The sequence below is a fragment of the Callospermophilus lateralis genome, chromosome 2, assembly GCF_048772815.1.
Source record: "Callospermophilus lateralis isolate mCalLat2 chromosome 2, mCalLat2.hap1, whole genome shotgun sequence".
NCBI classification, from domain to species: Eukaryota; Metazoa; Chordata; class Mammalia; order Rodentia; family Sciuridae; genus Callospermophilus; species Callospermophilus lateralis.
Window position 1 is genome coordinate 199,694,289 of NC_135306.1, and position 60,948 is coordinate 199,755,236.

The 60,948-nt window shown below is 37.7% G+C and overlaps 2 protein-coding genes across 2 annotated transcripts; both read left to right on the forward strand.

The window, feature by feature from the left end:
* Positions 1-23,498: 23,498 nt before the first annotated feature.
* Positions 23,499-29,952, forward strand: Oosp4a (oocyte secreted protein family member 4A). Its single transcript, XM_076842921.1, has 5 exons — positions 23,499-23,565; positions 24,920-25,098; positions 28,424-28,521; positions 28,869-29,000; positions 29,904-29,952. Exons 1-5 carry the CDS (start codon positions 23,499-23,501, stop codon positions 29,950-29,952), a joined length of 525 nt encoding a protein of 174 aa, XP_076699036.1.
* Positions 29,953-48,402: 18,450 nt separating this feature from the next.
* Oosp4b (oocyte secreted protein family member 4B) lies at positions 48,403-59,390 on the forward strand. The gene is made up of 5 exons (XM_076842922.1): positions 48,403-48,424; positions 52,031-52,212; positions 52,750-52,847; positions 57,445-57,592; positions 59,277-59,390. Exons 1-5 carry the CDS (start codon positions 48,403-48,405, stop codon positions 59,388-59,390), a joined length of 564 nt encoding a protein of 187 aa, XP_076699037.1.
* The last annotated feature ends 1,558 nt before the right edge of the window (positions 59,391-60,948 follow it).

Sequence of the window (60,948 nt, forward strand, 5' to 3'; positions counted from 1 at the left end):
TTTGGGCTCTGATGGAGAAAGTAGCTTGTAGGAGGTAATACTCACTGAGAACAACTTGAAGATGTACATGTACCCTTTTGAAGGCATCGGGGGCCTGGCAAGGTGGCCAGTAGTTGGAAGGCTAAGGTCTCAGAGAAGTGAACTCAATATTCTGCATATTTCTTTTTTTATCTCAGGATATTTAAAATGTTTTGGTGCTGATGGTGGGAGGATGCAGAGAGACCAGCAGAATGTGGCTTATAGGGCTTAAGGGTGAAGTAAGAATTCATCACATTTTACCAAAGCACTCGGGACTTGAAGCACTAAGGTTCCTAAGGTGAAAGCACATAGAAGTGAGCCCGGTGCTTAGACAGTTTTCTTCCTGAAGCATTTTCCCCCAAATCTTAAGCAGTACAATAAGTGCATTATAAGTCAAGCAAAAGAATAAGAAAAATCAAGCAACATGCCTGGTTTACTCCATCTAAGTGAACACAGACAGTGCTGTTCACTGACTGTATGGAAACATTGAGAGACCACAGGTGTCCGCCAGACCTCTTAGGAGAGGCCCATGCAAGTCAGTGCACGTCCCCATGCATGACAAGATAGCAGAACATTGGAGTGAGCTAGGTTATGATTTTACCAGGCAAGTGCAGCAAAGTCGGGATGACATGGGGTTTGGGGAGGGGAAGTTATGCTTGACTGGAGTTTAGGCAAGGCAAACGTGGAGTAAAAGACAAGATAATTAACAGTAGAGGGCTGGTAGGATCAAAGATTGAGGTCTCAAGACATTAGTGAGTTATTGGTGATAATTCTTAGAGGGTCAACTGGACATTAGAATCTTGGAAGAGAGACTATGTTATATGAAATTGTGGTTATGAAGAAGATGGATGGTGATGACAAAGGTCTGGGAATGGATACCTGAGGTAAGGTAGAAGATAGTCTTTTAATTTGAACTTTTTAACATAATTGCAGACTCATAGAACCTTTGCAAAAAATAGTACACAAAATTACCATATAGCTGCCCTAAAATTCTCTCAGTGTTAACATTTTACCATTTAATTTTTCTCTTGTGTGCACTTATATATTTTCCTCTAGACCATTTGATAGTTAAAGTATGACCTTTTATCGCTAAGCATTTCAGTGTATATTTTCTAAAACCGAGTACATTCTCTTGTATGATCCACAATTATCAAGATTAGGGAATTAATAGTGATACAGTATTGTAAGCTGCAGACCTATTCAAATGTCCATAGTTCTGTCAATCATGCCCTCCATGGCAAAAAGAAAAAATCCAGCTTAGGATCAAATTCAGTATCATAGACATCAGATCTCTTTAGAATTTTTCGATCCGTGTCAGAATTTAGTATTTTTTTTTTTTAAGTGAGCAGGCTATGTTTGTAGACTATTACTAGTCTTACTAGTCAATTTGGGTGCTTATCTAATATTTTCTCAAGAATGGGTCCAGGTTCTTCATCTTTGACTGAAATACCCAGAAGTCCTGTTTTGTTGTTTTCAGTGCGTTGTGTCCAGATGCACAAGGTACCTGTTTGCCCCACAGGAGGATCACATGGTTATGGTGGTACCTGCCATGTTATACAGTCATTTACTATTCATTATGAAGTTGTTTGTCAACAATAGTATTTTCTTGGGGGACTACAGAAAATACCTTTTTTTCTCCTCAAATTTTTACTAATTTTAAGCATCATTGATGATTCTGGCCAAAAGTAATCATTAATGTGGTGGCTGCAAATGTTTTTTTCCCCCAGTTATTCTAGCAGTTGGTGTCCTCAGGAAAGTTAGACCCACCCTTCCCTCTCTCTACTTTGTCTGATATAACTATATTGATACACATTTTCCTCTAGCTATTCTGTGTGCTTTCTTTTTCCATGGGATTACTTAAAATTTTTTTTGTTTTTCTTTTGTCTTCATGATTTAAGTGTGCGCTCATTTCATCCAGAGAGTTTGCTTCTACCTCTGCCTGTAGGGATTAGGAAGATTCCTTCTGCTGAGGGAAGGCTGCAGCCTCTGGTGGGTCTGCCTTGGAGTGGGAATCCCATATGATGGCATTGTACCTGCTGTTGTGTGCTTTAGGATTTACACAGGACTCTTGTTTGACGATTGGAGTTGGAACAACTTCTTAGTTTGCTCAGTTTCCTGCTGTTCAGATCCTGGTACCCTGACTTTGCTGCCTTGCTTCTAAGATTTCTCCTGAGTCTTTTATTGCTAAGCATTTCAGTGTATATTTTCTAAAACCAAGAACATTCTCTTATATGCTTCACAATTATCAAGATTAGGGAATTAATAGTGATACAGTATTGTAAGCTGCAGACCTTAGGTGTTTTTCCTGTTGAGAAGATGCTTTACCCCTGTCTTGCACAATTCTGAGCTGTTTCCTAGGACACAGGTGTACTGATGTGTTCTCTTTGGATTTCTCAGTCTTGAAGATCAACTGTAGTCTCGTTTGGATTCAAGTTGACTTTAAAGCAATAACAATTGAAGATTGGTATCTGCTTTCTGATGAGGTGTTTCTGGGGTTTGGATGTCCTGTGACCAATGTGCAGGAGGATATTTACACATTTTTATACCCTACAACTGACTGTGGCATCCAAACTTTGGTAAGAGTAATTGGTATTTTACTTGGTTGAGTCATTAAGTGCATGCTCATTTCATCCAGAGAATTTGTTTCTACTTCTGCCTGTAGGAATTAGGAGAATTCTTTCTGCTGAATGGAATAGAAAATGAGGTATTTCAGAGAGGTGCTTATAAAGCATTTGACTGACAATTAACTTCCTTTACTAATGTGTTATTAGTCTAAGGTGAATGTGTTCTGACTTATGGGCCAATGCATTGATGAATATTTTTGGTTTCAGTTAGTATGAGTCTGGCATAGTCCCACCTTTAGGGAGGAAACCATGACTTTAAGGAAGACAGGGAAATAGTGAGATATTTAGAAAGACCATAGAATTTAAACATAGATAAACCATTTCTTTAACAATTAGGCTTAATTGCTTTCCCAATAAAGGTCCTTGAGGAATCATGTTGTTTCTTGGAAGCAATAAATTCAGATTTAATTAAAACTTACGAGGGGACCCTGTATTGGATGTAGTGTTCCAGGTTCAATTTGTTTAAACATAATATGTTGATTTATCTATTTAAAATTTATTTTATGTCCTCAGATTGCAAAGGGGAAGATTATTTTTAGGACATCACTATCATTTATCTCGAAAACATCACCAAGGCAAGGAATCATGCCTATCACATGCTCTGTTAATGAAGCCCCACCCCCCAAATGGCCTGCGCTTTTATACATCCACCCAAGGTACTTGTGTTCAGAGAAAGTATTGAAAAATGCCTTCCCCGAAAGCCCCCTTTAATGACAGCCCTGGTTTCTCTTTTAAAGCATGTTGTTGTACATCCTCAATGGATCTTGAATCATCTCTCTACTTCCTAAATAGTTTTGAAAATAAGAAGGATGTTTTCTTGCACACCAAGATCTGACTGCGATGACACACAGTTGATTTTTTTAAAATTTTTTATTTTGTGTTTAGCAGAACAAGCATTTATCTTTGCAAATACTAAGAGGTGTCTGCCATTTGTAAATGAATGGGAAGATCATTATTCCTCTATTAATCATTTCTTTAAAATATTTTTCATGTCAGGATCAGCCTGGGGTTCCATTTAATTTCTACGTTCTATATTTTTCCTGTCTTATTTTCTCTAGCAACAATTACATGAGCACATTAGGGTTCACAACTGTCAGCAAGAAGAATTATATTTTTTATTAATTTTCCTAGTTTCGAATGACAGTTATATGCCTTCAGGATCATGAGATGAACTTTTTCAGTTTTTATACTTTTGGAAACTTTCAATAGGTCTAATTTTATGTCGAGCCCTTATTTACCAATCATTATTTTAATCTAGTTATAAAATGTCATGTGTCTGGAAGATGTTCTTAAGGCAACTTTTACATAAATGTTCTCATATTTAAATTCTATATTAAGAATCTATGATCTCATTCTGGTGTCTAAACAGCAATGGGAGACAGTGGCCCTCTCACTTAAAAAATAGAAAAAAACCCTAGTGTCAGCAAATAGAAACGATACTCGGACTTCAGTTTGATCACACTGGGGCCTAAATAGACATTAAAATGTTTTATCCCTTGTTCTTTGTTTGAAGTTTGTTTCTTTACTTTCTAGGCAGATCCAATCATTGGCTTCTCCATTTTTCCAAAAACACTTCCGGTGCCCTTCCAAATAATTGCGATTGTGTTGTCATGCTCCTGTACTTAGATCCTTCTCTATCCGTGAAGATCAGTGAAGTCAAGGTAGTTAAAATATCAATTTATTATATTCTTCAGGTATGGTCTATGATAAAAGGAAGATTTTAGAAAAGAAAATTGCATAAATGTGTGGTTTCATATATCAGGTACTTACCAGCCTTCCAGTTCAGGAATGGAAGATGTATGTGTTACTATGACAACTTGTGAATTAGTCTTCATGATATTGTCCCATTCATCTGCTCCTATTGGAGGGGGGATCTCTAGTAGTGGTTTCTCAGGCTTCGTAGAGGAGACCAGATCTGTAATCCTGGTGTTGATGTGTGCATAGTTGGCCATTTCAACATTCACTGAAACTTATATAGTAACAAGAAATGTTTTAGTGTTCCTATGAAGGCAGTCAGTCACTAAGCAATCACTAAAGGTATAAACTTGGCATTTTCTTAGCGATAAATCGTCTTTCTTAAAATGAGACTTGTTTAGAAGAATGTCCCCTACTCGTGGAATTTTCCCACTGAATCAGCAGTGAAAGGGAAGTTGTTTAAAAAAAATATTACATGTTTAGGGTGCTTGGGACAAGATATGACCCTGAAGGGAAGGGGGTTTGTTCTATAGAGATTTCTTTAAAGCTAGAGTTAAAAATGAAGCCATTTACTCTAGGAAATGAGCATGTTGCACCCATTTTATTTGTTCTAGAACTCTATAGTTACACAGAGCATTTGGGTTTATCCCAGCAAATCCGTACATACGTGGAATTTGCTTTCAGTTCGTGATGCCCCCCTTTCTCACCCTTTTCCCATTCTCCTACTTTACTAGACTTCCTTTTGCTTGTCTATTAATTCATGTTTGATGGGTTCTTTCTGCCTATTCTTAAAGGCGAAGTTCTCTGTAGTATATATGTGCCCATGACCTGATTTAAGGATTTATTCTTCATTACTCCCCTTCCATCCCTTCACTCTCTCTTCATGTCCTCCTACATCCCTGATATTTCCCTTGTTACCCTGCCCTCCCTCCCCCTTTCCTTTATTTGACTCTAGCCTCCACATATGAGAGAGAACATCCAAACTTTGAGTTAGAGTTTGGCGCATTTCACTTAGCATGATGTTCTCCATTTCCATCCATTTACTGATAAATGCATATTTTCATTCTTTTTATGTCTGAGTAGAACTCCATTTTTTTTGTGTATGTATATACACATTTACATACCACAATTTCTTAATCTAGTCACCTCTTGATGGGTATCTGATGTTCATCCATAGCTATTGTGAATTGTGTTGCACACAGTTTAATACATTGTACTTAAATTTTGTGCCTGAGCAGTTTTTAATGTAAGTATTTATAGCTCTTGATGTGATGTCTTCTCATGGGTTAGTCTTGAGGCTACAGATCAGTTTCTTCCCTCCTTTCTATCCCGATAAGAAAACTAGTTTAGCCAGATAATCCCATCACTATTAATATGAAAGACATTTATCAATTCTTTCTTTTTCTCTTCTAGGAAGTGCCTAACATTAGAACACTGACCACTGCATGCCTCATTTTATTTTCAATTGGGAAATGGAAATGGGTTACATAATGATGCACAGAGCAACATCAGTCTCTTGAAGACAGAGAAGCAATAACAATCTTTTGAAATGACATAGCTTTTACTGATACCATGTGTTTTTAGATGTTCTTATAAATATGTAATTTTAATAAAATTGAAATTTCTTTTATGACTCCTTTTGAGAAAGGAGTTTAAAAATTATACTGGAATCAAATTCAATAAATAGTTTTGGAAGTTACTCATTGCACATGCTTCTTATGTATTTCTCTTGGCCTCAATTTCCTGATCTGTAATATGGGAATAACAGTATATGTTTTTTGAAGGTGTCTGGCTTCTAGATTGGCCCCTGGGTCTGGTTTTAGACATGCTTTCCCCACTGGAATGCAGCTTCAAGTTAGTGATTGTCATGGATTGGATGTTTGATGTCCCTGGAAAGCTTATGCGCTAAAAGCATGGGCTTCCTGCCAGCAAGGTATGGAGGTAGATTTTAGATAATTAGATTTTAGAGGTTATAATCTCATCAGTGAACTAATCCATTCGATGAACAACTTTTTTTGGACTACTGGGTGGCAACTGTCAGGAGGTGGGGTGTGGCTAGAGGAGGAAGGTCAATGGGGGCATGACTTTGGACTTTATCTCGTCCCTGATATGTCTCTTTCCTTCCTGGCTGTCATGTACTGAGTAGCTTTCTTCAACTATGTTCTTGTGCCATAATGTTCTGCCTCACCTCAAGCCCAGAGCAATGGAGTTGGCTGACCAAGGACTGAATATCTGAAACCACGAACCCCAAATAATCTTTTCCTCTTCTAAGTTGTTTTTGTCAGGTATGTTGATCACAGTAATGGAAAACTGACTAATACAAGCATTCTCTTTATTTTCTCAGTTTGCTGTAGGCATAGGAAATAGCTTTATTCTGTTATGTATGTTTTTTTGGAGCATCCAAGAAGGTATTTTAGGCTATTGTCATTATCCTCCTATAATCCAAAAGTCTAGGTTTGTGTTTTCTTAAAACATATTTATCTGTAAAATTCTTAATAAAATTTTCTGTGCTGCTTTCTATAAATAAGAGAATATGTCTCAGTACCACCACAGCGAGAGAACTCTTATTAACATTTTCTTTTTCCTGTAGTGGGGAATTTTTTCTGCATTGGGCACTCTACTGCTGAGCTACATCCCCAGGCTTTTTTAAACTTTGAGATAGGATCTTGCTAAGTTTCCTAGGCCATCCTTGATTTTGGGATCCTTCTATCTCAGCCTCTTGAGTAACTAGGATTGCAAGTATGTGCCACTTCATCCAGCTTGCTATGTTAACATAGTTAAAAGAGTGTACAAAGTGCTTAGAGGTTTTACTAATATTGGTTGCATATATTCTCTCCAGATTGGCTACAAAAGTTTCTTTAACCTTAAAATTTCTAGATAAACAACAGAGAAAACTGTGCTGATAACTTGGTTCCTTACTATAACCTTCCCCCTTTTCCTCTGATAAATAGTAGAAATAGTTACAGGGGTCTAGATGGAAACAAATTTCACTTCATTCCAGTCATCTTTCTTTTTCACAAAGTCATATAGTAGGATTCCTAAATTTTAAAAATTTGAGTTGACTAGAGGGAGGATACTGGAGCAGGACACAGGGTTAGAGTGTCTGGTCTTCATTTATTTATATGTTTACTGTGTTTACTTGAACATTAATAAATTCATATTTTATGTGTTGAAATATATTTTTATCCTGTATATGTGTCACGGGCATTTTCCACTCAAATTCATTTTTAAAATAAGTAAATAGCTACCTATTCATCATAGTTTTATTTTTATTTAAAATATACTGATGAATAGTTTGGTTAGTATGGCATAGCTATGAGAAATATCTTAATATGGAAAAGTGAATTTTACCTATTTATTTCGTCATAAACTACATTATTTTATACAGGTCATTAGTTCACTCCTGTAGTATAATAATTTATCTCAATACTTAGTGACTTAAAATGATGACACTTTTCATGTCTCATAATTCTGTGGGTTGGTTGGGCTTTTATTCTAGCTTCAGTGAATAGCTGCATTAAAGCTGGAAGACTGGAGAGCATGGGAATCCCAAGATGGTCTCATGCACATATTGGATAGCTAGTGCTGGTACACTTGGGCCTTGGTTTACTTGTACCTCTCTCTCCTTCTCTTGTTACCTCAATTGGCTGAATTACATAGTACTCTCAAGGAGACTGAGATTTGCTGAGCCTCAACTCTAGGATTTATACATCATTATGACTACATTCTGTTGGTCAAGATGAGTTCCAGAACAGCTCAGATTCAAGTGGCTGGGGAAATTTGTTTTGCTTGTGAGTGGGAGGAATAGTCAAATCTCAACTGAAAAGGTATTTACATACTTGTATGAGAAGAATATGTGGTTATAAGCAATCTATCACACAGGATACAAAGACCTAGGCATAATTTATATAATTATAAAACCTCAAATCTGTTAATAGGCATTTAAAAAATTATGAGTATTATGTTTTGTGTTCTGGTTTTTTTTTTTTTGGTACTTACATATTTTATTTAGGCCTTTAAAATATTGACTCAGTTTTAAACAAAATTTGTTACAACATTTAAAATTGAAAACCTCAGTATCCCTTATCAAAGCAGATCCTTAGCTTGCCCTGTGGTGGTTCAGATGGGCCACGGTCCTATGTGTGTAGGTTTACGGGTTATCATTTTTTTAAAAAAGTGGTATAATGATGGCTATCAGAACAGTTCTGTGTAATTCTCTGAAAAAGATATTGATGACCACTATATATGCAAGTAATCATCACATTCCCTTCTACGGGAGGCTGGAGGTTATCACTGGTCAGTAAGCTGTGAGCTGAAGTTCTGAGAGGTTCTTCCTGGATAAAACAGGACTGAGTGTAGGAAGGTGCAACCTTCATTGGCTTGGGGCTTGAGTGACTCTATGGAGCTGAGTCCCTTGCTTGTGTTGATAGATATCAAGAGTAACAAACATATGTCAAGCAACTGAAACTTCAGGTTTAACATACATCCTATCCAGACTAACATATTCCTTTAATAATGTTTATGTACCTCAAACAAAGGATTAATTGCATGCAGATGATTGTGGGTGAAAAATGGAAAGCTTCTACATTGGTAATATCTAACAAATCTTTTATTATACTTTTTATTGGTTCATTATAATTATACGTAACCATGGGATTTTTTTATAATATATGTGCACACAATAAAACAGTACAATTCAATCAATTTCATCCCCTAGTATCTCCCCTTTTCCCTCCCTTGATCCCCTTCTTCTATTCTACTGGTCTCCCTTCTATTTTTTTAACTTGTTATAATTAGTTATGGGTGCCAGTAGAATGCATTTTGACACATTGTACACAAATACAGCACAAGTTCCCATTACTCTGACTGTACATGGTGCAGAGTCATACAGGTAGTGTAACCATACATATATATAGGGCAGTACCTAATCAATTTTCAAAAAGTTCTTGAAGTCTGGCTAGGTTGCTAGCTTTCTTTGTTGTCAATAGTATTTTTCATGCTAAACATGAGGGATTTCTTCATAACTTATGCCTTGGTTATGAGAAATAATTCACTAAATTTTACTTAATATTTTTGTAATAGAAATATGTTGTAGTAGTTAAGTATAAACTTTGGAGTTGCCTAAAGAAATAAATACCCAGCTCCTGAAGGCATTGTTGATCTGTGATGAGATATTTCTCTATTTCTGGGTTACCATATGCTTTGTTGGACCTCAATTTTTGAAGGCCTATTATAAAGTCCCCAAAATACTGAATTGTCTGAATTGGTACATGATTAAAACACTTCTGCAAACTTTTTTTTAAATTTATCTACTGATTTTCTATTTTCTTTTTTTAAAAAAACTTCTATTAGTTATTGATGAACCTTTATTTGTTTATATGTGGTGCTGAGAATTAAATCCAGTGCCCCATACATGCTAGGCAAGTACTCTACCACTGAGCCACAACCCCAGCCCGATTTGCCATTTTCCTTAAGACAATTTTTGGATAGTTCTTTACTAAGGTTTTGATTTTTAGTTTCTTTTTGTTATTAAAGTGATTATGCATTGAGAAGACAATAAAGACTTAGTTAGGCCTACTTTATATGTATCTATTCTTTACCTTCATTTCAGTAATTATTCCACAATGATTTGATTTCAGTGTGCACAGGGACATTGACCAAATTGCATTGTTGATTGTTTAATTGACGGAGTTAATGCAGTAGTAGGACTTATATAATATTAGTCCCTTAATAGTTTGTCCCCACCACGTGAGACAAATAGTCTGAATATTAAGGCATAGCACATGGAAAGGACTATCATAGTGTATATTGTAGGCACTCTTATTAGTCATCTCACTTTCAGAAGTTGTATGTCCGTAGTTTTATGTTTGGTGTAGCGTCTTTACCAATTTCAACATGCTCTCCTACTTGATAAACACCTACTGCTGTGACAGAATGAAGCAGAGGAATTATAGACTGTAGAGCTATAGCCTGCAGAGCTGAGTTCTATATACTTGAAGGTTGCAGTGTAAACCATTTTTGAAAAGTGAGTTCTGAGGGAGGGAAAGAGAAGGAGCAAAGGGGTAAAAAAGATGGTGGAATGAGAAGGACATTATTACCCTAAGTACATGTATGAAGACACAAATGGTGTGAATATACTTTGTATACAACCAGAGATATGAAAAATTGTGCTCTATATGTGTAATATGAATTGTAATGCATTCTGTCATATATAACATTAGAATAAAAAATGTAAAAAAATGAAAACAAATGTGAGTTCTGAGAAAAATAGAAGATTTTTTTTTACAACTGTTGACTTTCAACAATGCTGTATGAAATCTTTTTCTGTTCCTTAACATCTTTGTTCCTTCTCATATGTGAAAGTCCAGTGCACATCTTCAGTTTTATAAAATTTAATGTTTCCTTCCTTCCATACTTTCAAATCTGTGTGTGAAGGACTTGCAAAGTAAGAGGGCTCTATGAATATCCTATCTATGGATATTTTCTCCCTTGTTCTTTCCCTTACCATACTGTGTTCAAGTATGATAGAGGATGAAAGATTGAGGGGTAGAAGTTTTTCTGGTCACATGGTACGATGGTGCACCATAGATACTATTCCCTATATCTGAAGTCTCACATTTCATGTTAAGAATGAATTTTTTGGAAGATAAAACCTTATCTAGATTGTTCCATTAGGGATTATCTATTCCACACAACTCCCCCCAGCCCTTTCTATATGTCAACTGGTGCATTTAAGTCAACACTTGAAATATTGCTCTTATGGAAAAATTGATAAACATTTATTAAAGATACTGTAAATATAATGTCACTGCTAAGCTTAATTCATTAAAATATTTTTTATTTTAATAAAAAATTCTGGGATTTAATAAAAAAGTTCTGGGATTGAAAATTGATGTCTTCTTCGTACAATCAATCAACAAGTACATGAAAAAATGCTCACCATCTCTAGCAGTCAGAGAAATGCAAATCAAAACCACCCTAAGATATCATCTCACTCCAGTAAGATTGGCAGCCATTAGGAAGTCAAACAACAAGTGCTGGCGAGGATGTGTACATTGCTGGTGGGACTGCAAATTGGTGCGGCCAATTTGGAAAGCAGTATGGAGATTCCTGGGAAAGCTGGGAATGGAACCACCATTTGACCCAGCTATTGCCCTTCCCGGACTATTCCCTGAAGACCTTAAAAGAGCGTACTACAGGGATACTGCCACATCGATGTTCATAGCTGCACAATTCACAATAGCTAGACTGTGGAACCAACCCAGATGCCCTTCAATAGATGAATGGATAAAAAAAATGTGGCATTTATACACCATGGAGTATTAGCAGCACTAAAAAATGACAAAATCATGGAATTTGCAGGGAAATGGATGGCACTAGAGCAGATTATGCTTAGTGAAGCTAGCCAATCCCTAAAAAACAAATACCAAATGTCTTCTTTGATATAATGAGAGCAACTAAGAACAGAGCAGGGAGGAAGAGCAGGAAGAAAAGATTAACATTAAACAGAGACATGAGGTGGGAGGGAAAGGGAGAGAAAAGGGAAATTTCATGGAAATGGAGGGAGACCCTCATTGTTATACAAAATTACATATAAGAGGTTGTGAGGGGAATGGGAAAATAAACAAGGAGAGAAATGAATTACAGTAGATGGGGTAGAGGGAGAAGATGGGAGGGGAGGGGAGGGGGGATAGTAGGGGATAGGAAAGGTAGCAGAATACAACAGTTTCTAATAGGGCATTATGTAAAAATGTGGATGTGTAACCGATGTGATTCTGCAATCTGTATTGGGGGTAAAAATGGGAGTTCATAACCCACTTGAATCTGATGTATGAAATATGATATGTCAAGAGCTTTGTAATGTTTTGAACAACCAATAAAAAAAAATTGATGTCCTCTTATATGCTCCCACCTTGATTAGTCTGAATGACTACTTATACAGTAGTTTCCTATCAATAATACTTCATGATTTTTTTCTTTCATTATAGGAATTGTAGATCACATACATTTTATTCCTGATTAAATATATGAATGAAAGTATAAATTGTAGATGGGGAGGTTACCTTACTAACCCTGGTACTTTGGCTGTCTGAAGATATTATTGCTTATTGGAGGTTGGACTAAATTCCTATGGATATCATCTTTTGCCTTTTTTTTTTAATTAATAGCTTTCTCTACAGTCCAAATTTAAGAACTTTTCTTGTGGGGGAGAAAGAGATTTTAAATTTGTAGCGAAGGCATTTAAAAAAGTTTTGTAATTAAAAAAATCTTTTTTTAGTTGTAGATGGACACAATGCCTTTATTTTGTTTATTTTTATGTGGTACTGAGGATTGAACCCAGTGCCTCACATGTGCTAGGCAAGTGCTCTACCACTGAGCCACGACTCCAGCCCCTCATTTTGCAATTTTTAGTAGCTATTTTTCTTCAAAAAAAGTGTAAGTCATAACTTAATGTGGTGTTGTAGACTAAAATGTGACTGCATTTCATCATATACTTCTGAGTAGCTACTGCACTATGATGTAGTTCTTATTAGTGCCCATATCACTTCCTTCTGATGACATGTGTAACACAAGATGAAATCAAAGTTTTCTCTGTACCTGGTTATTTCTTTATTTCTGCCTTTCCTATTTTTTTCCTCTTTCTACCCATTTCTCTACGATGTAATAATAATTTTAAGCCAGTCTAAAAAACAGATTCATCCATCTTGCTCATAAGAAGTTGAAATTTAGGCAGAGATTTTTTTAAATGTCAGTTAGATTTGAGCCAAAAGTAAATTTCCATTTTCCAAAAATCTTTACTGATAAAGCAGTGGACTAACTAGTGGCACTGGAAAAATCTTGAAAGAAATCATGTGCTCTTAGGAATTCTCTTGAAACTATTTACTTTTAGCCTATAGATGGATTATGAACCAATGGATGAAAGTTACAAGGGAGTCATAATCACACTGTATTCTTTATTTTTGGTAAAGTTGTTGACATCAGAGATTAGCCCCCTGGAAAAATGATAATTGCTTCAGATCTTTGCACCTCCTTGACTTCCCCAACCAATCAGGGAGATCAAGGAGGGGGTCCCTGCCTTATAGTTTCCATGGTGCAAGAGACCTGGGGCCAGGAAGATTCCAACTGAGACCAGTGAAAATCCCCACAGGCATGTGGAGGGACTGTTCCTTCTCACCCAAGGGTTGGAGACTGAATTTTCGTATGAGAGAAGGTTGAACAGAAATTCCATATGCAGGTTTCAAAAGTTGCTCCTCCTTGGGCAACACAGTAAGCGACTATGCTGTCCTGCTCCCGTGGTGTTCCATTGCCCTGGCTGCTTGCCTGTTCTCTACTTTCCCACCTTTCCCTTTCTAGTAAACCACCGAGGGACGTCACTGACGCCATGTGGAGTTTACCTACCTCTGAATGTGAGGATTTTTATTTCAATTCACAAGGAAATACTCTTGATTCCCCTCTGGGGAGAAATGAAAATAGAACTGATTTCTACTGTATCAGCTGGAATTGCTACAATTCCTCCTATCAACATCTGTCCCGTACATGTAAAGTAGGTGTGCTCCCTACCTCAGTCCTTTCAACCTGTTAGATTGATGTGGGTGGAAATTTTAGAAAACTAAGAACTAAAGAGAAGTCTTGAAAATTACACAAAAGAAAAGCAAAAATAGGTGTTGTACAAAGAGGTGTTTTAAGGGAAAATACTTGATGTAGTACCTACTGGACAACCTGTCCATGTTGTTGTCACTGATGAACCCAGCCTAATTCCATCTTAAGATTGGGAGCCATCTTGTCACAAAGTCATGGAAAGTTAATTTCTGTTTTATTATAAATTACTGCAACTTCTAAACTTGCTTGGAATGCCTGCCCATGCCTTGAACTCACCCATGCCTGGTTTTCCCTGCCCAGATAACAATCCTCTCTGAAACCCTAATGACACCTCATAAAATCTGATTTTGGGATCTAAAAATTTAGATCTACTCCCTAAGTGCTGAAACATTTAGACCATTAACCTACTACTTGCCTTTGTATTATGCTTGTCAAAATCCTGTCATCTGTAAGTTCTTAAGACACCCCCCTTTTTGCAACTTTTTGTGCTATAAAACTGTGCTCCTAGAGAGCTGGAGTACTGTCTTTTAACCCATGGATTTTTGGAGAGACAGTCCTGGTGGGTTGGAATTGCAAGCTTGCTTTAATTTGATTTAAAATTGGAGTTGAACCAAAAAAAAAAAAAAAAAAAGCTAAATAAATAAATAAAATAAATAAATAAAATAGAAGTTGGTGGTCTTTTCTTTGCATTGTGGTTTAACATCCACATGTACACAGGCCAAAAAAAAAATGATACACCAATCACTGTAAAATCAATTTAAAATATAAGAGACTGCTAATCAGAGGCCCATTTATAAAACATCACATTTATAAATAATATGGCATAGCATAGATAAATCTGCTAAATATTACAAAAATGAAAAAGTTTGCTTCATTATCATGCTCAGAATCTTGAAAAACAGAATTTTTCCCAATTCATGTTAAGTTGCTAGAAATACAGATATCCCAAAATACCAAATTTCCATTTATAAATATATAAAACATTTATGAAAACATGTTGAGGGCTGAAATCAAGTCAAGATGGCGCCTGGCACTTTGCCAGGAGGAGTGGTTTGTGAAGCAACGCCAGCAAGCCATTAAGATGATGAGGATTCCTTATTGGTTGACTGTTGTATCTAGTTGATGTTAATTGAGTTAAGCTGTGTGTAATTAGTTAAGTATATATACCTCTGCTGTCTGGCAGAGAAGCGGCTCCTGCTATCTCGGGTGCCCGCTACTTTGAGTTCTCGCTCAGTTCCTGCTGAGTTCACTCGCAATAAAGTAGTTCCCGATTCAACCTTCAAGTTGCTTGTCACCTCTCGGTTATTTAACCCAGCCGGACTACGGCAAAAACATACTCCAAAATATACAGTATTAAAAAATACTGTACATACACCTTAAATATACAAGAGTAAGAATTTATGTTAATCTTAAGCATTCCAACAATGCATTTAGTTACAGGAACAAATTAAACAGAAAAGAACTTTTCATAGTTTGGCACTGTTCTAAGTGGCTTTCATAGATTTACCCTTTAATCAGTACACAACCTGTTGAGCAAACAGGTATCAAACTGGTCTATTAGGATGACAGGCCACATTGAAATTAAGCTTTTTTTTTTTTTTTTTTTTTTCAAGAAGCAAAAAGTGGTGCTGGCTCCTTAGCAGTTGAAAAGGGTTAGGAGGGGAAAGCTACTGAGTCAAAGTGGAGAAAATTGTTCCAGCCAAGGTCATTGACAAGGAGGCCTCTGAATGGAGATACATGGACTAGGAATGCAGCTATGCAAATGACGAAGACTGGCTCAGGAGTGCTGGAGCCAGAGCATTCAAATCTACCCTTTAAACCTTAGGACCCTGGACTTGAGTGAACTGGACATTGAGGGGATATGAACATAATCATTAATCTGTCAGAGGAAATCACAGACTAGTGCTACACTCAGCGTTACCCCAAGGGGCATGAGTTTGAAGGTCATAAGCCTAAATATTAGCAAGCCAGGAGAAGATGTTCCATAGCTCATTAGGGTCTATTCTAGAGAACTGGGAGGCCTACCTAAGGCTAGTTCTCTCCTGCCAGTTTCATTAAGGAGCAGGGCCGGCTGAAGGAAAACGTTGAACCAGAGACCTCAAATTGATAGTCACTATACCTGAGATCCTTGTAGGCAAAATCCATGATCTATACCAGTGAAGTAAATGGAGAAGGTGAGTTTCTCCAAGATCTTGCTTTTCTAATGAGCATCCTGGTCTACCATTGATTTGAATCTCTGCGGGAATAAAAGGTTCTTGGAGGATTTCTCATGGAGATTGATCTGTAAATAATTGTAAAAGAGGCATTATATGGAAGGAAAAGGATGTATAGCCTGATCAAATGTGGTGGAAATGAGAACTACCCTTTAGGCAAATTGCTGTGAAGCCCCAGATTACTCAACCTGAGAGGTATACTATAGGATAGGGTTATCTTATTCCCATTAGCCACTTAAACTGTTGTTTTTTTTTAGAGAGAGAGAATTTAATATTTATTTATTTATTTAGTTTTTGGCGAACACAACAACATCTTTGTTTGTATGTGGTGCTGAGGATCGAACCCGGGCCGCAGGCATGCCAGGCGAGCGCGCTACCCACTTGAGCCACATGCCCAACCCCTTAAACTGGTTCTTTAATTGTCCGCTAAAATGCTCAACTGTACCAATGACTTGGGGTGCTGTGGAGCATGGAGAATCCATAGTATGGCCCTTGATTGGGTCCCCTGATGTGTGGGCTACATTGCAAAGCCATTATCAGATGCAATGTTTTTAGGGAACCCAAAGAGGGAACAAATGTGTTCTTGTAGGGCCTAGACAGTGTGACTCAAATCAGTAGACCCTATAAGGATATTTAGGCCAAATCCGGAACAAGTCCCAGCTGCAGTCAGGATCCAGCTGGATAGTCTAGATGGGACGATGGGATGAGAGGCCCAGTGTGATCTGTTTGCTAAGAACGTCCTGTTTGTTGTGGGGAGGGCTTTGTCCCTGGGCAGTACCTTTAGTTTTATCCAGAAGCTGGAAGTCAGGACTGCTCTTCCATGCTGTTTCAGTATCTTCTGGTGACAGTAGCAGTTTATTGCACACAGGCCCAGTCTAGAAAGGTATCTGAATTTTCATGAGCCGCGATCTTGATGTAAGTTTCATCTCGGAACAAACAGATATGTGACCAATTACCTCCTGGATTTGCAAGACTACTCATTGGTTGTGTTCCCTTTTTCTATGAATGTCCATATCGGTAACAAACAGCTTATTAGCTGCACAGTTGATTTTTGTCCAGCTGTCTCATCTCCAGACAGACTTATTTTATATGCCATTCTGAGTCTTGCTACTAATCTGACCAAACGACCAGGACATTTGGTAGGGCAGCTAGGAAAGTCATCCATACTGCACAAAGCCTCACACTGTGTCACATTCTTTACCGTGCCCACTAAAGGACACAGGATTTAGCCTCACTCTAATCCATTCCTGTAGACACTATTTGGAGGGGCCATCAGTGACCCAGGCCCATGCATGACCTTGGAGTTTTCTTTATCTGAGTCCTCACCTGGTTTGTGGAGGCAGGAACTTCTTGAGTGACATGCTGAGAGAAAAAGAGACACTCCTGGGACATCTTCATGGAGCTACAAGACCTCAGCTTGACTATTTTTTGTCTGATCCTATGTGTAACACTTCCATTTCACTACAGAGGGTTCCTGAATTACTTGGTGATTTGAGTGAAATTATGTGCTTAGTTGCCGCAGCAGAATATCCGGGGCAGCAGAATATCCGGGGGGTGACGAATGACTTGTGTACGTTGATGCAGCAGGAGTGAGAGCCGTTTATTGTAGGATAACCGAGGTATTTATACATTTTACACAGCTTATCTAATTAGCATAAAATAGATACAGCAGTCAACCAATAAGGAATCTCCACACTTAATGGCTCGCTTTTGTTACTTCACAAAACACTCCCTCTGGCATTTGGCCAGGCGCCATCCAGACTTGTTTACAGACTCTAACATTTCTCTGGCAAAATAACAGGTGCCAATCTGACTTGTTTACAGACCTTAACACTTAGTATCCACTAAGGCCTCTAAATAAGCCAGTATATTTCTACTAAATATTTTTTTTCCTTTATTTTATTTTTATGTGGTGCTGAGGATTGAACACAGTGTCCCATGCATGGTAGGTGAGCACTCTACCACTGAGCCACAACCCCAGCTCTCTAGTAAATATTTAAGAAGAAATAATTCTTTGAGAGAATTGATAAAGAGACAATAATCTCCACCTCATTTTATGAAGCTAGGATAATCTTGATAACAAAATCTGAAAAGGACAATAGGAAAATAACAAGTTACCATTGTCACTGATATACATGGAACTAAAAGCTCTAAAAAGTATGTTAGAAAAGCCAAGTCCAACTATCCAGAAATATAAGGATGATGGGTTTGCATAAGTAATGAAATTTGCACTTAACATTAGAAAAATATCAAAGTGTTTTACCAGCTTATCAGATGAATTGATGGTATAATCTCAGTAAATGCAGAAAATTTTTGATGGCATTTCTGAATCAATGATGATATAGAAGCAAAATATCAAACATTCTATAACTTTTCCACTGAGATCAGGAATAAAACAAGGGTATTCACGGTTACCATTTCACTTGACTTTATTGGAGGTTCTGTGTGGAGAATATGCTAACATAAAGGTACAACAGAATAAACAGCTATCTAGAAAGAAATAACACTGTTTTTGTTCACAAAAGAATCGTTTTATACATGTAAAATGCAGGTTACCTATTGAAAAATAAGTTTGGTTATTAATATATAAAACAGCTGCAATTCATTGTACCATCAAGAGTAAGAAAAATAATATAAATGTATGAAAGTATTAATACCTATAAAAAGTCTAAGGAAATCATGCAAGAATACTAAAGAGAAGATTATAAAACATTACTCTTACATATTAAAAAGACATAAAAAAATGAAGAGATTATGATCATGGACTGAAGATCCATTGATTATAGATTGATTCTAATACTGATCACATTTCTTTTTTTTTATTATTAGTTGTTCAAAACATTACAAAGCTCTTGACATATCATATGTCAAGATAGGAAAGGCAGCAGAATACAACAGACACTAGTATGGCAGTATGTAAAAAAGTAGATGTGTAACCGATGTGAATCTGCAATATGTATACAGGGTAAAAATGGGAGTTCATAATCTGCTTGAATCAAATGTATGAAATATGATATGTCAAGAGCTACTGATCACATTTCTATTTTTTTCCTTTTGCTGCTGGGAAACCTTAAAAATTATGGAATGGCAGATGAAAAAGTTCTAGAGCTCTACTGTACAACCTTGTCAGTGACACTGTACTATAGACTTAAAATTTTGTTAAGAAGGTTAAAAAAAACAAGGGAAAATATAAGCAAGTGTAAACTCTAAAAATTATGAAATAACATTTGGCCAAATAGCCTCAAAATATCTTTATAGAAAATGTAGAAGAATTTACTGTACCAGATATCAAAACACACCCTAAATTTATTATCAAGATAGCGTGACACGGCTACAAGGGCAGACAAAAACCCATCTGAAAACTGCAAAAGGCTCCTGAAAGAAATGAATGCCTAAATAAATACCAAATATATCCTGTGCTCAGGCATACATGCCTTACATTACTATGAGGGCAATACTCAAAGCAATCTATGCATTGAGTGCAATCTCTATCAAAATCCCCAATGCCATTTTTTTTTCATAAAGAAAAAAGCTGACCATAAAACACATGTGGAAATCCAAAATAACCAAACAATCCTGAAAAAGAATAGTGACACATAACTCTCAGTTTCACAATATATCACAACCGACGGTAATCAAAATAGTGACTGGCATAAGGATAAAGATATAGATCAATGGAATAGACTTGAGAGTCTAAAAATAAACCCAAACATCTACGATCAACAGATTTTTGGCCAGGGTACCAAGATCATTAGTTGGGGAACAAATTGTCTCTTCAATAAATGGTGCTGAGGCAACTGAATATCCACATGGAAAAGAAAAACGTGGAACTCCTACCTCTTACCATTCGAAAGACGAACTCAAAATGTAGCAAACACCTAAATATAAGACACGAAGCTATATGACCTAGGGGAACCTTTTCATGACCTTGGATTTGGCAGTCAAATTTTAGGCACAGCATTGAAATCACAAGCAATTAAGGGAAACATGGAAAAATGGAGTTGACAAAAATTAAAACAACCTCAATCGAGTGAAAAGATATTCTACAGGATGGGGAAAAAATATCTGTGAACCTCGAGCCTGTAAGGTGTCTAGTATTCAGAGTATTTAAAGAACATTTACAACTGAATAGCAAAAAGACAAACAAGCAAAAATGGAAAAGAACTTGAGTAGGCATTTCTCCAAAGATTTACAAAGGACCGACATGCACCTGAAAAGACATGAATCAGTTGAGAAATGCAAATAAAGATCACGATGAGACAATCTCTTCACAACCAACCACAAAACTGTCAGTGAGAAACAGTGACACATAACTCTCAGTTTCACAATATACAGTGTTAGCTGGGACTCGGAGAAACTGGGGCCTTTGTACATGGCTGGAGGAGGTGAGTTGTGGGTTCCACCATCAACTCGTCATATCAGGATTAAGGCCCCGAGTTATGTGCTTTTATTTCCATGAGGCCCTCCACGTCTGGTGAGATGGGGAGGGCCTCTACTGACTTAACTTCACAGATCTCTCCCCTCTTTGCTCCTGTGGATGAAGTCCCCAGGAGGAGCAGATACGTGGAAGCCGGTGAGGGGAAACTTACCTCTGAATGGCAGTTTCTGTTTTGTGACAGCCTAATGAATCATTCAGAGGAGGCCATGGTGTCCTCCCGTGAGGACTGTGACTTGTACCACCTGGCTGCCCACTTTCTTTACCCTAAGTGCAGCTTCCCTGTGGCCCTCTGTGACATGGGGCATCCCCCCAGGCAGTGACGGCATGTCCTAATGAACTGCTGAGGAGCCAATCGGTTCCGTGTCACTTGTCAAGTGTTTGGCCATTGTTGCAGCCTTGGCCTGGGAGGCTCTCCCTCAGCAGTGGGGTGAATAGAGGCAATTAAAATATAGGCCTCCAGCCCACGGAATTGAAAACAAATATTCAAACAAATATGGTACAGAAAGATTCATGGTAGCACTGCTCACAAACATGTTAACTCAAGTGTGCCTCAGTAGATAATAAAAAACACAATATGATATATCCATCCAGAGGGGTTTTATTCAACTCTGACGAGGAATGATGTACTGAGACTAGGATTTAGTGTGTCTTGAAAAAAGTTACATTAAATGAAATAATCTATGCACAAAAAGTCACAGATAATTCAATTTTTATACAATATTCAAAATGGGTAAATCCACAGGAACAGAAAGATTAATGGTTTCCGGGGATTGGGAGAAGAGAGGAGTGGGGAGTTGCTTAATTGCTATAGGTGCTTCTTCAGGGCGGGGGTGATGAAGATATTTTGAAACTACTGATGATTGAACATGTGTGAATGTGCTAAATACCCTGAATTGTGTATTTAAAATAGTTGATTTTATGCAAATTTAACCTCTAAAAAATTTCAGCGGTTATTTTAACAGAGGAAGAAAGCATGTAAGTTATTAGAATTAGAGATTTCAGAATTATGTACTCTTACGTTGTTAACTGTTTATTTATTTATATTTTTGGCACCAGGGATTGAACTCAGGGCACTTAACCACTGAGCCATATCCCCAGCCCTTTTAAAAATTTTATTTAGAGACAGGGTCTCACTGAGTTGCTTGGGGCCTTGCTAAATTACTGGGGCTGGCTTTGAACTCATGATCCTCCTGCCTCAGTCTCCCAAACCAATGGGATTATAGGCACACACCACCATACCCAGTTTCTTGTTAAATTTGTGAAAAAAACATGTTCACCTGTCGGATTAAGAGAACAGAAAATTATTGTCGAATAAAATTGACTGATTATAGTCCTTGACCTTCATAAATGTGTTAAGCATCAGACACGCTAAAATCCTATTGATTTTAAGAATATGCAATGTAATAAAAATAAATACTAGAGAGGACCTCACCTTGAGGTTTCTGATGTTCATAGATGGAATTCTTTGCTGGTTCTGTGTCACGTCAGCTCACAGTCATGGAGATCTGTATCCGGATTCGACACTATTCACCAGCAATTATCCTGCACTCAGAGCTGACACAGGCTATGTGACATGCCATTTAACGTCTTAAGGCAAACCAGTAGACTTTTAATTTTGAGATGGAACTTTTTAGAGGTTTCAAAATTTTAAGCTTCCAAACATTTGGAGCTGGGCAGCTTTGTTATTCTTTCCCATTAGCCCTTTCTCTTAGGAATTTTCATTTCTAGATTTAGTTGCCCAAAAATCCCTTAGAGAATCTTTCTTCAGCACCCTAATATGTACATATTCATGATAAATGCCTCGAAATCTAAAAGTTGCATTTTCCCAGCCCTTAGACCATGCTGTGTTGGTTTGTTTGTCTGAACCAGGACCTCCTGGAGGTGGTTAGTGCTGTTTGGCCCAGGCTTACTGGGTCTGAATCATTGGCTGGTAGGTGGGCATTGGCTTTTTTTTTTTTTCCCCTGTTCTTTTCTCACAAAATCCCATAGTGAACATGATAATATGGTATACAGTATTTTCATTCAATTTGCAAATGGTTCTTTGGTGTTAATGAATAAGAATAAATAAGGGTCAGGCAATGGGTAATTGGCCTCAATTGAGGTCTTATTTAAAGGCAGAGACCGAACCTGGAGGATAACTGGTAGAAATATCAATGGTACCATCAAGGCCTGTTTCAAAAAAGACCATAGGACTCACCTGTGGAAACACTCCGGCCAACTCCTTTGTTTTAGAGAGACAGGAATGGAAGAAAAGAGTGAACCCCAATGGGAATTATAGGAATGATTGAAACTCAGGCTGAAACACAACCAATAGCCTTGATACTTTCTCAGGCCAGTTTAACATAGATTTTGATCAATGCTCATACCCCAAACCCATGTAAGCCCCCAAGTTAGCAAGCCGGTGCTGTGTGCATTGCAGGAGTTCTGTCTTTTCTCACCTAAATAAATGCTACTTCATTTACTCTTGCCTTCCCTTTTTGTCCATTGATTTTATTCCTCAAATTTGCAAGACAAGAACCCAAAAGGAAATTGGCAAAGCGGGAAATCTAGTCCCATCTCAAAACTCAGTTTCATTACTACTTGGATTCCTCCTAACCTTGCAAATCCTTGCTTTAATCATCCAATAGACAGACATAAAATATGTAAGACAAATACATGCTTGGGGAAGACACCATAGGGGATACACCCAGGATCACTTTTATATTCTCTTCCCTGATTTTCTGATTTATAACTGTAATTTTGGTTCCCAGGAGAAAAGGCCAAGACTATGTTAAGGGCTTCTTGGTGTCTTCCAGAATGGTAAATCATCACTCACAGCTGAGGAGGCAAGAGGTTTATAAACCCGCCAGAGGCCCGCCTACCTTGGTTTCTTGCTTGTTGCAATACCTGGGACTGAGACTTGAAGTGACAATGAAGCTCTCAGGCGTGCTAGGAGGGCTTCTTATGCTTTTTGTGTCTGTTAAGGGTCTTGCTGATTGTAAGTAACCGAGAGAATTCCAGAGGTGGCCATTTCAAGCAGTGGGGGTGCTTTTAAAGCATACTGTTGACTTTTGGGTTTTGTTTTGTGTCATCTGGTGATCAGTTGCTAAAACACTGCTAGGTTGCAGTAAGCTGGGGTTTTGATCATCCATCTTCAGCACAGTTCTTCCTTTAGAATCTATCCCCTGAGCTGATCTCAAGATATTTTTCTCCACACTTTCAAAAAATTTCCAGGTTCATAATTTCTTTTGTCTAGAGACTGGCTAGTCTCTGTGCAGAATATAAAATACTTGCACTGACTGGCAAAATCAGGAGAGATTGCCAGGTCCCCTGGAGAGAAAATTCCTTAGGTCTGCATGTTGTAGCCATGTGTTAGGAAGTTTGGTCACAGAGTAGTCAGCTGTTTTCAGCTGTAAATGATTCCTTTTTAGAGTTGAGACTCTGAATAGATTTTGCATTGGTTTTAATTCTGCTCTGCCACTTAGCAGTTATGTAAGGGCATAAGTTTATTCATCTGTAAGTATGAGATAATAACTTGAATCACAGAGACACAATAAGTATGACTCAGACCAAAATTTGTTAGCAATCATAAAAGTTATTGAGGTAACTGAAATATTATTTATCTTAGAATTCTTTGTTCAACTTGGGATTTATTTATTTTATTTTATTGTATGTGTGTGTGTGTGTGTGTGTGTGTGTGTGTGTGTATGAAACCCAGGGCTCTACCATTGAGCTATATCTGGAGTCCTTTTTATTTTGTGATAGGGTGTTGCTAAGTTCCCCAAGCTGACCTCAGACTTGCCATCTTCCTGCCTCAGCTTCCCCAGTCACTGGGATTACTGGCATGTACCATTGCACTTCACGATTTTAGAATCTTTTGGTTTCATCTAGTTATCAGGCAGGTGATATTAGCAGGCTCAAACATTGTAACTGAAAAATTTAAATAGGAGCACATGATAAATTTTCACTTGTGTGCAACCAATTATAAAATCTCTTCCTATTTCAGGTTTAGATCTGTTACATTGGGAAATATTTCAAAAACATATTCATGAGACCTACTGGTAAAATTTGAATGCGTTCTTAAAAACCAGGGGGAGGGGGGCTCTTTGGCTTAGAACATCTTAGGAAATAACTCTCCTAAGATTTTTCCATATTCTGATGAAGAAACCGAGTCACAGAGATGAAGTGTTTGATCCAATATCTTACAATGGGAAACTATACAAATAGAAAACATTTTCACTCTGTAGTTGAGAATTCTACCAAGTTGAACAGGCTGAAAATTTCCCAAGCTGTTGTTGGGGGACACACATGTTATATAATATTTTCCCCTTTTTGTTATTTTCTTTCAACAGTGACTGTCACCTGTTCTGCTTCCTGGCTCCTGGTCAAAGTTAGACGAACACCTATAATAAATGACCTGCAACCTCAGTCAAATGAGCTCTACCTTGGGTATGGCTGCCCTGTGAACATAGTCGAGGAGGACTTCTTCCAGTTCCTTTATCTTCTAGCTTTTTGTGGCATCAGGGTTTATGTAAGGGCATTTGTTTATTTATTTTTAAAAACAATTTGGATACCTTTCTTGGACCATGTTAACAGAGTTATTAAGACTGTGTCTAAAGAGAATTATCATGCTTAGTGAATCCCTGAAAAATATCTAAAGGCAGACATCACACTACACAGGCTGAAGGCATTCTACAGGATTAATATTCCTTAAATAGAATTATTTTAGACCCTGTTTTTTGCTTAAATGCAATATCTTTTAAAATTCTTGCTTTTCCTGAAGATTCAGTCTTTTCTGAAATGAGAAAACTTTAATTTTCCTCCTTTATGTAAACTTGTGTCTGTGACTGGTAATGACAGTTTGGTTTTTCCCTTTTGGAACCACACCTGCACCACTCCTGATATAAATGATTTTGTGGACTTAATTAATTATTTGATGTTGTTTATAAAAATATAATTTATAAAAAATCAAATAATTAATGATTATAATTATAAAGCACACACAAAATGAATTATCTTCCTGGTCTCCCACTCCTATTGTATATATCACTAGACCCATTCTTCTGTTCCTCCTTCTCCTCCTCCCTCCCCCCTCCCTATTCCCTTTCTTCTACTCTATTGGTCTACCTTCCACTCATTTATTTTAATTTTATTTTTTTAATATATATTTTTTAGTTGTTGATGGGCCTGTATTTTATTCATTTATTTTATGTGGTGCTGAGACTCAAAGCCAGTGCCTCAGACATGCCAGGCAAGTGCTCTACCACTGACCCACAACCCCAGTCCCCTCTACTCATTAAAAAATTTTTTTTTTTGGTAGATGGACAGCATGTTTTTATTTTATTTTTTTTAATGTGGTACTGAGGATTGAACCCAGTGCCTCATCCGTGCAAGACAAGTGCTCTGCCACTGAGCTACAGCCCCAGCCCCACTCATTTATTTTTGATTGGTGCTTTATAGCTATACTTAAAGGTAGAATTCACTGTGTTATATTTATACATGCATAAAGCATAATTTTGTCAAATTCATTCTACATTTCTTCCCCTTTCCTGTCCCTCCTCCTTTCCTCTCCATCTAAGAGCAAATAATATATTCTTCAATTATTTTAGGATCACAAGCTACTGGCTAAAACTGAGCTGTTGAGACTTAATTGTCAATTGATTTTTTTCCTCTCTCTCAATCTATATTCTTTCCACAGTAGGAGAGAAATACAGAACTTGTAATTTTTAAAAACTATGTATTCCTTTACCTCCTCTCTTGCCTCAGCTAGAATGATTTTATGTTCTCTGTGATAAAATCTAACCTGAAGGAAACATTTACTTTGGAACAGTTCTTCAATCCCCTCTTCTTTTGTTGTTGTTGACTTAAAATTTTTTCAACTGACACATAGGTTCTATCAGGTTATATTTCCCCTGTATTGCTTGATGAGAAGAATCAGTCTTTTCTGAAATGAGGAAACTTTAATTTTCCTCCTTTATGTAAACTTGTGGCTGTGACTGGTAATGACAGTTTGTTTTTCCCTTTTGGAACCACACGTGCACCACTCCTGATATAAATGATTTTGGGGGGACTGATTCTATTCTTGGCTTTGGGTGCATGGCCCCATCATTTCTTGGCTTCTCTTCCTTAGTACCTAAAACAATGCTCAGCACACGGTAAGCACTCAACTTGGCACATGGCGGATTCAATTACCAAGTGTAATTGTTGGTTAGTAAAATGTAGGAACTCAAATGTTTGGGAAACAAATGAAGAGTCCATGCCAATTTTCACTTCAGAAAATCATGTTAGCTCACCTGGAACCTTTCTAGGATATTTGCTGGAACATCTTGGAGAAGACTCTCTTTCTCACTGATACCATAGATAGGTAATTTTTAAGCAGATAGGTGCTGAGATTTCCAGTTGTCACCCAGGAAGGGAGAAACTCCCTGGGGCAGGGGGAAGGAAATTCAGAGAAAGGAAAAGATATGAAGTTGTAAGAGCAGGAGGAGGAACAGGTATTCGATAATGTGACTTGTATTCTATTATCTTCCTATTTATTGTATCACAAGACCCCAGGACTCACATATTCCTGTTTGTGAGAACTCCAGGTTAAAATGAACTTCCTTAATGTATAATCAACATTTCCTGCTTAATGTTCAACACTAAAAGTTTTTAACATGGACATTTTATTTGCTTTTGGATTCAACCCAGTGCCTTGCAGGTGCCAGGCGAGTGCTCTACTGCTGAGCCACAATCCCAGCCCTGTAGAGTAAGTTTTACTGGAACAAAGTCACTTTCATTTAGTTATTATGTATGTCTGCTTTCATGCTAACAAAGGCAGAAGAATGGGTATACTGATATACAGTATGGTCTGCAAAGACTTTAGAAAACATTCACCAACTCCTGGTTTATATTATCTCTATTTTGAGAATAGGCAGGATGTAAGTTTTCAAATATTTTTTTAGAGAGAGAGAGAGTGAATTTTTTTAATGTTAATTTTTTTTAGTTCTCGGTGGACACAACATCTTTGTTTGTATGTGGTGCTGAGGATCCAACCCGGGCCGCATGCATGCCAGGCGAGCACGCTACCGCTTGAGCCACATCTCCAGCTCCAGTTTTCAAATATTTAACTAGAAGTCACCCTCAGTAACTTAGGTCTGCCTCAGTCAGATTCTTAAAATTTGATGAGCAGGGCTGGGGATGTGGCTCAAGCGATAGCGTGCTCGCCTGGCATGTGTGCGGCCCGGGTTTGATCCTCAGCACCACGTACATACAAAGATGTTGTGTCCGCCGAGAACTAAAAAATAAATATTAAAATTCTCTCACTCTCTCTTTAAAAAAAAAATGTGATGAGCAAATTTGTCTATGCAGACTCGCTGTCAAACAAATTAATTCCTTAGACTATGCCAGGAACTATTTTTTTTTTCTGTAGACAGAATTATATTTGTTTATCATCTTATATAGTTTGTATAACAATATGAGATCACTTGATGGTTGTTTGACCTCTTGAAAGTGAATAGATAGTAAAATACATTTATCTCAAATATCTGTAACTAAAAGGCAGAGCATCAGATAAATGGACGTATAAGAAATATATAAATTATGTGTTTTCTATTGAAGAAAAACAATTAGATAAATACATATTAACTAAAATATTAGGCATATATTATGCTGGGAACTATTAATGTCTGCTACAAACATATTTTGTCACTTATTTCTTCTGTTCTATTTTATCTTGTACTTATGTCTACTTTATATCATAAGATAAACATGATGATTACCTTGTTTTTCATATGCTGCATTTTAAAAATTGAATTTGAAACCATTAAAGTGAGATATAATTAAAAAAACTGAAGTTATATTCTTTATACCTTTAGGAATACCCATTAGCAATCCTCATTGAAAGTTCAATCACATATGATCCGGTGCATTTAGATTTCATTGGCCAAATCCCAATATCATGCTACATTCAAAGGTAAGTGTAGTAGATCACTGAGATTAAGGTTATCTGACATTGTCTTTGGTCACCCAGGTCTGATCAGAGTAAAATTATTGCACAGTACACTGAAGTTGAGCATTGGGCCTGATTTGATCTATAGAATTCTGCTTAGTTAAGTGAGTAGATCTAAAAAAACATCAGTTGATTCTGTCAATAAATAGATGATACTCCGTCAGTTGGTATATGGCTGATCTACAATCAACAAAGAGATGATACTAGAGAGGTTCTGTGGTCAAACTTTCCATTTCTGAGATGTTCCTTGTCTCCAAAAATTTAATTAAAACAGTGCTCAAATCTGTATATTTGTTTTTTATTTTGTTCAGAAAGTTTCCAATAAATTTGGTGATGAAAACACGAGGTAATAATAGTCGTGAATCCAGAAGGCCAGTGGGACAGAAATGCTCACTGTCATGTGAAGTCGAACCCTTGGAAATCCTTCCGAGAACATTATCTAGGTGAGAGTATTTTGAATTAGTGCCATAAGGGTCTACATTTGTGAAAATAGGTAATAGTTTGTTAAATGATGACATACACCATACTCTGCATACCAAATACTCAGGAGATTTTAGTTCAGGATTGTTGAAATCATGTATTCTTATGGTTATTAGGTATATGCTTCATTAACATCTCTCATTCTTTCAAGCAAACATTTATAATTGCAACCTTGAGAGCCATTTTGTATTATCAATCTATGTCTGCAAATATAAAATCTTTGGCATCTATAACATAAATATGGAATAGGATTGTGAATTTCCATGAAGATGGTAACTGATATGTTTGCTAACTCTTAATCAGCTTTATTTTCTAGAAGAACTAAATGTCAAAATAGAACACTCCTCTTAAATCAGTCATAAGAATTATTCCTTGGACTTTAGTTATGTCAGAAGAACAGACCTTTATTTTTTTTTCAATGTATCAGCTGACACTCATGATTTAAAACTTGAGATATGGTGGCCATGTAAAGTTTATAAACACTGGTTAACTGAGAACTTACCAGATAACAGCATGTTCTTTATTTCTCTCTCTCCCTCATCTCTCTCTCTCTCTATATCACTATATGTAAAATATAATAATCTTTATATATATGAGTGTATATATGCACATAGATCTACTATATGATATACCTTATATATATTAGGAACTTATATACTGTTGTTCGTGTGTGTGTGTGTGTCTACATATATATATATTTATATATAACCTATTATACTTGAATCATCAGAACATTGTAATGGCTTCAGGGATTTCAAATAGTTGGCTTCTCCTCCCCTGTGAGGCCTGAGGGCCTCAGTGGGTCTGAGGTCCTATAATAGTTTCTCATCAGCACTTTGTGACTGTTTCTTTTCCTTCCTTTTCAGGGACATTTTTCCCTTGTTGGATCCTAAAAACTACATTCCCTTCTGTTAAGTGTAGGAATCAAGCTGTAATTGCTGGACTGTGAAGTAACCTAACCTTGGTGCTCAGGCTGCCTGAGGATCTCACCACCTCTGACAAGTTGGCTAAATGCCCATAGAAATCCTCTTTTACCATTTTCAACATGATCCTTTTAAATGACATGCTTCCTACACTGGCCATATTTATGAAGTCTTTAGGTGGGAAAAATGGCCTTCCCAGTTTTTAAACTTGCAACAAAGGCAATTTTTAAAAAATAAAGTTTTGCCGTTCTTAATAGTTCTTTCTTTTCTTTTCTTTTTTCTTTTTTTTTTTTTTTTTGTGGTGCTGGGGATTGAACCCAGGGCCTTGTGCATGTGAATCAAGCACTCTGCCAACTGAGCTATATCCCCAGCCCCTTTCATAGTTATTTCTATTTTGTGAAAAAAAAGCTGAAGTCCAGAGTCACAGGGCACTTTCAAGTGTGAAGCAACTGCCTTTTATGAACAGGTTTGCTCATCATAATCTGTTCTAGGTGGCAATTGAATCCATAATCTAATTTTCCAGTTAATCCCCTTTCACTTCCTTCTAATGATATGTATAAAATGAAATCAGAATTCCCTTTTATAAATGCTTATTAAATTAACATGTATTAACTATACATATTGATGGGTTCAGTATGTTGTTTTAACACATGTCTACACTGTGCACTGATCCAAACCCAGCCCTCCTTTATCCACCCATTCTCCCTTCTCACTCTCTAGTAATCACTATTCTACCATCAGGTCGACTTTTTTAGTTTCCACAAATGAGTGAGAACATGTGGTACTCATCTTTTTGTGTTTGGCTTATTTCACGTAATGTCCATCTGTTCCAACCATTTTGCTGCAAATGACAGGATTTCATTCTTTATGAATAAATATTCCATTGTGTATATAGCCCATTTTCCCCCCTCCTTTCTTCCCAAATCCAGGGTTGCTTGATCACTGGAAGATACCTGCAGGTCTCCCCGCTTTTTAAAGTTTTGAGACAGGGTCTTGCTAAGTTGCCAAGGCTGGCCTTAAATTTCCATTCTTCCTACCTCAGCCTCCCAAATTGCTGGAATTACAGGTGTCTACCACTGGGCCCAGCTGGCCATTAGGATTTCTTCTTTTGAGATGTGTCTATTCAGGTTATTTATTTGCCCATTATTTAAGTGGATTACTTTTTTGTTAATTCTTTGAATTCTTTATATATTCTGGATAGGATTCTTTTAATAGATGTAGAGTTGTCAGATATCTTCTCCCATTAATATAGGATATTTCTCCACGCTGTTGGTTTCATGTGTTATTCAGAAGCCTTTTAATTTAATAAAATCCCATTTGTCTATTTTTACCTTTGTTTTCTGTGCCTTTGGGATCCTGTTCAAAAATTATTTCCTATACCAATGTCTTAAAGTATTTCCCCTAATTCAGAAAACAGACTATTCAGTTTTCCTATCTTTTCTGTATTTTCTGTTACCCTGCATCGCTTTCGTTTTTCTATGTCAGTAATTTCAAGTCAGTTTGACAAATTAGTTCCATCCATCTTACTCATGAAAAGCCTAGAATTTACAGAGGACATAAAATTCCATTCATGTTCTTTACAATTTATTGTTCCACACCTAAAGTAAATCTTCTTTATCCAAATGCTTTTACTTTAGAAGTAGTGGATTAACTACTAGCATTTGAAAAAATCTTATAAAACTCACATGCTTCCACGGGTTCTCTTAAAATGATTCACTCCTAATCTTTGGATTACAGATTAATTGACAAAAATTATAAACTGGGGTGGTCATAATTACACATACTCCCTCTTATTTCTTTTCTTTTTATGGTATTGAACCTATGTTATTCTACCACTGAGCTACACCCCCAGGTTTTTTTTTTTTTTTTTTTTTTTAAGAAAAGTCTTTTGTATCGATTCAGATCCTGGGGGAAAAATTTGGGTTTCTGGGAGTTGAAAGGAGATGCAAGGCACTGTTGGGACTGTAGACATGTTTTATTCCAAGGCGGCAGCCCCCTGAGTCTTTCCATAGGCCTTTGTTATGTGCAGGCCAAACAAAGAAGGCCCAGTGCCAAGGGTTATCTAAGTGAGCACATGCTCATTAGCAGATATTTAAAACCTTGAGTACATATGCTGAATCGGGGAGTTCATGACTTGAATGCACACTAAATCATAGCAAGCTGGAATTCTCAGGGAGCCTAACCATAGTCATCTTGTCCTGCCTTATATCTCACTAAAGTACCCAGGCTACACTTGAACTTGTATTCCTACTGCCTCAGCCTCCCAAACTGCTGGGATTACATGTGTGCTCCACCCGGCCCAGCCTCAATATACTATCAAGTACCTGGTGAAGCTTTTGTAATCAGAGATTATTAGTTCCCCTGGTTAAATATTTATTTATTTTTTAATTTTCTATCCTTCCTTTAGTTAACCAGTCAATAAAAGGGTAGGGCTCTGCCTCATAATTTCTGTGATATAAGGGACCTGAGGCCAGGCAGATTCTAAGACCAGCAAAAATATAGGCCACTCTGTAACAATGATTAAGAACATGGGTTAATAGTACTGAAATCCAACCACAAAGCTTAACAAAGCCAACTGTGTTTCTTTCGGTACCAAGAATGAAAAAGGGGCCCAGGAACAGTGGCACATACCTATAATCTGAGTAATTGGGGAAGCTGAGATAGGAGGATACCAAATTTGTGGCCAGTTTTAGCAACTTAGCAAGACCTTCTCTCAAAATGGGGATGTAGATTAGTGGTAAAGTTTTCCTGGGTTCAATCCCCAGTATATAAAAAAAGAGGGGATATCTTCACACTAGGAAAATAATAAAAGAACATGAGCAATTTTATTCCAGTAAATCTGAAGTGTTATGTGATATTTGACAAAGGCTCTGCAATACATCGATCACTGAAAGGACAATTCTGGAATCATTTTTTAAAAAACAATAATCTTATAGCTATTAAATGAATTCTCAAAATCCTTTTATAAATCAGATTTCAGGTTCAGATGGCTTCATTTATCCTTCCAAACATTGAAGAAGATGATCGTTTCAGTCTAAATCAAAATCTTCAAGCAAATTCAGAGAAAATAATGATCACCTAACTTTAGGAAGCTAGGACAATCTTGTTAATAAAACTTGATTAAGAGGACTTAGAGGGGCTGGGGATGTGGCTCAAGCGGTAGCGCACTCGCCTGGCATGCGTGCGGCCCAGGTTCGATCCTCAGCATCACATACAAACAAAGATGTTGTGTCCGCTGGGAACTGAAAAATACTAAAAAATTATCTCTCTCTGTCTCTCTCTTAAAAAAAAGGAATTAGAGAAGAAGATAGCAGGTCATTTTTATGAATTTATATACATATATATAATTTTGTTAAGCTTAACATTTTTTATGTGTTGATGGACACAATGCCTTTATTAATTTTTATGTGGTGCTGAGAATTGAACCCAGTGTCTCAGACATGCCAGGCAAGTGCTCTGCCACTGAGCCACACCCCCAGTTCTTGTTTGTTAAGTTTTAAACAAAATATTGGAAAACCCCATCCAGAAAAATGTAAACAGAAATAATGCATAACTAATTTGGTTTACCTCAATAATGAAACTTGGACTAAATATTGGAAAAATTTTTAGTATTTCTTCATGGTATCAGATTAACGGAAGAAAGAGTCTTCTCGGTAGATGCAGTGAACATATTTGACAAAATTCATCATTGGTGATAAAGGTGAACAAACAACACAAAGAAACGTCCTTAATTTGGAAAAAATCTAAAATACCCTATACCGCATAACCCACCTGAATCAAATGTGTGAAATATGATATGTCAAGAACTATGTAATGTTTTGAACAACCAACAATAAAAATTAAAAATAAAATAAAATACCCTATACCAAAAAAACTGGCCTAGACAGCAAGTCCCCCGATCCATGTCTTCCGTGAGCTTACAATGGTGCCTGGTATATGTGTTAACATTTGTCTGTTGGAATATTGTTAGGTGCAGGGCAGGCTGAACTAAGTTGTCTGCAGGGCAGGCTGAAAGAATATTAGCTGCAGGATAACCCAGGCTGGTCCTTTATCACCTGTTTGCGTCAAGTCTGAACACTCAACTCAAGGTTGAACACTTGACCCTCACCCATCTGGGGCAACGGAAACCCCCATCTGACCGCTGCTCCATTTGCCTGAAGGCAGAAGATGATATACTTTTTATGGAGAAATGCTAGTGACTTTCCCTCTGAGATCAGGAATAAGACAAAATTCCCACGATTACCACCTTTATCTAATTCCATTTCATAGGCTTTAGGTAGAGTACATGGCAACATTGAGGAACCAAAGATAAAATAGAAATAAAACTGTATTGTTCATGGAGGAATAATTGTGTATACAAAAAATATAAAGCCCCAGTCAGGGTCAGACCAGTGGCCAGTGCTGTTGATGACCTCCTGCAGCCCGCCTCCTGGGGCAGAAGGACGCTGGTTGTAGGTCGTGGCCTCTGGTCCCCTGGGTCAAGTCCAAGTGATGCTGCTGCCTTGGTTTCCTCACTTTCTGCCCTGTGGTACCAAGGTACCCACAGCCACTGTGGGGACAGGCCATGCTGTCCACTGATGCCCTCCAGTCACCCCAAGTTCTGCGACTTGGGTTCTGCCTCTGCTGTGAGGCAGTCTACTGTTAGACAGTGATGTTGGTATTCTAACGTGGACGTGAATCTTCTACACCTCCTGTACCCCTGGGTGTAAATAGGAACCCAATTCTGTGCCCAGGCGCAGACTCCCACCCAGGGTGAGCGTCTGCTGGGCGAAGCTGTGGTCCAGTCCTGAGCATCCTGTTGTGCGCGTGAGAGCTTCCTTGTGGCGTGTTTGTTCACTTAAGTGCTTATGAGAAAAACAGCTCTGTGTAATCCATGTCCTGACTTTTATTTAATTTTTTAAAGAGTGCTTTTAACTCCTGGAAACAAACATCAGCTCATTTTGTACATAATAACTTCTTATAATGAATAAATCAAGCATCACCAACAAGTCACAAAAAACAAAACAAAAGTATAAAGCGCCTTGTAGATGAACTATAAGAGTTAGCAATTTACAAAAAGCAACTGGAATTTTCCAGCAACAGTTAGAAAATATTATGTTAGGATGAGAGTATCTCATGTTTGGGAGTAAATCTAAGAAAACATGTACAAGAACTCTAAACTCAAAACAGAAAATTATTCGGTGAAGAAGGTCTCAGGAAATGGACAGGAGAGAGAACGTGTTCATAGTTTGTGAGACTTATGGGTTATACATGGATTCTAATTCCCCATCCCAATTTTAAAAAATTGGAATTTGTCAAGCTCATTTTAAAATTTACATGGAATGGCAACTGGTCAAGTCTACTCAAACAGAAATAGAAAGGAACTTATTGTATAACATGAATAAATTGATAATAATCAAGATAGCATTTATTGGTATAATACAAAACTAATCCACAGACAAAACAGAGTCTGGAAATAGACACATATGTAGATGCTTGATTTATGATGAGCAGACTACAAAGAGTTTCATAAAGACAGACTTTAAAACATAGGACTGGGATATTTGAACATTCCCTTGAATATTTGTACATCAAATTCAGAAAAATTAATTCCTGTGGATTAAGAACCCAAACATGATAAATAATAATTGTAAAAATTTCAGAAGAGAATAGCAGAACATTTCTTCATAAGTTTAGCATAAGGAAGATTTACAGAAGAAAACTCAAAAGGTACTAACCATGAAGAAAAAGAAGTTACTCAATAGCCTGAAAGGTCAATAGTGCCGAGCTTAAGGAACCTGCCCTAGACCCTAGAGAGGCAGAGAATCAGCCTTATCAGGCCCCATTTGAGGGTTTTGACAACCACCACGTATCTTTTTAATTGTTTTTTGCTACATCGACACACTGTGCTGCAGATTCTTGCAGCTGATTTTGAGAATTTTCATCAGCAAGTATCCTGCACTTAGAAGCTAAGATAATGAGTATGACATACTTTGCAACTTCTAGAGATAACCCATTAAACTCTTGAGAAGGGGCTTCTGTAATAGGTGGTTTCTGCCAAAATATTGAGCCAGGTTAGATTTTTCACCCTCATCAATACTTTAATCAGGGTTTTGCATCACTAGGTTTTATTGGACCAAAATTTTCCTCAAGAACTTCTTTCTCTTGGACAAACTGGAAATGTACATCTTCATGATAAGGTACTTTGGGGAAAGCAACATTAAAACAGAAAGCAGTATTTTTTTCAAAGCGTAAACCATACTTTTGTGACTTTGTTTACCTGAATCAGAATCTCCTGGAGCTTGTCGGAAGGCCAGATTGACGAGTTTACTGCTTCAGGGTCATTGGCTGTGGGGAATAAACATTAATTATAGGAACCGAGAATGATTGTGATGAACAAAATTCTCAATCAAATCATAAATAATTCTTTTGTATTATATGCTTGAAGCTCCTCAAATAATATTGCAAAACCCTGCCTTTAATATTTGAAAGGAAAGTAACCACAACACTCAGAGCGAACAAGAAATCTTTATTGCAGCAGTGAGAAAGAGGAGGAGGAGGAGGAGGAGGAGGAGGAGGAGGAGGAGGAGGAGGAGGAGGAGGAGGAGGAGGAGGAGGAGGAGGAGGAGGAGAGAGAGAGAGAGAGAGAGAGAGAGAGAGAGAGAGAGAGAGAGAGAGAGAAAGAAGGGCCCGGCAGAAGGGAGTTTTTATAGCCAAAATCTAATGGGGTCTTTGGGTCTGCAAGCTGCCCCATTGGTGTACAGTGATTGGATCATACAGTAGTTGCTAAGGGTGTCATCTTCTGCCTTCAGGCAAATGGGGCAGGGGTCAGATGTGAGTTTCCGTTGCCCCAGATGGGTGGGGGTCAAGTGTTCAGCTTTGAGTGGGGTTGAATGTTCAGACTTGACCCAAACAGGTGATAAAGGACCAGACAGAGGGGGATTTGAGTGCCTGGGTTATCCTGCAGCTAATATTCTTTCAGCCTGCCCTGCAGACAACTTAGTTCAGCCTGCCCTGCACCTAACAGTATTCCAACAGACAAATGTTAACACATATACCAGGCACCACTGTAAGCTCACGGAAGACATGGAGTGGGGGACTTGCTGTCTAGGCCACTTTTTTTTTTTTCACATTTCCCCTCTAATTTTCTAAATGATGATGATAATGACTTCAGCTGTGAGGAGGAATGCTGGCTGTGTACTGAGGGTTTCTCAGAATTTACCAGAATGCTAAATCATTACAGCTGAGGAGCTCAGAGATTTATAAACACCTGTGCAGGTCCTCCCCTTTCAATCTCCTGTTTTCGGTGATACCTTGCTTTGAAATCTGAAGTGATGAAGGTCTTTGGCGTGCTAGGAGTGCTCCTCCTGCTTTTTGTGTCGATTCATGGCTTTGAGTGTAAGAAAAAGTGGGAATTCTGGAGGGTGGCAGATTCAATTCAAACAATGGGATGCTCTGTTATGTATTTTTGACTTGGCGTTTTTTACTAAATTCTGATGTCATCCGCTAACATCTCAGGGCTGCCAGGTAGTTTGCTCCATGCTGGTTTTCTTTGTTTTTGTTGGAAACATCCTTAAAGTTTTTATTTTCTTTTTCTTGGAGATGCTTGTCCCCTTATCTAGGCTGAAATACTTTTAGTGAATTGATAAGTCCGGAGAGCTGGCCAGGTATCTAGGAAAGGAGGTTGTTTAGGTCCTCCTGTATCTGGCCACAAGGTATGAAGTTTGGACAGAGCAGTTAATTGCATGTCAGGGTAAATCACTTCTCTCCAAGCTTATATTTACACAGAATGTCATGCTAACATTAATTTGCTTAAATAATCTGAGTCTAAACAAAATTTTTAAATCAAAGTAGTCAATGCATTGTTCCAAGTGGCTATTTTTATTTATTTTTTTCTTTGTGGCACTGGGGATGGAACCCAGGGCCTTGTCTCTGGTTGGTAAGCACTCTACCACTGAGGCACATTGCTGGTCCTGTTTTATTCTGAGGCAGGTTCTTGCTAAGATACGAAGGCTGGCCTCAAACTTGAAATCCTCCTGCCTCAGCCTTCCAAGTAGCTGGGATTACAGGAGTGTGCTGCTGGGCCTGGTTTAGATCCATGTTTTCTATGGCTGGCCCTTTTCTATGTGAAAGTTGGATGACTTCTGAATGACCTGTGGGAGATCTGACCTATAACATCATCGTAACCAATGTGCAAGCTTTGAATTGCCTCAGCTTTTAGCTGTCTTATGCCCTAGTGAAAGTTCAACATTTCTGTGTTAAGCTCCACACGTTGGTGTGGACATCTGTGACACTACTCTGGCTCCTTGATCCTGTGTCCTCTTCCAGTTACTGCCTCACTTTTCTTCCCTTTAAAGTGATCTGTGTCACTCTCCAATTTCTCCTCTTTTTCTTTGGATCCCACTTGAGCCTCTCACCAGAAGCACACCACTAAAAATTAATTTGTCTTGGAGCCCTGGGGATGTCTACATAGAAAAACCCAACAGTTGCTTTATGGTCAGCAGAAACTCAAGACAGGGCCAAATAAGAGGAAAGAAGAGAGAACAATGTCTGTAAGAAAGACTATTGCCATCTAAATATACGTGTATTTGTGGATACATGATGGGATACAGGGATATGATAAAATAGGTATTAAAGCATCCTTTAAAGTAGTGGTTGTCAAATGGCACATCCCACGCGGAACACAAGTTAGCAGGTGTCAAACTCAGTGTCTGACACAGTAGGCCTGGGAGTACTTAATTATTTGTATTTCTAAGAAGTTCCTAGGTGATGTTGTTTGTTTGTTCAGGGATGAAACTTGGAGAACCATGGATTCAGAGTGCTCTGTTGCAAAAAAATTGAAATTAGTACAGAGTTTTCTTAGTGAAACCTAAAGTTTTGGGACTGTAGGAAACGGAAGTAACTGGTACATTTCAAAACTCCCATTGGGTAGGGAGAAGCGAATAATATAAAAAGTAATCTTAAATTATGTCACATTTACTGCTGGAAATGCTCTCAAAAGGATGTCATTTCTGATGAAAAGGTGATTGTTCATTGGTGTCTCTCTGGGTAATATGTACATATTGGAGAACCAAGTTTTCTATTGGAGGGAAGAAACCATCTTTTGTTACCAGATAAGAGACAAATTTTCTTATTGACAATATCAAGAAATCATTGAACATTCCTGAAGTCCTTTGCCGGTTCCCAGGAGGTAGCTCCTATGGTTCCATCCACATTCAGACCTGGATGTTGAAGCAAGATCTCACAGTAGAAAAACAGAAATAGAAGCAAGGCTTTTTCACTCTGGGGCTGGGCATTCTGGTGGGTCTCTGGGGTTGAAAATTTTGTATTTTCTGACGTCTCTTCTCTGTTTCTCCCATCAGTATCTGTGGATTGTACTGAATTCTGGCTCAGGGTCAGAATTAGACAGACGCCTTTTCTGGATAACATGCTACCCCAGGCTCACGAGTTGTTCCTAGGAACTGGCTGTCCTGTAAGCGGAATGCTGCATGACTACTTTGAATTCATTTATTCTGTCACCTCCTGTGGCATCAAGAAATCTGTAAGAGTACTTGTTATTTTAATAAAAGCCTTTTATTTTTTTAAAATAAAAGTTCTACTATTAGCGTTGTGCAACTATTTTGTAACTGTCAGTAGGTTTTATACCTTCTATATTGACTACTCTGTCTTAAGTTTTTTGATGATTTTCATATGAAGAACTATCAGATATGATGTGGGGATTTAAAAGCCATGATTTTTTTTTAAACTTCCATTTCTCCAACATCTCTCCCTTGCCTGATGGAGATTCTATATTTTGCGGGGTAAAGTTGAACTTGCAGAAAATATTTTATTTTGGCATAGCACCACAATCCCTCACTCATTTGTTGTTGTTGATCTAAATATTGAACTAGAATAGGGGAAATGAGTTATATAGCTGCTGTATAAATAAGAGAATTTAATCCTCTTTCATGAAACTAAAATACTTGGAATTCTAATAATTAGCTTGAATAAAATGGATCAAGTTGAGAGAGGGAGAAGAGTGTGCCATAGCTCAAAAAGAAAACTGGAAGAATAACCCTTCCTAAATAATTATGTGTCCATCATGCTAATAAGCATTTTAGAAGCTACTGATTATCATGATCTTCAGTTCCTATTTGATTTATGTCATAAATAGTGGCTGTCCCATGTAAGATACTTTACTTATCTAATCTTCACAGTAGCATTCTTGGCTAAATATTATCCTCTGGTTAAATACCATATCAAGGGACCAAGTGAACCAGTAATTGTCCCAGTGTCATACAGAAAATGGAGCAGGTGGGATCTGAGTTGGGATTTGAGTGGGGTAGCTCTTCATGCATTAAAATCTGACACTTACACTGATTTTGCTTTATGTTATATTCTTGCGGCATTCGACAATGGCAGCGTGGTTTTCCTCTTTTGGGACCACGTCTGCCCCACTTACAGTGTAGGTGGTTTATCTGGACTAATTCTACTTCTGGCTTCAGTTTGGTGACCCACACCTTTGTTCACTGCTGATTCTGCTGGTGCCTAGAACAAGGCCCAGCTTGTGACAAGGACTGCACGAGTGCTAAGTAAAACTCAGGCACACAGACACTTGTGCTTATGTCAGGGTAGGTGGAGCATCTCTTATGTGTAATATGGTCCTGTATGAAATTCCACCCTATAAATTCTTGCTACAGTCACTTTATATGTTAAAAGGCTTAACCAAAGTGGTGTTGGAACCTCAGCAATCTGAGGTACTAGCAAGAATTCTTGAATACCAGACATCCAACATGTTCAATATGTATGCTTAAAGTTGAAATATGGCCAAATCTTGACTACGGCTAATTGCATGGAACAGAAAGATGATCTCCATTTAATCTTGGCTTATACCTTGTATGATCTGAATATTTTAAATTATCATGTATGAGATACACACTTATTGGCTTGCCCTTTCTGTAAATCTACTATGTCAGCATGCCTGTACATAGCTTTGCTTTTTTTTCTCTAGAAATATTATGTTGCATGTACTATATATTTCCTCATTTACAAATAATAACTCATATCCAGAGTTGGTATTTCTGGTCACTGGGTCAACTCTAGCCAGCTATTTGTGTTCTTAAAGTAAGTCTTATTGAAAGACACATTCATCTCATCACTCTTTAACAGCTATCATGCCACCAGGACAGAACTATTTTCAAGAGAGATAGTACAGGGCAAAGACTAAAATATTCTCTGGCCAGTTTTAGAAAGTTTGCTGACCCCTGACTTATAATTATCTCTATTTTACCAGTAGGGAATCTTTGAAATTATTGAATAGTTAAAGTTCAGGCTCAGAATAAGTTGCAAAGCTGGTCCTATAATCTAGTTCTTCCAAAATTGACCTCTATTCTAAATAAATATGGTGGTCACCAGCCATCTATAAAGTCCTTGACACCACATCAGGAACTACTGCTGAGATCTATTCTAGACATTCACATTTTATCACTTAGTTCTGTTGTCCTCCTCCTCAATGTAAAATGACAATTTTTCAATTTTTCTAACTTGAACTGTCAGACTTAACTGTATCCCCCCTCCTCCAGGAACGCCTGTGGGGCATTCTCATTGAAAGTTTCATCATATATGACCCACTGATTTTAAATATCGGAGGTTACATGCCAGTATCCTGCATGATTGAAAGGTAAGTCTAGTTTTCCGTGGAGATTGTTATCTAACTTTTTTTTTTTTTTTTGGCTGCTACGTGTTTCTGACAAGAGAGAGATGTTAGAAAATATGCTGAGGTACAGCCCTGAGATTGTCTGATTTACTGGGTTCTGTTCAGTCATGTTAGTAGACACAATAAATGTCTAGTATGCATATTTATGTCAAATCAATCCTTTAAATGTATTTTGTTAATTAAAAAATGAACCTACTAATTTAGGCTTCACTGGTAACTGACAGGAATTTTGATCAAGAAGCCAGTTCTTTTATTTCTAGAATCTGTATTTTCAACTTTGCCATCAATTCTATATGTGTGTATGTATAGAATAAGAAGATGCTGATAATCCTCAGATAAGTGGGTTGGATGCTGTATTTTCATTGTATCATTATGGCACTTGATAAAAGATTTATACGAAAACGATTAGTTCAGAGTCTTAGTTGACCTGCCATCTCTTGCACCCACATGCACCAAATTTTGTTCTATCCCTTAGTAAAGACTTCTTTGGCATATTAGATCGGAAGAGTAGAGTCAGCAAAGAGAATATATCAGAAGTGTTTTAGTAACTTCCCTTCTCTTTGCAAAGCATTCCTTTTCATCATCTACCATTCCAAGGGTTAAATAAGAACAATTAAATTATTTTGTGAACATACTATCCCTCTGCCATTGATTGTCCCGTAGAGAAGGAAGGCCTGAAAAGTTAAAAATTATAGTTTTTTCAAAAGGAGAGCTCCGTGAACCTCTGATGTATAAAAATCAAGAGTTTTTACCTTTAGTTATAAAAATCAAGACTTGTTAACGATGAAATGGTCTCTCCTTACTTGAGAAACTTTTCTGAAATGAGAGAATGAGACCCAAGTGCCTAAGGGTGCTGAAGAGCGGCCATTCAGCTTGTCCTTGTTTCGGTTGTTGACACCAATTATGGGTCAGCTGAAGTTTTAGATCTAAACGATTTTTTGAATAATCTGAGATCCGTGAAGACACAATAATTAAATGGTTGTATTCATTTTACAGCAATTGAGCTCAGTTCTGTTATGTGAAACCTTCCCTCATACCTTCACAACATTTCTGGTCTTTCCACCCATTAGAAGTGCAATTAAGCCAATGAAAAATTCAATGTCATATCAGATTTAATGTTATCCTCCTTCACAATTGCCCTCTCCAGGTACCAATGATGGGTAAGGTAGAGGATGCCACATAATCTATGAATACTTTCTCTCCTGCTTTTCTTCATCATTTCATGCCAAGTAGGGTAAAAGGAGGAAAGAGTAGAGGGATGAATACATCAACCTGGTACTATCATCCTCTGTTTCTAGTAATACTAGTTAAATGTGCACTATGAACCCTAAATGCAGTTAAAATTATGAACACTTGGGTTAAGGGCCATTATAAGACACAGAGATGCTCACTGGGTATATTTTGATGGGACAGTCTAGATAAGGCTTAACCAGCTCCAGCCAAATGTCACTTTTGATAGCATCTCCCTTCTGCCAGTTCCTAGCTTAGTTATTGATCATTGAGCCTCTTATTTTGGAGGGGACTGGGTACAAGTGATAAATAACATGAATATAATAAGTATGTTGGTAGATATAATGGAGAAATAGCTCAAATTCGGGTATTTATTGGGAGGAAAATCTTCTACCAGGTGTTTGGGAATATGTTCTCCTTTTTCTACTCTTTCCACAAACTTGTTTTTGTTTATACCATATGAAATATATATATATTAGTCCACATTGAAATAAGCAGACAGCAATACAGGAAGTCAGATGTCAGTCTCCAGGGTGGGTACTGACAGTATTTAAGGCTTCATTTGATGCATCTTTACTTGGCCTCAGGTGGGTAGGTATTTTGACTTAGTACTGTAAATGTTTTCAAATGTACTTATTAAAAAAAGGTAAGGGTTCAAAGTGGCATATTGTGTACCATTAAAAAGAGATGTGCTCCAGTATCCCCCTCACCTGCCAGGCCAGGAACACAAAACTGTGTCTCCATTCGTTTTCTACAGATACAGGGTGGGCTGGTTGTAGTAGCAACAGGATCAGCAGCTTTTAAAGTGTGGCTGGCTATGGCTACTGCTTTGGTTTTAGCTGTGGATTATCATAAGTAATTCTGGGGGTAATCGGAAGTCCTAGTCACATTCTATTAGAAACTTCTCCTTGAATATCTGTGCAATACCCAATTTCTATTTTTATATTAAACTACTTGATTTGTCATTCTGCCCCCCCCAATAGAAGTATTAGTTTCTATCCTTATATTCCCAGCCATGATAAAAATAGCAATATTTGCATTGGCCTCATTTCCATGTACCCTCTTCCCCCTTCCTTTACAGAAAGCTTCCATTCTCCTTTCCAGAAAAACGGGTAGAAACTAATAGTAGTGCCTCTGGGGAAGCAACCCAAGGGCCAGTGGAAACCAGAGAGTCAACATCATCTCAAGTGGAAAATTTGGGGACCCTTCCAGGAATATCAGGTGGGTAGGTATTTTGACTTAGTACTGTAAATGTTTTCAAATGTACTTATTAAAAAAAAGGTAAGGGTTCAAAGTGGCATATTGTGTACCATGTACCCATGTGACTTCAGTTTAGGTTTGTTATAACCATGCATTTCTGATGATCAGGAATATAATTTGTCATGTGTTTCTTTTTATTATTTTTAGGGGGGATACCAGGGATTGAACTTGGGGGCACTAAACCACTGAGCCACATCCCCAGCCCTATTTGTATTTTATTTAGAGACAGGGTCTCACTGAATTGCTTAGTGCCTTTTTTTTTTTTTTTTTTTTTGCTGAGGCTCGCTTTGAACACATAATCCTCTTGCCTCAGCCTCTCGAGCCGCTGGGATTACAGGTGTGTGCTACCACATCAGACCTGTTTCTCATTGTTCTTTCAGGTAAAAATGTACATTTTTAAGGAGGCTTCAATGACTATTCAGGTTGCTCTCAAACCAACCACAGAATAAAACTTTGACCCTAACATGAATAAAGGAACTGGGAAATTGACAAGAGTTGCTATGAGGATAGTATGTGTGTTAGTTCTAACATCAACATTTTGCTCTGTAAGGACCAAATAAATGTCTGCAAGAGAAAACCCTTCTTGAATTGGAAGGAGATCCTAAGAATTGTTCAAATGACCTAGAGCCCTTGAACTTTAGCATGCCAGAGGGACAGACCTTGTTAATTTTTATTTCAGGTATCTGGTAACCCTCTTAAGATTTGAGTTACTGCTATGTAAAACCTACGTTTATTAATCAATAACAAGTATATACAAGTAGTGAGTACATCGGTTCTACTTGAGTCATTACAGTCCATGCCCTTCTTCCTGGTTGAGCCACAATGAAATATTTCAGGGACTTTTGTAATAGTTTCCTGTCTATGTCTTTTGCTTCATTACAGGACCAGTTTTTCCCTTGCACTGTCTAATTGTTATTGCTTGATGTGAAGTGGAGGAATTAGGCTATAGATTCCGGTGGTGTACACTCTACCAACCCTGGAACTCCAGTCATCTGAAGACCGCACTGTCTCTTAGAAGATGTCTATGGATGTTCTGTTTTACCTTTTAAATAATGTTCTTTTTAAAAATGAATTTGCTCTGCTGCACATATTTATGCAGTTTTTCTTCCAGACTTAAATTTGTGGTGAAAGTGATTTTTAAAAATAAAATTTTGAGAATCTGAAGAGTTGCTTTTCTTCTTTGAAGAAAGATGAAATCCTGACTTGTAGGGTGGTTGACCAGGCAACTGTATTTTGCGGAAGCAAAGGGTGTGCTCACCACCCAAGAGCACAGACAATGTTTGAGTATTATACTGTGTGTTTTTCTGATTAATACCCATTTCACTTCTTATGGGTGTAAAATAAAATGAAATAATTAGAGTTCTCCCCGCAAGGCTAAGAGAAATACACTATTTGCTACTCTTGGATTTTCAGTAATCCACCACCCCCACTTTTGCATCACTTATTTTATTATGTGGTAGTACTTTCAACTCAGTTTGTAACTTCAGATTCCTCTGTCTTGCTCATACAAAGAGGCTAGTGTTTTTAGGGGTAAAAATCATACTCGCTGTCACAATTTCTGTTAGCTTTGTAAGTGAATCTTATTTAATCTCTCATAAGTAAACAACAAAAATATCCTGAAGTCTAGGCTGTCTTTGATTTAATCAACCAATTATAGGATGGGACCCCAGGCTCATAGAATTTCCACACTGTAAGGAACTGGGGGAGGCCACCAGCAAGCCAGATGAAGTGGTCCAGGGACTCCCTTCTCACTTGTGAAAGGAACGAGGACTGAATTCCCTTATGATAATTGAAAGTGTTAAGGAGAAAGCCCAGAATGATATCCCAAATTCACCTCCTCCTTGGGCAGTGGAGAGTGCATGATATATTCTCCAAGTGCTGTTGGCTCTATTGTCTCTCCTCTCTTCCTGCTTGTTTTCCCTCTGCCACCTTTTGCTTCCTGACAAAATACAGATTAGAGGATTTATTGACAATATGGAATGTCTCTAATGTTGACTATAAGGACATTTTTATTTCAATTTATGAGAATTTTTTTTTCCTTCTCTGGGGAGCCAATCATTAGATTATCCGTCACCCATGGAGACTAGACTGAAGATAATTTGATTTAGCTCGTTGAGTGGCTGCAATTCCTTTTGTAAATAAATGTTCTGTGTTTAAAAATTATATATTTTCTATTTCTCAGGGTTTTCAACCAAAGTATTTGAGTTAGCTGCAGCTTGCTGAAATTCTAGAAAAACAAAGGATGGAGAGAACCCAAAGATTTCTAATTAAATAAAGGTCCAAATGAAAAAGGCACTATTAGAAATTGTCTATAGCTATGTTAGATCAGCTCTTCTGGAGGTCATAGAACTTCCAAAAGTTCATACCAAAAGTGATGCTGAAATCATGCAGGGCATAATACTTACAGCAAGAGGCAAAGAAGTGTGGGTGAGTGAGAGGTAACAAATTTAGGACAGGGGCAGCAGGATGGAAGGGCCTCACTACCAGAGTCCTGGGGCCTGCACTGTTTACATGTTCTGCACCTCTCTGCTATGTTATCCCTTTCTACTGATTGTTGATTATGAGTTTGTAAGGGCCAGCGTCAAGAAGTGCAAGCATTATCTGTAGTCTTGGATGCTGGTGGTCTCTAGGATAATAGCAGTAAAAAATTCTGATCAAATTTAATCATTTCCCTCACATTCAAGCTAACAAGAATTATTTAAGAGGGGAATTGAAACATTAAAAAATAAAAGTAGATCCAGTACTTAAATAGGATGAATAAAATTATAAAGCTTTTAGAGGGAAATATTAGAAAATATGGATTTCAGATCAGTAAAAATATTAAAAGAGGAATGAAATACACTATGAAGAGAAAGATTGATTTCTTAGATCAGATAAATATTTAATTTTTCTGTTTTAAGAGAAGAATTAAAGAATTCACCATGAGAAAATGAACAGGATCACATATTTTTAGTTTGGGTTCTCTACAGAAACAGAATCAAATTTCATACGTGTATAAAATAAGGAATTGGCTCCTGATATTATGGAGCCCGAGGAGTTCCAGGATGTGCTGTGGCAAGTTGGGGATCCAGGAGAACTGGTGCCCTACTTCTAGGCCAAGTCCAAAGTCATTTTGAGAAACGTCTGTCAAAGTTATTATGCACATGAACTACCTGAGAACCAGAAGAGCTAATGGTGTAAGTTCCAGCCCACGTTCAAGACAGAAGAGGAGTTCAATGTCCCAGCTTGGAGACAGCGAGGCAGAGTACGGATTCTCCCTTAATCAACCATTTAGTTCCACTCAGGCCTTCAGTGGATTGGGTGAGCCCCTCCCACACTGAGGAGGGCAATCTGCTTTACTCAGATTATTGAGTCACATGTGAATCTCACTAAGAAACAACCTCATAGGCACACCCAGAAAAATGTTTAATCAGCTATTCAGAAATCCTGTGAACCAGTAAAATTGGCATAAAATTAACTATCACACCTAGAAATTGGCACAAAAGATTCACAATAAGCATAAATTGAAAGAGTCGTGTCTAGAATATGTGATCCTTACAAACTTAATTTAAAAATACAACTAAATAGGAAACAGAAAAACATTTCTTAAGAGAAGACATCCACATGGTCAATAAATGTGATTTCTCCAGAAATTATGATATGAAAAAGTTATGATATGAACTACTCATTAGTGGTTCAGAAAATCTAAAACCTCAATGAGAGAATGAGAAATCCAATCAGAAATGTGTGCCCTGTGTCAGCTTCTTGTTGCCGGATAAACTCTAAAGCTTTTGTTCACTATAATATAATTAATAAGAACATCCAGACAAGTAGATATCTCCTAGGTACATTTGTGTACCTAGATATATAGGAAATTTTATAGATATCCTTATTTTTTTAACATAATTATCTTTATCATCTATTCATATTAAGGTACTTTTTAAAAAGTTAGTACTAGGGTAAACCACACTAAGACTAAGCTGTGAGAGATGTCTCTGAAATTTAATATGCAAATGACCCACCTGACAATTGTTGAAATGAGTTTTATGACTGATCTTGTAGCTGCAGTTCGGAACCTGATCTTTTTCATTTAAGCACCTCACAGGTGAGATCATGTAACTACTGCTAGCAGATGGACCTGACTTTGAGAGCAAAGATGCAAAGGAGTTTCCCTGTGCTAACCAACTAGAGGGTAACTGCAGACAGCTGAGTGTGGCCAAGGTTTATAGACACCTGAGGACGCCCAGCTCCTGGCCACTTCCTGCTCCCCCTGGCTGCAGTGTCTTGGAGGCTGTCATGATGAAGACCTCTGTGCTCCTAGGCGGGTCCTTCCTCCTTTCTCTGATATTTTGGAATTCTTCTGGACTAGAACCAGGTACAAATAAAAAAATGTCTTTGGAGGAGAGTGATTTAAAGTGGCAAGATTGTTTTCTAAAACTCAGCTGTGCAAAGACCTGTTCCCCCCCTCACCCCCGATGATAAACCAACAGAAAGTGCTGCCTGTTTCCAGTTAGACTCAGTTTTTAAAAAGTTAGTGTCTTTAATCTTTGCTCAAGGTATTTTCTGCCTTTACAAACCAATTGGAGGGCCCCTCAGGTTTAATTATCTTCTATTGTTATCCCTTTTCTATATTTCTTTGAAAATATATGAATCCTAGTTATAAAAGAAGGGGCCAGAGATCCATGGGTTTCTGGGAAGGGAGGGTATAAACTCTTTACCTGAATGCGGTACTGACCAAAAGAAGTGAGCAGCTGGATTGGGAGAGATTATAATTGTTTCCTTCATATGCTGAGCTTCTAGAAACCTCAACTCTGATACTTGTTAGCGGTGTGGACCTGAGTGAGTGATTTGAAGTCCATGTGTCTAATTTTGGCCGTCCACAAGAAGTTATTGGGATGTATGTGAGTCTGACTTAGTATTTCAGTGAGGTAATTTGAGAGGCCAGCTACGGTTTGCCTCTGGGCCCAGCCTGAAGTCCGCGAGGCTCCTGCTGCAGTGAGGGGTTAGAGGGGACGCTGGTGGACCTTCCCCATGTCTGCCACTGCATGGCTCCTCTTCCATCTCTTTATAACACTGGTTCTCAGCAGGGGTGACATCCCCCCCTCCTCCTGGGAAGATTTAGCAAACTCTAGAGGCATTTTTTTTGTTGTTACAACTGGGGTTCCCAGTGGTATCTAGTGGATACTGGTCAAGAGTACAGTCTAGAGCATCCAGATCACCACCCAATGTCCACAGGACTGAGGCGAGAAAACTAGCCTCGGGTGCTCTACCTCTGCTTAGAGTGCTTTACGACCTGAGTTTGTGAGATTGTTTTCTATGCAAAATCAGATCAGAAACTAGTTCCAACCACAGCTCCTTCAGATAATCTTGATTTCTAATGACTAAGGATAGCGACTTTCTCTTTCCAGTGGGTTTCTGAGTAAATAAGAACGAGTGAGGACACCTGCTGTGAAACCCTAATCCTTCTGCGATCCCTTCTCTTGTGCCCTGACGTGGCTTCTCTGGGGTGGTCAAGCTATTAGTCTCCAGACTTTGCCAACCATAACTTGTTTGTTTGATCTTTCTGCGTTTTGAGATTTTTACCTTAATATACATTTTGTTACGTGGGTCTGACTTCTCTATGCCATTCCATGAGACCAAAATCATGGTATGAGGTGGGGGATGGGATGGAAAATTAAGCGAACTTGAGTCACATCAGATTAGCCTGGGAAATGGGAGTAAAATGAATTAAGAACCTAGCTCCTGCTCTGCGAGTACCACCTACATATTTGTGGTTGACTCTATCCAGCTCTGGCAAAGCCTTTGGTCCTTCACTGGAGATCATCAGTGAAATGAAAACTGAACAAATAGCTTAAAAAGAAATCTTGTCTCCCATCTATTTCTCTTTCTATCTTTTTTTTTTTTTTTTTTTTACCTGATTCTGTTTTATTTATTGGCCATCTTGCAGATCTCAGTGTTGGTACCCATTAGACCAGTTCCCAAACTTTGATGTACACACAAGTCATCAGAGATCTTTGTAAGTGTACAGTGATTCAGTAAGTCGGGGATTAGACCTGATAATCAATATTTCTGATGAGTGCTCAGGGGATGTTGATGTTGCCCCTTCATGGACCAGACTTTAACAAGGCCTTAGGTAATTTACTGACAGAGGATTCTCTATGGAAAGGATAATTAACTGATGAAGGGAGTCAGGCATTCGCTGTTCTAATTTTCACTCTTCCATATCCTCCTAAGGCACAGACCTTCAGTAGATAGAGAACATAGTCTGGATTCCAGTAATGACTCGGCCAACTCGTGATGGCCAAGAGCGTTGGTCTGATTTGGTGCTAATGCCAGCTACACTATGGACTCTGTTTGATATCATGCTCAAGTTATTGGATGGTTGGAGCATTTCATTTTTCATCTGGGAAATGAAGGGATTAACTGTCCTGTCTCCAAAATCTCCTGTTGTACTCAAAAACAAAAATATATGTGTGTGCATTGACACTTGACCTGGAAACTGGCACATCAATAGCAAAACTCTGCTTATTTAATGTGATGACAATAAACTTGGGAGTCTCCAATGGAAAAACAAAGCTTGTAGTCTAACATTCTTCCAGGAATGATAGTGAGCCTGCCTGGGAATGGTTTACTTTTAAAGTTAATGCGTCCATTGTTGGGTTGCCTACTTTATAGCATCTATTTTAGTTTGAATGGTGCTTGTGATTCCCATTGTGATGTGGACCATGAGTATTGAACTATGATCGTGTTGCTATAAGGCCTGCAGATTTGTTTCATTCCTATCCCACATCTTGCTTCTAAACTGTTATCACTATATGTGCTATCAGTATATGTCAAACTACTTATATAATTTGTACTATTAATGTTCATAGCAAAAATACAGTTCCCCTCCAAAGCATCAGCACCTTGGGCTTGCATTTCTAACCTATTTTAGCTATCTCAGCAACAGTGCTGAGTTGTTCAAGTTCATGTTTCCAGCCCAAATGAGGCCCCCTTCCTCAGCCAACATTTTACAAAAAGACGTCTATAGATCGTTGAATATTTCCAAGTGTCCTGAGAAAAAAGTTTAGATTAATGTTTTATCCCTGTGGTTGGACGCATCACTTATTTAATTAAAATCCTCATTGAAGACAAAATGCATACCATGTGGCTGGGGATAAAGCAATTTGATATTTAGGGATAGATGGCAACATGTGCCTTATATTTACTCTTAAAAATGTCATTAGTCTATAGCCACAGCTGCTTCAGGTCAACATGAGTCTGAACCTACATGTACCAATCTTTTATGTAGGATTAAGATTCAGGTCTATCTATATGAAGGGATTTTTGGTGGGAGTCCCCTTTTATACAGATCTTTAAATTGCTTTTACTTTATTGAGCATTTAATTTCTAGGCACAAACCTCAAAAGGTAGGTAATAATCACTATATTCATTTTAAATATGAGTAGAATGGTTGCAAAGAATTAAATAACAAATTATCTTTTAAGATGGGTTTTATGACAGTATAAAATACAGAGCTCCAAAGTTACCCCCACTGTCCATTGGCTATTGAGCCCTTGGAATGTGAATTGTGCTACAAAGAGACAATGCACCCTGATTTCAGAAAATCTGTATAAGAAAGAAGTGAAATCACAATTTTTGTTCTATTATTAGTTAATGATTGTATTGGGGATACATTTGGTTACATGAACTAAATTTAAAAATGCTTTCATGATTATGTCAGGGTGTATCCTGGTGTTGCAAATAACTAAAAATATTTTTTTAAATCCCCCAAATTATAGGTCCTTTTTATTTTTGAATCTGGCTACCAGAAAACTGAAAGGTACCTGTGTGGCTTGCATTATATTGTTGTCAGACTGCACTATTATGTCTTAAGGTAAAGATGTGCTAATAACACATTGATTCTTGGATTTTTGTTTTGTTTTAGCAGTGACCTCAATCTGTTCTGATGATTGGTTGATAGTCAGAATGAAAATAAGGCCCTTTGATAATGACACAGAAGTTAAAATTGATGACATTAACCTGGGAGATGGTTGTCCTGTAACAAGGAAGCTCTCATTCAACTATGAGTTTTCTTATCCTGTCGTTTCCTGTGGGATCAATAAATTTGTAAGTGCCTTCATGATTCTTCCTAAAACATATTCTGCATTTTTATTCAGGCATACACATAGTATCAAAGATCTCTTTTAAAAAATCTCAAGTACAACTACAACACTTGCATCATAAATTCTCACGTAGGGGTCAAGTATATGTTTATGTAATGATGATGTTTCAGATGAGGGGTTTTGAAAATGTTCAAAGTTATGGACAATGTCATCTCCATTTTTCTCCTTTCACCTGCTGTCAGATTTTAAGATTTTTTTTTTTTTTTTGGTGGGAATTGGGTGTGGATATGTGCACCTGGCAAGCTATTTTGGAAAGGGCAAATATATTTTAAACTAGTCCGAGAGATGTCAGTTATCTCTTATCACCTTATCTGGCTGTGGAGATGGGGACAAAGGGAGGATAAAGTGTTTTCACTCAGATCTACTGTCTTAATGTAAAATGCCATATTCAGATTTTTCTAGAACGGACACATTCTCTTCAAATTATTCAACCACTGAAATACTTCAATGCTTCTAATATTAAAACTCTCAATCATTTCAGGTATTCTCAGGGAATGATGTTTTCATACTATCCAAGATCAATTACAGACCAACATTGAATATCACCTATTCATTTCAGGTGGTTTGCTTTGTGAAGAGGTACGTACAGTCCACTATTCCCCTTACATGTTTTAAAATTTATTCTTTGATAGGTGTTTCTGTGAAGAACACAGCCCCAGAGGATGCCTAGGGAACAAATATGATGTCTGAAATTTTCTCAATCCTTGATAGGAGAGATTTCAAATGCATAGAAGAGTAGAAATGATTTTTGTTTTTGTGAACCCCTGTATAACTCACATCCAGTCATTTTCCTGAACTTTATCCAGCATCCACTTCTCCATCCACCAATTTTTTGGATGCATTTCTAAGTGAAGACACAGTGCATTTCCCCTAAGTACTTCATGCTGTCGTGAATTGGGGATCAATATTTACTTAAAGTTCTTACTTTGAACAAAAAGTTACCCACTATTAAACACATAGATGTTACATGAGTATATGCATTTGTCATCTCGTTGATATGTTTGGCTCCAAACCTCATCAGCATTCATCAGACTATGATTACTGTAGAGCGACTCTGCTACCTCTCACTGCCCTTGTCTCTTCTGTAACTTTGTGTAAATGGAGTCACAGTGTGTACCTCTGTCTGGTTCCTATTTCCCAGCATAATATTGGAGATTCCTTTGCATTGTATATTCCAGTAACCTGTTGCTCTCCATTGCATGTTTGTTATTGTAATGAAGACATGTTGTTCTCAGGTTCTGGCAGGTATGTATAAATTGGCTCTGACCATAGTTCTGCAATTCTTTGTGCAGGTGCATGTTTCTTTGGGCTAATACCTAGGAATAGGACTGCTTGATCATAGGGAAAGAGTAGCTTAGTTTTGAAAGAAACATGTCTGTTTTCTCAAATAGGTGTAGTGTTTGCCCTTATACTAGGAATGTAGGAGACTCTGATGGTTTTATCAGATGATGATAGTTGTCTTCTAGCCATTTTTCTTTTTTGGTATCAGGGATTAAACCCAGAGGTGCTTAACCACTGAGCCACATCTCCATCACTTTTATTTTTTATTTTGAGACAGAGTTTCATTGAGTTACTTAGGGCCTCATTAAGGGTCTAAGGCTGGCTTTGAACTTGTGATTCTCCTACCTTAGCCTCCCAAGTCACTGGGATTATAGGCTGGTGCCATTGCACCCAGCTTAATGGTATCTTCTGATGAACAGACATACTTCATTTTGAAATTTATAGACTTCTTCTTATGCTTATTGGTTTCTGTTTTAAAATTCTTGCCTACTGTCAAATTTTTTCTTTGAAAAATTTTGTGGTTTTATATTTGTTTGGGTCTATAAGTCATCCTAATTTTTATAGGCATTGAGGCAGATCAAATATTTTCTATTTCCATATGGATATCTTGTTGATACAATACTCAATTTAAATGACTTTCTGTTCCCTCTTGGATTGCACTGACTCCTCTGTGAAGTAAATGACCATATAAGTTTGGATTTCTCTGGACTGTCTTTTATGTTCTAATTAATCTGTTGTGCCTATTCTAATTTGCAACTTAGCAATGTCAGCTTTAGATATTCAGGATGCCTTCACACACATTCTCACTATATCCTCATATTTCCTGACAAAATTGGGGCATCTTGGAAGAAACCAACATTTAAAAAATTTGTGTTTAGATTTTAATAGTCATCATCTCTAAACCTATGCTGTCTAGGAGTCAGTAGCTGCATGCAATATTTACATTTAAATTTAATACAGCTAAGACAGGGTGTGGTGGCACACACCTGTAATCCCAGTGGCTTGGAAGGCTGAGTGAGGTAGGAGGATGGCAAGCTCAAAACCAGCCTCAGCAACTCAGGATAGCCTTAAGCAACTTAGGGAGACCCTACCTCAAAATAAAAAATAAAAAGTGTTGAGGAGTGGGTACTGGGTTAAATGCCCCTGGGTTCAATCCCTGGTACCAAAATAACTCAACACATGAATAAGTAAATTAAATACAACTAAAATTTAGTTCTTTAGTTGCTTTAGCTATTTTTCATGCTCAATGACAGCATGTGGCTAGGGTTACACGGTGCTAATTTAAAGCAATTATTTTATCACAGAAAATGTTATTGGACAGTATTGCTAAACGGAATAAATAGCATTTTTAACTGGACAGTAGCTACTGATTAATCATAAGCATTCAGATTTCTTTGTGTTTCTGAACACTAAATAGCCTTTCCCTAAGTCCTGTGTTTTTTGATGCTAGTTACATTTAGATTGCATAATCATATTAGAGTTGAAAACAAATATAAAATTATTTGAAGGATAAATGGTGACTAAGTAATGGAAGAGAAGGAACATCATTGAACATTTCTGACATACTAGGTACTATGGAAACATCCTTCTTAAATCATCTCATTTAATCTTAATGCCATAAAGTATGTGCTATAATCTTTAGTCTTTATTAATGAAGGCATTGAAGCAAGTAGCTATTATATGATCTGCTTATTAGGGTCAAGATCTGACACCTGTTGACAGATACCATATTCTACTTGAAACTTCTGCAAATCTCTGAAAATTTGGTCTTTAGGGTTCTCTACAAACAAGGTATTGGGCTTTTAGCATTAGGCCTGAGGCTAGAGGAACTAAGTCCTCAAGTTTGCACGAATACTTTAGTCTTTAGTTATCTAGGAAAACATGCATCCCTGAAGCTTGTGTTCTAAAGAAACATGCCTTTCTCATGAAAATTTTCACAAACTGGTCTGAGTTCCCTATACTTCCTGGAATGGATAGGAAATGTGCCTGGGGTAACTTCCTTTAATCTGAGGAACTATCTGTTCTTCCAGACTCCAATTTCTTTTTTAACCCCTGTGGCTACAATAGTAATTGCTATATTTTTATAAGAACTTTATATCCTGTCCCACTGAATTGAACCAGGGGTTAGCCTCTAACTTGAACAATGCCAGTCAGTCCCCCCATCCCAAGGCTTTGCAAACTTTCAGCCTCTGATCAGGTAAAGGCTAGGAGATTAAAAAAAATACAAAACATTGGGCTGGGGATGTGGCTCAAGCGGTAGCGCGCTCGCCTGGCATGCGTGCGGCCTGGGTTGGATCCTCAGCACCACATACAAACAAAGATGTTGTGTCCGCCGAGAACCAAAAAATAAATATTAAAAAATTCTCTCTCTCTCTCTCTTAAAAAAAATACAAAACAACAATTCAGAAAAGTAGTTTTCCTCTTTTGGCTCGTGAATAGGAGTGGTGTACAGCAATGGAATCAAGACAATGAGCAACGATGCATTCCAATTCTAGTTGCCTTTTTGTGATTGGTATTGATATGTCCATCTTTTAATCAGTTATTAGATAATCTAAACATGCAAAAAGTGGGGTTCTTGTTGGTAGTCACTGCTTTTAACTGCAATGTAACATCTTCCCCACTTCTTGATAGCATCCTGGGAAGTTCAATCTCTGGTCAGTTGACAGGGGAGTACCATTTAACACTAGAATTTAATATGTGACTTATTTTTTTCTTTTCCCTTCCCACAATTTCAGCCATTCTAGGGTATGAGGTTTTTGATTGTAGATTCCTAGAGGTGATCTCTTTTTGTGGTCTTAAAAGTCTCTCTACTCTTTTTCTGGGTGTGTTAGAGTAGGGTAATGATGTTAAGACAGGGAGAGGAGATGCCCATCCATTGAGATGGTTGTAGGTCTCTCCTGGCCAACTCTGGCCACGGATGCCTTCTTGGTGGTCAGTATAAACACTGGTTCTCCTCCTTGTGTGCCTTTACGAATGGATCTGTGACAAACCGCAGTTTGGATCCTTCAATTTATTTCCTTATGCCGGACTTAAGGAAGATCTTGGCACAAGTTGCAACTCAATTACTGTATCCACTAAGCTCTCAAGAAAAGGATTCACTTTTTCAAAAGCAAATGTGGAAATAAAGCCTGTTATACTCACAAAGGGATCTAGGAAATATGAATGAGATTTTAGCCTTTACACATGCACTTGGTCACCCTCATCCTCCTGTGACTACCCGAGTCCTGGCTTTGGGTAATGGGTGAGCCCCTTCCTTTCCCTTCCCTCCTCTGCAGGGGAAAGCAGCAGGGAAGGGACACTGTGACTCCTTAAATAGGATGGAGAAGGGTTGGGATGGCTGTTGAAGGTGACAGAAACTAACAGCTTTGTAACTTTCGAGTGAAGCATCCATCTCCCTGCCAGGCTACGAGTTGGGTGGTGGAATCTTTTCCCCACATACATGGGTCTCATTTTAAATTCCCCATCTCTTTCTGTGCGTTAGAGACCTACTTTTCTCCATCTTTTTCTGTGCGTTAGAGACCTACTTGTGGCTGGCTTGGTGCAGAGTGTCAGTCTGTTCAGTCCTATAGAATATTTGTCACATCTGACAATTGTTTTGACATTTGAGACTTCAACTCTGGGGCTCTAGGATCAATTCTGGCTCAAAGGTATCATCCTATTCAAGATCCTATTATAAACATTTTTAAGGTTCATCGAACTAATTTGCCTTGCTGCTAAATTAGTTACTTTTAGTATTTTTTTTACTTATCACTAACATAAACCTGATTGTATTTTATATCTATAAATATGTATTTACATATGTAAAATGTATAAATAATTTCCCACAAAAGTTTTTGTGACATAGAAAAGACTATTGATCCTATGTGTATGTATTTTTTACTTGCTTTGCATTTAGGTTTCAATTATCTCTGATGCATTTTGGAATGAATGGGTATGATGCCAATACGTTGGGTGATAGCTTTGAAGTGACAAAAGAAAGGCCACCAATGTCAGCTCCCCCACAAAGCAAAGAATGTGAACCTATCTTTAGCAGTTACAGTAAGGTGAGGATATTTAGTTTATTCATCATTTCATGGTCAACTGTGATCTGCTTAGTGTAATGTCAATGGAAGAAATAATATGAAGCCCTATTTGAATACTGGATACTCAAATTGCTTTGGTCTTAAACTGAACCCTGTAGACTTAGGTGTATCTTTATACATATATGAGTCTGGATGTATAAGATAACAAAAATAATAGAAGTAGGAAATAGGCCAAATAGGCTTGAAAATTTAGAGGAATTTGCTAAGTCTAATTAGTATTTCTCATAAGAATAAACCTTCAGAAAAACACCTTTCTTAGTAAATATGTTTTTCTGGGTTTGAGTATGCCACACAATTTGTGCATAGACAATTTTGAAATTGACATTTGGTAAGGAAATGAACTTTGTTCTAGGAATCTGATAGCCACTTAAAATTAAGACATATAAATGCTGGATATCTTGAGTCTCAGGAAAGCAGTAATCCAGCCAATACCTAGATGCTAATCACTTTAAAAAAAAAAAACTTTATAGACATGACAGTAGAACCTATTTTGATATATTTATACAAACATGCATGCTAATCCCCTTCAATAGCATATTTTACTTATATATTTGATATAGTTGAGTAATACTATAGATTGCATTTAAGAGTATAAATTCCATCTGGGTGTGGTGGCACATGTCTGTAATCCCAGCAGCTGGGGCTGAGATGGGAGGATTGTGAGTTCAAAGCCAGCCTCAGCAAAGGGGAGGCGCTAAGCAACTTGGTGAGACCCTATCTCTAAACTTAAAAAAATATATATAAAATAAGGCTGGGGATGTGGCTCAGTGGTTAAGTGCCCTTGAGTTCAATCCCTGGTAACAAACAAACACCAAATTTCATTCATCACACTATTTCCAGTTGAGCATCTCTGATTTCTGTGAACAACTGTTGGATGAGAGTGACTTGTAAGCAACTTTTAATTGCTTTTACCCTTATCATATAGGAACAACTATTCATGAAGCCCTGGACCAAAAATATCTGTGTCAAGACTTCCTCTCCTCCCTGAGTTCTAGGAGAAAGTGCTGTTCCCTCATCTGGGACTCAGTTTCAATAATCCTGTTGTTCTGTCATCCCGAGATGAGTACCAATATGTGTTGTCTGTTTAAATGCCTTTCTGGAATTTTGGATAGTCTACATCTCTAATGTGATGTTTAAACCTTTTAAACGAGTTCATTGGAAGTGACATTACCATTGCAACTTTGTATGTGAAGTCAGGTTCATAATAAAGCTGCTACCGTATGAAAGCTTGCCTGTGTTGTCGGGTTGTACAGTGGCTGGCTTCCCCAACACAAAAGTACTCGCAACTCAGGTTCTTCTTCTCATGGGTTGGCTCTCAGGTTCTCCTCTGAATATAATTACCCAGTTCATCTCTGCAAGTGAAATCTTGTGCCTTCGAGTATACTGTGTAAGCCAAAACCAGAGGGGACCACAGACCTGCTCAGGGACTCATGTATACAAATGACTATTTAAGTAAAAATTTTCTCCCGTGGGGAAAACTGGTAGTTTGAGGTAGAACATTGTCTTATGTCTAGATTCCTTATTCCTGGTAGCAGTGTCGGGAGCAAGACTCATAATGACACAGGAAAATGAAAAACATTGCTTTGTTCATTAGACATAATTTGTGCTTGCTAAATCTGAATGAAAGTACCTCTTTCCCATCTAGCTAAAAACATTTTTGATTCCTAGAGAATGTGAAGACATGCAATTTCTTCTTCTAGAATTTGTGTATGACTTAATTGAGCTGTTCAACAAATACCAGACTCTGGCAATAGACTGACCTTTCTTTGATCACCAAAGCCACAGTAGGTTAGCCAGGCCTTCGTTAGAGGGTCGGAAATAACTTTTGGGTAAATATTTCTTTAACTTCCAATCTCATTGTAGGTTCCAGTAGTAGACAGCATGCCAAGGGAAAGAAAGATGGACAATACTTTCCTGACTCATTTTTTTGTTTGCTAAGGATTTAGGCAGCTGTGAAAATGAAGAAACAGCTTCTCTGCCATAAAGTATCTTACTGATCTCCTGGAAGCCCAGTAATGCAAGGCTGACCAGCTGGAAGTAGCTAATCTGATGAAAATTCTGTTTTTGATTTAAAGGTTAGAGTTAAGGTTGTACCTGGTGCAATAGGAGATACGTTGTTTCATTTACTATTTGCAGCGCTGGGAATCAAACCCAGAGCCTCATTCATGCTAGGCAAGCACTCTACCACTGAGCCAAACCCCCAGCCCAAGGATAAGTCTTAGATGATGTGAAAACATCCAAATGGTTTGGGCAGAGTATGAGGAGAACAAAGGACTCAAGGATGTCTCCTGGATGGGGGCTAGGAGTGTATGAACTGCGGTGCTATTTAGATGGTAAAGATCTCTATGGAAATCAATATGTGGACAGGTTCAGAATCTACCCTTTAGCTATTACCATTTACCATTTAATTTTGCTGGTCTCCCGTATATATACCCTAAAGTCTCGGAGTTCAGAAAGATTTTTTTTTTTTTTTTTTTTTTTTTTTTTTTTTTTTTTTTTTTTTTTTTTTTTTTGCTAATCATTCCAGAAAGGTTGGGCCATGGTTTAATAGGCCTAAGTGAGTAATGGGTTTCATCCCTCTCAAAGCAGTTTTGTCAAAATAGAGAATAAAGAAGGTGAATGGAAAAATCAGTTAATTCCCTGGGTTTCCTGGTAGGAGAACAGAATGAGGTGGGATGTGAGTCAGATGGGTATGATCAGAGTTTCTATGATCTTTGAGTTTCTATCAGAATGATTCTAATAAACATTCAAGCAATGGATCTTCACATTTCTTGTTTCTAACGTGTACAAACGTGAGTTTATATATAAATGAACAAAAATATATAATGAAAAAATATTATTTGCTTTTAGCACAGCCACAGAGAAAACTAAGGAAAGATTTGTGCTTTAATTATAGGAAAGTTAATCAAATATTTCTTATGAGTTCATTATACTAAGATAGGGTTTGGGTAATACAAAGAATTATATGTGTGGTCCCTGCCAATAATATTCTGGACAAACTGCATAAAGCTACTTGAAAAATCATTATGCACTTGCCTGTTTTGCATGTATATGTAGAAAAGTTATTTTACAGTGGGCTAAGGTAATAGTGGTGGTATAATTTTTTAATTACTACAAATAATCTTAAAAAATAGATAATGCAACTAATACAGTAAAAGAAAGTAAACAGTTATCTTCAAAACTTAGTTATGAAGTATTCTCCAGAAATGCTACAAAACAATAGTTAAGTCCAAATAAACAGAATATCCTCTATAGGTTCCGTGAAGGTTTGGGGATAATTGTTAACAAAAGTTTTTATTTCGGGCTGGGGATGTGGC

What these genes read in the sequence shown, in the direction of transcription:
- Oosp4a (XM_076842921.1), top strand. Translation starts at nt 23,499, where the DNA reads ATGAAGCTCTCAGGCGTGCTAGGAGGGCTTCTTATGCTTTTTGTGTCT. An exon ending in TTTGTGGCATCAGGGTTTAT is followed by an intron (nt 25,099 to 28,423) that starts GTAAGGGCATTT and finishes TTATACCTTTAG; the next exon opens with GAATACCCATTAGCAATCCT. An exon ending in ATATCATGCTACATTCAAAG is followed by an intron (nt 28,522 to 28,868) that starts GTAAGTGTAGTA and finishes TATTTTGTTCAG; the next exon opens with AAAGTTTCCAATAAATTTGG.
- Oosp4b (XM_076842922.1), top strand. Translation starts at nt 48,403, where the DNA reads ATGAAGACCTCTGTGCTCCTAG. An exon ending in CCTGTGGGATCAATAAATTT is followed by an intron (nt 52,213 to 52,749) that starts GTAAGTGCCTTC and finishes CAATCATTTCAG; the next exon opens with GTATTCTCAGGGAATGATGT. An exon ending in TCTTTAGCAGTTACAGTAAG is followed by an intron (nt 57,593 to 59,276) that starts GTGAGGATATTT and finishes TTTCCCATCTAG; the next exon opens with CTAAAAACATTTTTGATTCC.